This window comes from Eucyclogobius newberryi, unplaced genomic scaffold (assembly GCF_026437365.1).
Source record: "Eucyclogobius newberryi isolate DKJ021-1_F unplaced genomic scaffold, fEucNew1.0.hap1 SCAF_1, whole genome shotgun sequence".
NCBI classification, from domain to species: domain Eukaryota; kingdom Metazoa; phylum Chordata; class Actinopteri; order Gobiiformes; family Gobiidae; genus Eucyclogobius; species Eucyclogobius newberryi.
Window position 1 is genome coordinate 17,151,777 of NW_027315723.1, and position 72,089 is coordinate 17,223,865.

Sequence of the window (72,089 nt, forward strand, 5' to 3'; positions counted from 1 at the left end):
GCTTCACCTCTACGTAAGATCCAACTTTATCTTCTTCGAAAGTGAAATTTTTTCCCGACAAATCTGAAGAAAGATAGAAATAAAATGTGAAAACCATAATATTTAAAACATTATAAATATTCTGATAAAATGTCACTTTAATTTACCTTCAGCGGCGGCTGCAGCGGCGAGCAGCATCACAAGGCAAAGCAACTTCATCTGTTTCATTAAAAATATTTTTAAAAATAATATTAACAATAATTAAAGCCGCACGCGGCGATAAAGGCCATCGCCCCCCTTGCGACCGCGGGGTACTTGCCACCGCGAAGAGCACACCTCTAATTCCCCGCCTACATCACCCCTCCCTCACAAACAGCACAAACTGTATAATACTTAATTCAACATTTTCACGACTGCATGGTTCAAGATAGAGTTATGTCCCCACTGGCGTTTATGTTCAATGTGATATGGAGGGTAAATGCCTAATTTTAACTGTTAATGACAAAGTACATGTTTAAATCCCATTCAAAATGCCTGTAATGAGAGACAGGAGCGCCTCGTACCTCCTCGTACGTGTGAGAGACAGGAGCGCCTCGTACCTCCTCGTACGTGTGAGAGACAGGAGCGCCTCGTACCTCCTCGTACGTGTGAGAGACAGGAGCGCCTCGTACCTCCTCGTACGTGTGAGAGACAGGAGCGCCTCGTACCTCCTCGTACGTGTGAGAGACAGGAGCGCCTCGTACCTCCTCGTACGTGTGAGAGACAGGAGCGCCTCGTACCTCCTCGTACGTGTGAGAGACAGGAGCGCCTCGTACGTGTGAGAGACAGGAGCGCCTCGTACGTGTGAGAGACAGGAGCGCCTTGTACGTGTGAGAGACAGGAGCGCCTCGTACCTCCTCGTACGTGTGAGAGACAGGAGCGCCTCGTACGTGTGAGAGACAGGAGCGCCTCGTACGTGTGAGAGACAGGAGCGCCTCGTACGTGTGAGAGACAGGAGCGCCTCGTACTTGTGAGAGACAGGAGCGCCTCGTACTTGTGAGAGACAGGAGCGCCTCGTACTTGTGAGAGACAGGAGCGCCTCGTACGTGTGAGAGACAGGAGCGCTGGTAAGATCATTGGCTTTATTTGAACTGTTTTAGGCTGTGGCCACGTGCGATGTTGTGATGGTTGATGTGCTGCGTGTTAAAGGGGCGGGGTCAGCGTGGTCTTGTCTGGGTGTAAATATGAATGAAATAACTTAAGTGTTATGTTGTGGTGTGATGTATTTGGCATTAAGTAAATACTAAGTCAAAGTAATATTGCTTAATTGCTGCATTCATTAATTGGAGTTTATATTTTGTAAACGTATTTTGTATTTGTATTCTACAGTTGTTATGGTCTGGTGTTTAATGCTGCTAATATGATGTATTATTTTGATTTGTTGTGTAAAATATTTTCATGTTGATGCTTTATAGTGGTTCTAGTTGACTTTTATGCTAGTTTTTTTAACTGTTATTTACACTGTGAATTAATTATTTACACTGGTGTTTTGTCTGTTTGAAGGTTTTTACCTGACTTTTGATGCCAATGGATCTGAACATTGAAGATGGAAATGTGTCTAATGGCAAAACAGCTGCTTTGACCCTTGACCCAGACTGACTCTGTCAACAATACTCAACATGCTCTTGTTCCTCAAGTAAAACACATGAATGTGTGTTAACCGTTAAGCTATAGTTTAGCAGCTAGCTCGTAGTTAGTAGCTTGTGATTTGTAAGTTGTATTTTCTGTTAAAAACAGTGAATAAACCAGACAAGTTGAGTTTATTTCAGTCTGCAGTTAAGCCTTGTGTTTGATAGTCGTCCTTCATAGTCGTGTCTTCAACTTAATTGAGCCAAGTAGCTTGTGTTATGCTGTTATAACATTATGCAAATATGGCATGGTTCAGGTCCAGACTCATAAGGTCCGGACCTGAACCTGGGTTTAGGTATGCATCCCTAGTACACACGTGCACGCGCACGCGCACGCACACGCACACACACACCTATAGATATATATAAATATATTCCGCCAAAAAGCTAAACAGGAAGTAGCTCTTCAAAATAAAAGTGCACTTTCTAAAACCGGAAGTAAATTTCTTTTAAAGCTAGAGTCACGTAATTTTGTCATATCGTGCCCGGTCATACATTTAATCCTCATAAATATTTTGACTTGTCAACGGCAAATAAATCATTTTTAATGAATTTTTAAAAACAATACATTTGGAGAGAGCGCTAGCGAGTCATTTTGCGTAATTCATATTTCTAGACACCAAAAAAATATATATTTCACCAATCCTCAATTATTTGTCGAAAAAAATTTAGTTTTCGTTAACGTTCAGGGGGTCAAAATTGGGGTGGTTTGGGTGAAAAAAATAATAATAAGAAGAATAGAAACTCTTTTTCTGCATTTTTTTTCTCCTATAAAACCTCAAGCTAGAGTCACCTAATTTTGTCACATCGTGCCCGGTCATACACTTAATCCTCATATTTTCAGTTGTCTACGACAAACAAACAATTTTTAATGAATAAAAAAAAAATCAAATTTGGAGAGGACGCTAGCGAGTCATTTTGCGTAATTCATATTTCTAGACACCAAAAAAAAATAAAAATTCACCAATCCTGAATTTTGGGTAAAAAAAAAATATTTTTCGCTAACGTTCAGGGGGTCAAAATTGGGGTCGTTTCGGCTAGAAAAATAATAACAGAAACTTGTTTTTAAAGCCATTTTTTTATGCTATAAATATCAAGCTAGAGCGCAGTCATTTTGTCATATTGTGCCCGGTCACAAATTAACCCGTTACTATTTTTTTCAGTTGTCTAAGACAAATAAATTGTCATTTATGAATTTTTAAAAATCTAATTTGGAGAGGGCGCTAGAGAGCCATTTTAATTGCTATCCACTACATTTGCATATCATTGCGTTCAGCTCTGAAATCTCCCAAAACACTACAGCAAAACTTTCCAAAAAGAAAAAGTTTAAGAAATTTTGAATTTTTTTTAAATTTCTAGAAATCGCGATTTTGTTTAAAATTCACGATGACCATACCTTAAAACATATCAGCTTCAGAATTCAAACACTACTTTGCTCATGGGTTTTGTGTCTTGTGGCCAAGTTTGAAGTGATTTCAATGAAAACTGTAAGAGAAAATGCCAAATGTACAACGAGGTGCACTTTTGTCAGCGCTGCGTTTATCCAATATGGCCGACTTCCTGTATGACTTAGGACGGGGTCATAATATTATTTCTTACATGTCCTCCCATGAACTATTTTTTGGAGTGAGCGTCATATTTTTATGGCCACTTTTTTTGGCTTCGGGCTCCCATTGGCCCCATGTTATTTGATTTTTGAGGTGGCGCTACTGAGCCGTCTTTCAATATTTTATCACGAAACCTTCACTCAAAATTAGAACTCATGGAGTTCTAATTTTCGATACCACACACGAGCATATCCGTCTTTGTTTACTACTCGATTTTTGCGTTTTTCCAGCCCCCGGATACAATATTAATAAGTCCCTCGCCGGGACGATCCTCGTCCTTCGGCTCGGGCCTAACTAGAACATGGACATGGAGAATCAAGCTCATCTCATTTTTCATAGAAATAGAAGCTATTTTGTTATATCGTTTTACATTGTATTTGTTATTTATGATTTTGTTATCATAGATAATTTGATTATAAGCTAAATTGATGTTATTGCATTTACAAATAGATGATTTGTGAATGCAATAACATTGCATGATCAAGATAATACATTATCTTGATCATTCTCAGACAATTGTTGCATTCTTCTGAGGTGAAGAGAGAGCTCCACATCGAGGACATTTACATGGCCAAAGAAAATGTGATAATACTCAGAAAACCCAATCATTAGATCTGACTTTTGGTGTGTGTTTACAAGACCAAGAAAACTCTGATTGTTCAAAACACATTGTGACACGTTCAACCTGGAGAGACTCAAATGAATATGCGATAGAAGATGATGAATGATAATTAACAATATCTGTATTTATATACTTTCCCTGGTCAAAACCTGCACGTGAACTATCATAGACAAATCAGATTACTCACATCAAACGTAACAGTTTTAGTGTCATCTAAATGATCAAATAACTCCAGAAATCAGACAATGCACAGATGTTTGGTGCATGTGAACACTGACGAGGAACACGCTTATCAAACGTTTGATATTGAGGCAAGAAGATGGAGCCAAATGTTGCCCATCGAGACAACTGAACGTGAATTGAATTTTTTTTTTTTGGAGAATTCTGTGACGGTGATTACATCTGTAAATACATTTTTAAACATTTTAGATTAAATCATGTTTTACATTGTAATCCTGTGGAAGTTATTTTCTCTTTAAAAATACACAATTTACAAAGCCTCAACCTGGATCAAATCATCAGTTATACATATGATAACAATATTCAATGCACTCATCATTCAAACACATGAAATGACACTAACATAAGTACTTACCTTGTCCAGGAGCTGCTTGTGTCTGAAGAGACTGAGAGTCTGGTCGCCTGTTGGTGTTTTTATCTGTTGGTCAGGAGTTTGAACTAACATTGACTAACATGACATTTACATTTATGCAAATCTTTGTTGACACTTTTAAACTACATTTACCAAATAATGCTGGAGGTCACTGGGCGTGTTGAGCCGGAAGCATGTAAAATATCAACTTTGCATGTGCAGAACAATTCAATTTTCATAGTTATGGGGGAGTCTGGTAGTCTTTCATTGGTTCATGGGTACGATGTTAAAACACAATGAACAGCAAACATGCTTGAAAGTTCCAAGAATATCCTATTGTTAATATCCATCCATCCATCTTCTTCTGCTTTATCCGGGGCCGGGTCACGGGGACAGCAGTCTAACCAGGGACTCCCAGACTTCCTTCTCCCCAGACACTTCCACCAACTCCTCCGGGAGGATCCCGAGGCGTTCCCAGGCCAGCCGAGAGACATAGTCTCTCCAGCGTGTCCTTGGTCTTCCCCGGGGCCTCTTCCCGGTGGGACATGCCCAGAACACTTCCCCAGGGAGGCGCCCTGGAGGCATCCGGAAAAGATGCCCGAGCCACCTGAGCTGGCTCCTCTCGACGTGGAGGAGCAGCGGCTCTACTCCAAGCTCCCCCCGTGTGGCCGAGCTCCTCACCTTATCTCTAAGGGAGCGCCCAGCCACACGGCGGAGGAAACTCATTTCGACTGCTTGTATCCGCGATCTTGTTCTTTCGGTCATTACCCAAAGCTCATGACCATAGGTGAGAGCAGGAACGTAGACCGACCGGTAAATTGAGAGCTTTGCTTTTCGACTCAGCACCTTCTTTACCACAACAGTCCGATCCGCCTGTCAATCTCACGCTCCATCCTTCCCTCACTCTTGAACAAGACCCCGAGATACTTGAACTCCTCCACTTGGGGCAAGGACTACCCACCCACCTGGAGAGGGCAAGCCACCTTTTTCCGGTCGAGAACCATGGCCTCGGATTTGGAGGTGCTGATTTTCATCCCAGCCACTTCACACTCGGCTGCAAACCGTCCCAGTGCATGCTAAAGGTCCGGGTTTGATGGAGCCATCAGGACAACATCGTCTGCAAACAGCAGAGATGAGATCCTGTGGTCCCCGAACCGGACACCCTCCGACCCCTGACTGCGCCATGAAATTCTGTCCATAAAAACTATGAACAGAACCGGTGACAAAGGGGCGCCCTGGCGGAGTCCAACATGCACTGGGAACAGTAACTGACTTACTGCCGGCAATGAGAACACAGCTCCTGCTCTGGTCATACAGGGACCGACCGGACAGCCCTGAGCAAGGGGCCCCGGACCCCATACTCCCGGAGCACCCCCCAAAGGACACCCCGAGGTACACGATCGAAAGCCTTCTCCAGATCCACAAAGCACATGTGGACTGGTTGGGAAAACTCCCATGAACCCTCGAGCACCCGATGGAGGGTATAGAGCTTGTCCAGTGTTCCACGACCAGGACAAAAAACACTCCTCCTGAATCCGAGGTTTGACTATTGGTCGGATTCTCCTCTCCAGTACCCTGGAATAGACCTTACCCTGGAGGCTGAGGAGTGTGATCCCTCTGTATTTGGAACACACCCTCCGGTCCCCCTTCTTGAAAAGAGGGACCACCACCCCGGTCTCCATATTATTGATGCATTATTGCATGAAGGTCTGATCAAATCAGGCATTAAGATGGCTCCACTCACGCCCAATATAGCAAGATCAAGGGTTATGTCTTCCCTGCACAAGCCGACTACATCAACAAAAGCCCCACCATCCATCCCCCCTCGCCTCTCACCTGGTCCCAAACTCTCCCCGGCCACAAAAGCCCCACCACCCATCCCACCTCGCCTTTCACCTGGTATCTCCCATAAATAGGATGCACTGGGTCTCAGCGTTGCCGGGACTTATTGTCATATTAAAAATCAAACCAACCCGGGGCCCTATGTAAAAAGAGCCCCCCCTAGTGCTATTTCTGTAGTCACATCATACAGATGGAAAAACTAAATTTGAGTCAGGCTGCCCAATCTGAGAAATTTTATCCATATTCCCTGTGAAAAGATCCCACTGAAACTAGTCTGAAACTTGCAGTGGTAAATGTCAGATCATTATGTAACAAATCATTCTGAATTAATAATTGTCTTCTTATAATCTTGATTGTATGTTTTTAACTGAAACATGGCTTGACAAAAATACAGGAAATGTAGTTCTGATAGAATCTGCTCTCCCCAACTTTAAGTTTGAATCTGAAACACGAGAAAACAAAAAAGGGGGTGGAGTCTGTGCTGTCTTTAGAGATTAAATAATCACCCGCAGGTTGTCTTTTGGGGTGTTCTCATCATTTGAGTATGTATCCTTTAAAATGGAGTTAAAACAGTCTCCATCCATTCTCTTCATTGTTTTATACAAACCTCCCCAGCAGTGCCGAAGTTTTATTGATGATTTTACTGAGATGCTTTCAGTCATATGCACAGACTTTGATGGTTTGGTCATTACAGGTGATTTCAATGTGCATGTTGACAATATTTGTGACAGAAACGCTAAAGAGCTTCATGCTGTCCTTGAAACCTTCAGTCTTACTCAGCATGTGAGTGGCCCCACCCACAGCAAAGGACACACTCTAGATCTCCTAATTACAAAAAGGGTTATTATTTAAAATGTCAATGTGGTCGATGTGCTCTGTCCGACCATTTCTGTGTTTTCTTTGACATGTCTGTTTTCCCCAAACCACTGGCTGTTCCTGCAGTTGTTCAGAGGAGACACATAAGTGATGGCACAGGTGCACTGTTTATGGAAAAGATAAACTTTGAAAATGTCTTATGTTAAAATTGCTACATCTAGTGTTTTATCCACAACTCGAGGCAGGTCCTGTTCTCCATTGAATCCATTGACTCATAATTTGTGTATTTTAAAAACTGTCTGTTTATCTTGACCTGCAGATATTTGGAGACGAGGAGTGGTTATATGGAACAAACAGTAAATATTGTCAGGAAAGCACCAGGCAGAGGCAGGTTCATGGGAAATCTACAGCACACAGTGATCACACAATTACACATTACTAAGTAACTTAAACATGTAATGCAACAACTGAACATTATTATTGCATAGACGGCCAATCAAATATAACTGACGGGCACGAAAGTTAGTCCACAAATTAAATGAAATTTTATGAAATTTGGCAAACAATTCTAGTTTGGTGTCCTGATGACAAAAGTTACAGAGGCCTATGTCATATTTCTTATGGCGCAGCCGTAGCGATGACAGAAACCTCCCATGTTATTCTAATGGGATTTGAACATGTTTACACTTGATACTTTTATGAACTCTTCCTGGGGCGTTAGCCAGATTGACCTAGAATTAGCTGAGACTCATCAACACTCGGAGTGACCACCAGGGGTCAGGCTTCAACAGTCAATGACGGAAAACGTCTCTATCAACCCAATCAGGAGACAAAATCTCACGATTTTAAGACATTTCAATCGACCTTTTGTACGCCGCTATTCTTTATTTTGGTAGCGAAGGCGAGCGGGGGGAACATGCGGGGGACACGGGCGCCGCCATGTTTGTTGAGATGACGCTACTGGGCTGTGAGGACGCTACTGGGCGTGTGTCAATCCCATAATGCATTGCGTAATTGCGACATGCCTGACAGAGCCTGGCATATCCTATGGACACTTCTGTGGCACCGACAGAGGCACTGCAACTTGTTAAAGGCAATCTGTCGTCATTAACCCGCGATTTGTTTCGTTACAGACACATGTGGGGGAGTGATTATGAAGACGCACATGCGTTGCAGTGCGTTATCTTTGCTATAAGGAATAAGATAGGATAACAAGCGTGATAAATATATTCGATATGGTGTTTCAGAGAAGTCCGGTCGGTGAGTCTGCGAAAAAGTTGAAAAATAAAAGAATGACATTTTTTCAACAAAATGCTAATAAAAAAATTTCAGTCGCCTAGTTTCACATGGGGTCGGACGGGTTACGGCAAACAGACATTATTTTGCTCAGCCTAAACAAAATCTCCTATAGACAGAACCTCTCATACAGTAAGTGTCTATTATTGTTATTCTGCATTTGCACTTTATTGTACATTTAATAAAGTGAAGTTAAGTAAATGATGTGTAATAAATAGTACCTGCTGTGCAAAGTCGAAGCTGTAATGCAATGGACTTCTGCATAGTTATGATGCTTCTGCCAGTCGAAGTTCTTGACAAACACTCTGCCATCCGCCGTTCCAACAAGCTGTGGGATATTGAGGTGACTCTCAGGAGAGGCAAGGCAAGGCAAGTTTATTTGTAGAGCACAGTTCATACACAAGGCAATTCAAAGTGCTTTCACAGCAGGAAAAATGCATTCAAATCACAAAGAAATTACAGAAACAGAAATACAATTAAATTAACTAAATCAAAAATGTAATAAAAAAAAACACCTAGCCACAAAGGGTAACGTGTTTTCGGAGTCCAACTCCTTTTTAAATCAGTCCAACTGATTGTACATACTTTTACACGTCCAACTTATTGTACGTACTTTTACACGTCTAACGTGTTTTGGAGTCCAACTCCCTTTTTTAAATCAGTCCAACTGATTGTCTAAACTAATGAAATCACAAACAAAAGAGAAGAGTGCAAATAAAAATCCTTTCAGTCATATGGGCAGCTAAACAAATCTGTTTTTAGCTTAGATTTGAACATTGTCAGAGTAGAAGTCTGTCTCACATCTTCAGGAAAACTGAAACGCAGATTCCCCATGTTTAGTCCTGACTCTGGGCACCAACAGGAGGCCGGTCCCTGAGGTCCTCAGAGTCCGAGATGGTTCATATGGCACTGACATGTCCAAGATGTACTTTGGTGCTAGGCCATGGAGAGACTTGTACACAAGCAGAGCTGCTTTAAAGTCTATTCTCTGAGCCACAGGAGCCAGTGCAGAGACCTGAGAACAGGACTAATGTGATCATACTTCCTGGTTCTAGTCAGGACCCGAGCAGCAGCGTTCTGGATGTACTGCAGCTGTTTCACAGCTCGTTTGGAGAGGCCAGTGAGCAGGCCGTTACAGTAGTCTAATCTACTGGAGACAAATGCATGGATAAGTCTCTCTAAATCTGGTTTTGACGCTATATTTTTGATTTTGGCAATATTTTTTAGATGGTGAAAAGTTGCTGATGTTATTGATTTGATGTGGCTATTAAAGTTCAAGTCTGAGTCCATTATTACCCCCAGATTTTAGAGCGAGACTCTGGAGGTGACGACTAACACTTTATCTCTGTTTCTGTGGGCCAAAAATGATTATTTCAGTCTTGTCTGAGTTCAGCTGGAGAAAGTTGTTTTGCATCCACAAACTGATCTGTTGGATGCAGTGACATCCACTGGTCCGTATTCACCTGCCGACAGTGAAACATAGATCTGACTCGTCTGCATCATTGTGATAGGACACATTTTCACTGCGTATCAACTGACCTAACGGCAGCATGTAGAGGTTGAAAAGAAGGGGACCCAGGACTGACCCTTGGGGCACTCCACAGGTCAGGGTCATGTGGTCTGAGACACAGCTACCAATTTCAACAAAGTACTTCCTGTCTTCCAGATAGCACCTTAGCCAGTTTAGGGCAGTGCCAGTGATGCCCACCCAGTCCTCTAGTCTCTGTAAGAGGATCCCATGATCGACAGTGTCAAAAGCAGCACTCAGATCTAACAGAATTAAGACTGAGGCCTTGCCCGTGTCAGTGTTCAGGCGGATGTCATTTGTCACCTTGACAAGAGCAGTCTCAGTGCTGTGATGAGGTCTAAAACCTGACTGAAAAACATCAAATGAGTTGTTTATTAACAGGAAATCTGTGAGCTGTTGGTAAACAATCTTTTCAAGGACTTTGCCCCAAAATGGCAGATTAGAGATGGGCCGGTAATGACTCAGCACTGCGGCTTCAAGACTGCTCTTCTTTAGAAGAGGCTTTATGACCGCAGATTTCAAAGACATTGGGAATGTTCCAGATTGAAGCGACATGTTGACTATGTGAGTGAATGGCGCTAACAAACTGTTCAGCACAGACTTTTTGGTCTGGTTTGGTCATTACAGGTGATTTCAATGTGCATGTTGATAATATTTGTGACAGAAACGCTAAAGAGCTTGATGCTGTCCTTGAAACCTTCAGTCTTACTCAGCATGTGAGAGGCCCCACCCACAGCAGAGGGCACACTCTAGATCTCCTAATTACAAAAAGGATTATTTAAAATGTTAATGTGGTCGATGTTGCTCTGTCTGATCATTTCTGTGTCTTCTTTGACATGTCTGTTTTCCCCAAACTACTGGCTGGTCCTGCAGTTGTTCAGAGGAGACACATAAATGATGGCACAGGTGCACTGTTTCTGTTTATCTTGACCTGCAGATATTTGGAGACGAGGAGTGGTTATATGGAACAAACAGTAAATATTGTCAGGTAAGCTCCAGGCAGAGGCAGGTTCATGGGAAACCTACAGCACACAGTGATCACACAATTACACATTACTAAGTAACTTAAACATGTAATGCAACAACTGAACATTATTATAGCATAGACGGCCAATCAAATATAACTGACGGGCACGAAAGTTAGACCACAAATTAAATGAAATTTTATGAAATTTGGCAAACGATTCTAGTTTGGTGTCCTGATGACAAAAGTTACAGAGGCCTATGTCATATTTCTTATGGCGCAGCCGTAGCGATGACAGAAACCTCCCATGTTATTCCAATGGGATTTGAACATGTTTACACTTGATACTTTTATGAACTCTTCCTGGGGCGTTAGCCAGATTGACCTACAATTAGCTGAGACTCATCAACACGAGTGGGCCATCTAACTTCATCCAATGTTTTATTCTTAGTTTACGTGAGTGGGGGAAATTAGACTGTATTGATTATTCTTTAACTTATAATTTGTCTTATTTATGCCCATGAGGGTATAATCATAATAAAACATTATGATTACCTCGTCACTATTGGGGTAGTAATACGACTCAACTGCACTAGTTTTGAAGTTTATTAGTTACAATTCTGGCCATTCACAGAATACACCAGACAATTGTAGCGTATGCAGTGTTTTCATCAATCAGTGATCAAGATATCTTTTTTCAGAATGTCAAATTAAATTTTTCCCTATTTGTACCCCTAAAACACCATTTGTGACTGACCGTGGATAAACCAGTCACAAATCTACCCGGAGACATTTTGAGTTATTTTGAGTTAATTCAAAGCTATGCAATGATGTCTCACTCATGTAGATCTGATCATATTTGTGGCGCCGCAGCCTTAATGCCGGTACATGCCGGCCTCGGTGAAACTGAGATAAACCCCAAAAAAGATTTTTTTTTTCCAAATGTGTGATTTTCGTTTTTTTGCAGAATGTGCTAGTTGAAGTTATGAATAAGCCCCTGTGTGCTTCAGATAACACTATTGGTTGACTTAAACGTATACATTAAGCTGTTAAAAATGTGGAGTTTTCGGGTCTTTTTCCTGCTCTCCTGGGGGGCGTCACCTTTTTCTAGCCAACGTATTGTTTACATTTTCCACCAATCAGCTGTGATCCGCATGGCAGATGCGTGCTCCGTGTTTTCCTCTTATTACTCCAGACCCTCTTCAGAGCACAGTCTTCAGAGCTTACATTTCCTGGACTACATTGCAACGGAACTGTTTACTCAGGTACACTTTTACTTTAGTACAAAATTATTGCTTTAACGCTGTGTTTTAAGGCGGTCTCGTGATCACTTTAGAATCTTGTCTGCTCCGGTGGAGCTAATGCTAAGCTAACATGTTGCTTCAGTGCACTCTGCAATACGGGCTTTATGTGACTACTTGCTGTTATCACCATGTTATCGGGTTATATTTCGGCGTGGGTTGGCCCGTGGGTTGTGTGGGTCGTGCTTTGTGTGTGTTTTATGGTGCTAAACCGGCTGTTAGCCCCACAGCCCGGAGCTAAACGCAGCTATTCGGAGCTAGGTTGTAAGCTAAACTTTGCTATGTTATCGGGTTATTTTTTGGCGTTTTGTCTGTACAAATTATATACTTATGTAGTATTTCTTGACCCGTGGGTTGTGTGGGTTGTGCTTTGTTTGTGTTTTATGGTGTTTTGCGTTAGTTTTAGAAAATAAAAAAACTAGAAATAGAAAAAAACTACAACTCCCGATACCACTTCTGGTCACGTGGCTTACGTACGTCGCACGTCACGCACGCACTGCGTCTCTCGAACCAATCACGCGCTTGCCTGGCCATTATCAGCTTCCTGTGTGTCTCTCTGTGCACAGTGTTGGGAGAGACAACAGGACGGCTGAACCAGGTAAGCTTTGCGACTAAAACACCCGCTTTTAATTAATGTGCGCCGGTTTTAAACTCGAGTGTATGTTCATGTTTTGGTGTGCTGATCTGCAAGTGTTTTGCTTTTACGAGCCGTGTTATCTCAAGTGAGCTAGCTAGCCCCGCTAGCCGAGTGCAGATGTCCCAATATCTCCGCGTTTTGCATCTTAAATACACCGTTAACGTCACAATGTGAACTGTTATCTGTGAAGCGTGTTATTCCCATATTACTGTTAACCCTAATCCTTTTTTTCCCCTTTTCAGAATTGGCAAAGACACCCTGACTGACATAATCAAACACTATGACGAAAATGGAGCAACACCACGGTTGAGGAAGAAGCGCGCACAGCCACAGCCACATTCACGCAGGTTCATCAGCCATGAAGTGATTCACACCGTTGTGGAGTTTATCAAAAACTATGCAGAAGTCCATTCCATAATGCTACCTGGTCGACATCCTGGCCATAGGGCCTGGCATGTGAAGTTGCTCTCAACCCATGTGACTAAGGTCTCTACGTGAAGTCTGCTAAGGAGCTTGGTAAGTGTAAAACATTATTTTGGTGATTTTCATGTTTTAATGATTAGAGTATAATTAACCATAAGCAACATCTGTTTTTCAGGTGAGCCTGCAGTTTGTAAATCAAGCTTCAGATCACTGTGGAAACAGCTTCTCCCACACATCAAGCTGCAGGCCACGCACAGATCTCTACAACAGAATCTAATGTGCTGTCTTTCGGACCCTCACCGCCAGCAAGCAAAGACAACAGAATGCATTACAGCTTTGACTTTGCACAGCAGGTACTAATAGTACAAATGCAGAATAGCAATTATAGAGACATATACGTCTTAATCAACTGTCATATGTCTTAATCTAATCTCCTTTCTCTCTCTGTCTACTACAGATACACTTTCCGTCCAACCCTCTGCAGCCGGGGCCAAGCTTCACTACACAATGGACATCCACTTCCTCATTGCTGGCCACACCAAATTCTCCCCTGATTGCGGCTTTGGACTTATCAATCGAGCATACATGAAGACCAGGTTTGACACTTTGGAAGACATCGCTGAGGTTAGTTTATATTATTTGACTACTGTAATGTGTAAACATTAGTCTGGCAAAACTTCAGTGCTGCTCTCTGTTCTGCTTAAGATATGTTTCTTCTGTTCTCAGTTTTTTTACATTGTAGCCCTTGTCGTCAGGTAGTGGAAAACAGCTCTCCTGAGTCTCACCTCAATATCCCACAGCTTGTTGGAACGGCGGATGGCAAAGTGTTTGTCAAGAACTTCGACTGGCAGAAGCATCTGAGTCCCTTCTTCAGACGGCTTCCAAAGATCAAGAGTTATCAGCACTTCAGGTATTTATATTGAAACTCTCACATTGTGTTAAAAAAAAAATAGTTAGTGAGTGTTATGTGAAATAGTTAGCCATTTCTTAAATGTCCTGTTATCTGCTTACAGCTTTGATGCCAAGAGACCAGGTGTGGTGCTTGCGAAAAGTCACTGTGAAGCAGAACCAGTGGAATTTCAGCTACTACGCAATTCAGCTGTTCTGCCTCCGGTTAACAATCTCCATGTCCTGGTCCCACCTGGAATGAACTTTGACAGGCAGACCTATCTGCATGAAAAAAATCAGGCCTTTCTGTGCTGACGAGGCAAAAGACATCACATGCCCAGCGCCGAGAGTCACAGCACAGAAGAGTGCACAGAAGAGGATGAGGATGTGATCTCTGATGTAATTGGACTCTGGTGGTGTACATATCATATCTATTATCTCATATTCAAAGCCATGGACCCGTTGCAGTTCGTATACCTGGCCCTGGCATCTGTTTATGAGATTTCCTCTATCAAGAGTGTTTTTTAAACTTCCTATAAGTTATCTGTCCTTTCCCCCTGTATCTACTGCGTTGTAACATTAAAGGCTATCTTATCTTATCTTATCTTTCGCTGTTTGTGTTGAATCATTCAGTGCACCATTGTTGGTGCACTGAATCACCTGTGAATTATGTTTATCGACAAATGCAATGAACCCTATTCTGATTCTTTGATTCTATTCAGGGCCTTTTGTAATCCAAGTATTTCCATTTTAACATAGTAACTTCTAATTCTGATTCAAGTCCAGTTACCATCAATAACAACACTCCTCTTGAGTCTTCAGTGACAGCTGTAGGGGGAAGGTGGTGTCAGTGTGACAGGGGGGAGGGCTTATCTCAATGAGATGCAAATGAGCCCCCCATGTAATGTCAGGACTTGAACTGGACTTGAATCAGAAGTAACTATATTAAAATGGAAATACTTGGATTACAAAAGGCCCTGAGTAGCATCAAAGACAAAGATTCAGAATCAGAATCGGAATTGCCATTTGTCGATAAACAGAATTTACAGGTTATTCAATGCAACACAAACAACAAAACATTGAACACTTGGCATGATATGTACATAATGAAATATAAGGTACAGTGTTCTCGCTGGGCTGAGGTTTGAGGATGGCAGTGGGACACCAAAAAAATTTCGCCGCTCCGTACTGACCCCTGCGCGCACGTCAGTGTCGCTCCGTGCTGACCCCGCGCGCACGGCGGTGTCGCTCCGTGCTGACCCCGCGCGCACGCCGGTGTCGCTCCGTGCTGACCCCGCGCGCACGCCGGTGTCGCTCCGTGCTGACCCCGCGCGCACGCCGGTGTCGCTCCGTGCTGACCCCGCGCGCACGCCGGTGTCGCACAGTGCTGACCCCGCGCGCGTCGGTGTCGCACAGTGCTGACCCCGCGCGCGTCGGTGTCGCACAGTGCTGACCCCGCGCGCGTCGGTGTCGCACAGTGCTGACCCCGCGCGCGTCGCACAGTGCTGACCCCGCGCGCGTCGGTGTCGCACAGTGCTGACCCCGCGCGCGTCGGTGTCGCACAGTGCTGACCCCGCGCGCGTCGGTGTCGCAGTGCTGACCCCGCGCGCGTCGGTGTCGCTCCTGCATTTGTAGAGCACAGTTCATACACAAGGCAATTCAAAGTGCTTCACAGCAGGAAAAATGCATTAAAATCACAAAGAAATTACAGAAACAGAAATACAATAAAATTAACTGAATCAAAATTTTAATAAAAAAAGAACTAGCCACAAAGGGTAACGTGTTTTCGGAGTCCAACTCCCTTTTAAATCAGTCCAACTGATTGTCTAAACTAATGAAATCACAAACAAAAGAGAAGAGTGCAAATAAAAATCCTTTCAGTCATATGCACAGCTAAACAAATCTGTTTTTAGCTTAGATTTGAACATTGTCAGAGTAGAAGTCTGTCACATCTTCAGGAAGACTGTTCCAGATTTTAGCTGCATAAAACTGAAATGCAGATTCCCCATGTTTAGTCCTGACTCAGGCACCAGCAGGAAGCCGGTCCCTGACGGCCTCAGAGTCCGAGATAGTTCGTATGGGACTGACATGTCCAAGATGTACTTTGGTGCTAGGCCATGGAGACTTGTACACAAGCAGAGCTGCTTTAAAGTCTATTCTCTGAGCCACAGGAGCCAGTGCAGAGACCTGAGAACAGGACTAATGTGATGGTACTTCCTGGTTCTAGTCAGGACCCGAGCAGCAGCGTTCTGGATGTACTGCAGCTGTTTTACAGCTCGTTTGGAGAGGCCAGTGAGCAGGCTGTTACAGTAGTCTAATCTACTGGAGACAAACGCATGGATAAGTCTCTCTAAATCTGGTTTTGACACTATATTTTTTAGATGGTAAAAAGCTGCTGATGTTATTGATTTGATGTGGCTATTAGAGTTCAAGTCTGAGTCCATTATTATCCCCAGATTTCTAACTTGGTTTGTAGGTTTTAGAGCGAGACTCTGGAGGTGACGGCTAACACTTTCTCTTTGTTTCTGTGGGCCAAAAATGATTATTTCAGTCTTGTCTGAGTTCAGCTGAAGAAAGTTGTTTTGCATCCACAAACTGATCTGTTGGATGCAGTGACAGAGAGAATCCACTGGTCCAGATTCACCTACCGACAGTGAAACATAGATCTGAGTGTCGTCTGCATAATTGTGATAGGTCAGTTGATACGCAGTGAAAATGTGTCCTAACGGCAGCATGTAGAGGTTGAACAGAAGGGGTCCCAGGACTGACCCTTGGGGCACTCCACAGGTCAGGGTCATGTGGTCTGAGACACAGCTACCAATTTCAACAAAGTACTTCCTGTCTTCCAGATAGGACCTTAACCAAGTTAGGGCAGTGCCAGTGATGCCCACCCAGTCCTCTAGTCTCTGTGAGAGGATCCCATGATCGACTGTGTCGAAAGCAGCACTCAGAGGCTTTGCCCCTTGACAGTGTTCAGGCGGATGTCATTTGTCACCTTGACAAGAGCAGTCTCAGTGCTGTGATGAGGTCTAAAACCTGACTGAAAAACAAATGAGTTTTTTTATTAAGAGGAAATCTGTGAACTGTTGGTAAACAACCTTTTCAAGGACTTTGCCCCAAAATGGCAGATTAGAGATGGGCCGGTAATGACTCAGTATTGCGGCATCAAGACTGCTCTTCTTTAGGAGAGGCTTTATGACCGCAGTTTTCAAAGACATTGGAAATGTTCCAGATTGAAGCGACATGTTAACTATGTGAGTGAGTGGTGCTAACAAACTGTTCAGCACAGACTTTAGAAATCTGGTGGGTAACACATCGAGGCAGCATGTAGATGAACTCAGACTGGTGATGATCTCTTGGACAGTTTTGTCAGTTACAGGTGCAAAGTGAGTCAGCGCTAAGTGTCTTGGTGGTTTTAGGGTAATTTTTTGCATTGTGGGATTTATAGCATTTTTAATGCCCTGAGCTTTGTCATTAAAGAATAATGCAAACTCATTACACTTGGATGTGGAAATGATTTCTAACGGCAGCTGAGCTGGAGGGTTTGTTAATCTGTTTACTGTGGCAAACAGGACACGCGAGTTGTTACTGCAGCTTCCAATTTTTTCAGAGAAATATCTTTCCCTAGTTCTACATAAAATTAGGTTGTACATGTTCAGCTTCTCTTTGTAAATCTCTTTTTGAACCTGGAGCTTTGACTTGCGCCATTTCCGTTCGGCCCTGCGGCACTTCCTTTTCTGTACCCTGACCGAATCATCATTTCTCCACGGCGCCTTCTGCTTATTTTTAACCATTGTAGCCTTCATAGGGGCAATGGTGTCAAGAACATTCAAAACACTAGATGTAACAGAGTTCAACAAATCATTTACATTAGAACATGAGACATTTTCAAAGTTTATCATTTCCATAAACAGTGCACCTGTGCCATCATTTATGTGTCTCCTCTGAACAACTGCAGGACCAGCCGGTGGTTTGGGAAAAACAGACAGGTCAAAGAAGACACAGAAATTATCAGACAGAGCAGCATCCACCACATTGACGTTTGAAATATTTACCCCCTTTGTAATTATGAGATCTAGAGTGTCCTTTGCTGTGGGTGGGGCCACTCTGCTGTGGGTGGGGCCACTCTGCTGTGGGTGGGGCCACTCTGCTGTGGGTGGAGCCTCTCATGCTGAGTAAGACTGAATGTTTCAAGGACAGCATCAAGTTCTTTAGCGTTTCTGTCACAAAAATTATCAACATGCACATTGAAATCACCTGTAATGACCAAACCATCAAAGTCTGTGCGTACGACTGAAAGCATCTCAGTAAAATCATCAATAAAACTTCGGCACTGCTGGGGAGGCTTGTATAAAACAATGAAGACAATGGATGGAGACTGTTTTAGCTCCATTTTAAAGGATACAAACTCTACTCTAAAGACAGCACAGACTCCACCCCCTTTTTTGTTTTCTCATGTTTCAGATTCAAACTTAAAGTTGGGTGGAGCAGATTCTATCAGAACTACATTTCCTGTGTTTTTGTCAAGCCATGTTTCAGTTAAAAACAAAATCAAGATAAGAAGAAATAAAATTATTAATTGAGAGTGAATTGTTACATAAGGATCTGACATTTAGCACAGCAAGTTTCAGAATAGTTTCAGTGGGACTGGGCTTTATCTTTTCACAGGGAATATGAATAAAATTTCTCAGATCGGGCCGCCTGATTCGCATTTTGTTTTTCCATCTGTGTGATGTGACTACAGAAATAGCACTAGGGGGGGCTCTTTTTACATAGGGCGCTGAGACCCAGTGCATCCTATTTATGGGAGATACCAGGTGAAAGGCGAGGGGGGATGGGTGGTGGGGCTTTTGTTGGTGTAGTCGGTATTATAAGGTATATGTTAAGTATTGACATAGCCCTTGATCTTGTTATATTGGGAGTGAGTGGAGCCATCTTAATGCCTGATTTGATCAGACTTTCAAAGTGGAGATGAGAAGGAGAATGATGAATCTTTAGTGGGAGTAGATGTTGGAGGGGGAACCCAGGGATGGTCTGAAGGCAGGGGCAATGACATGGATGTTGTTGGGCCTGTCACAGATGGGTCCAAGTCCTTTGAAGATTGTTGTGGTGCTGTTGCTGATGAGTCTTTCGCTGGAGACGGTGGAGGTGAATGTGGAGAAGCTGGAGCTGAATCCTTTGCTGGCTGATGGAGCAGGAATTCTTCTCTCATTCCTCTCTTCTCTAACTATCTGCTCAGGACCCTGTCCAGGCCCAGTCCAATGCATCAGAGCGTGGAGCAGGTTCTCTGTCAGCACCCCCACTCCACCTCTGCATAGGTGCGGGCCATTTCTCTTAAACAGGTCCTCTCGTTTCCAGAATAGATAGAAGTTCTCAATGTAATGTAGTCAAGAGTGTAGGAGCACACTCTTTGGACAGCCATGTGTTCAGCTGAAGCAGCCGGCTAAACTTATTTATTCTCCTGTCGATGTTTGGAAGAGGTCCACTTATGAATGTTTTGATTTTCACTTTATCAAGCACGGGGAGAATTTGGTGTGGCCAGCAATGAGGAAGTGGATGTCCATTGTGTGGTGAAGCTTGTGTCCAACACGCCAGGCAGCATACCACAACATGAAATAGTTTGTTTTGGCCACTGCACTTGTCACAATTAAGATCTACATATTTTTTCCAACACCGAAGTTGTTGAAGTTGTTGAAAAGTGACGAAAATCACGAAAACTAACACCATAAAACACCATAATACACACCCCACGTGTCAAGACATGGTCAAGACATGGTCAAGACATACAGAACAACGCCAAAAAATACGCCGCAGAAGCCGGGGCTGACAAAAGCCTGGGGCTGAAGCAGCATAGCATAGCTTAGCGCCGTCTGCTCCGGTACCCGAGGCAAAAATGACAAGGCAAAAGTGACGAAAATCACTAAAACTAACACCAGACCACCATGAAACACAGCGTTAAAGCAATCCTTAAGAGTAAATATACCTCAGTTCCATTACAATGCAATGCAGGGGTCCAGTGCTGCAGATCTCACAGATTAGCATAGGTTAGCTTAGCTCCGTTCGGCTCCGGTGGAACAAGCCAAACTCAGCGGTAAAAGTGACAATAAAATCACAAAAACTAACACCAAACAACCATAAAAGCACACCCCACACGACCCACAACCCACGGGTCAAGAAATACAAAACGACACCGAAAAATAAGCCACAGAGGCCGAGAAAAATGAGCTAGCCGAGTTAGCTCATGCCTCATGCCATGAGGACCGGGGCACTTTCTTTTCGTCTGTGGCATTCGATAGATGTAGTAGTGGTAGAATCATAAGCTCTGGAGAAAGTCTGGAGAAATTAATGAAATGTCTCCGAGGAACACGTAGCTGCTGCTGAATAAGTAGCCATGTGCTTCCAAAGCTGATTGGTCAAAAAAACAACATTGCATAAGGTGACGCCCCGAGGAGCGCTGGAAAAAGACCCTAAAACGACCCATTTTTAACAGCTTAATGTATACAGTTAAGACAACCAATAGTGCTATCTGAAGCACACAGGGGCTCATTCATAACTTCAACTTTCACATAATGCAAAAAAACAAAAATCACATATTTGGGGGGAAAAAAAAAGGTAAAACCCTGTTTCTCTGTTTGGTCCGGGCCGACTTGTAACAGCTTTTACGGTGCTCCGTCACATTTGTTCTAGAAGATCTTTATTATTATAGAAACCCGTTTTTTGGATGGTTTCACGGGTCAACATTTTTCGTGTAATAGTTTCCCTATTAGTTACATTGCAGAGTTTGTCAGTTAGATTTCAGAGATCTCCATGGCCAAACAGTATGAGTGAGTGACAGCTTTTACCACTGCGGGTCCACCACCATCACTCAAAACAACACTTTTTGCATCTAGAGACATTTAGCGTCTCTGTTGCTAGGTGACGGAGGTACAGGGAGGAGGGGGTGTAGCCGGGTCACCGAGGTTCCCTCCCTTTCTCCCTGCTCAGGTCTGCGTTCAGCACGATCTTGCAATTTGTCAGGACAAACAATTATTTGAATCGCAAACTACGCAATCAACAACTGTGAATTACTGAGCGTCATTGGTATGCCGCAAAACGCTGCAGAAAACATTGACGAGCGGGAAGGTGGCCGCGCGGGAAGGCTGAATATTTTTCAACAAATATTGAACATTTTCAACAACACGTGTAGTACTCTGACACACATGTGTCACACACATGCAGTACTTTCACGCAAATGTAATACCTTTTCCACAATTTTTGCACATTACATTTATTTACACAACTAAACTACATGTTTTTTTATGGCGGCTGGTATCCCAAGTGTTACATTGCCACCAAACTTTATTCTTTAGATGTTGTTGTATTCTTTAGAAGTTCTTCTTCCATTACTTTGGTGTTTTAAAGCCCATGAGTTCGAAGCACGTTAGAACAACCTCGTCATCGTCGTCGTCGTCCGTAAAAGTACTCCTTCCATTGCTTTGGTGTTACAAAGCCCATGAGGTCATGATATGTCTTTGTGACTAGAATAGTTGTTGTGGTGTCTGCGGTTGGTCTCTGGAACAACAGCAATCAAGTGTGGAAAACAACAACAACAGATGCAACACTTGGATGCCAACCGCCATTATAGTACAAAACTGTGAGGAGACCTTGCTCAACACCCGGTCTGGAGAGACGGGAGATGGCGGAGGAGAGTGGATCGGGGATGGAAGACGTTCTGGACGGCGTGGAGGAGCAGCCTTTTCTGCCTGCACGTGCCCGGAAACGTAAAAAGTCCCTTAGCTCGTCCGAGGGTTCTGGGAATGAGCAGCAGGATGAGGCTGAAGCTATTGATATCCGGGGTGAGAGCAGAGACTGTAAGGTGATCATAAAGCTTGCACAGGATAGTGCATCCTTTAAGGAGTGGAATTCAGTGGCATTGTCAAAGAGCCTAACTGTTGCTGTGGGAGTGATCAAGAGTGCGAGTGTCCTTAGAGATGGCTCGCTGCTGGTCGTGTGCAAGGACGCGGCTCAGCAACGGAAGGCGATTGGAACTAAACGTCTGGGTGGAAAGGACATTCTTGTGTCTGATGCTGAAAGAAACACGGTCAGAGGAGTTATCGTAGGTGTCCCTACGGCGACGTCTGTGGATGAAGTTAAGGAGAATTTGACTGGAGCTACGGTGGTGGACGCTAGGCGGTTGAAGGGGACCCGGTCTGGGGTAAGATGTGACAGCTTGTCGGTAATGGTAACACTTGAAGGGAGGTGCCTGCCTAGTAAGGTGTTCATTGGGTACATGTGCTATAGCGTCAGGCCATATGTTCCGCCGCCCCTGCGTTGCTTTAAGTGCCAGCGCTTTGGGCATATTGCAGCGTTCTGTAGAGGGAAGCAAAGATGTGGTGAATGTGCAGGAGACCACGAGTATGGGAAGTGTGACGTGGGTGCAAAACTGAAGTGCTGTACATAGCTCTGCCTTCGGGGGATGCAGGTTTAGCAAAAGAGCTGCTGAGGTGCAGAAAATAAAGGTCTCTCAAGGTATATCCTATGCAGATGCAGTCAAGAAAGTTTCAAGTAACGAGTTTAGAGTAAATACAGAGAGGGGAGCCAGCGCTGCTCCCAGCCAGGGCGAAATGAGAAAGGCCAGCGTGGCTCCCAAGAAGTGTGAAGGTTTCAAGAGTGGAGGTCCCAAGTGTGCAGGTTCCAGAATTAATGAGAATACCCTGGTTGTGGATAGAGAGGATTTTGTACTCTTTATGGTGGATGTTGTAAACTGTGCTGCTCAGACTCAAAGCAGAACTGAAAGGATCAGGATCATTGCTAAAGCTGCAGGGAGATTCCTTGGAACAAAGGAGCTTGATTGGGCAGATATAGAAAACAGGCTAAAGGCGCTAAGTGGGAGTCGGAGTGATGGGGGTCTGCTTGTGGGGAGTCAGAGTGATCAGAGTGACGAGATGGGGGTGGGGGTGGTCTCCTGTCCTCGCCCAGTCTCGTAGACGCACGGCTACCAAGCAGCGACATCAGTGGACATATTAAAGCCTATAGAATGAAGCCTAAAGAATAAAGCTGTACGGTGGAAGCACCGAACGTCAAAGAAGGAGAGGAAGATGAAGAAGAGTCTCCCTGGAATAAAGCCGGTTGGTCTCTGAAGAAGGCACTGGAAGAAGAGCTTTTAGGACTACGAAAAAGTCTAAGGAATAAAGTCTGGCGGTAATGCAACACTCGGATGTCAACCGCCATAAAACAACAACAACAACAACAACAACAGCAATCAAGTGTGGAAAACAACAACAACAGATGCAACACTTGGATGCCAACCGCCATTATAGTACAAAACTGTGAGGAGACCTTGCTCAACACCCGGTCTGGAGAGACGGGAGATGGCGGAGGAGAGTGGATCGGGGATGGAAGACGTTCTGGACGGCGTGGAGGAGCAGCCTTTTCTGCCTGCACGTGCCCGGAAACGTAAAAAGTCCCTTAGCTCGTCCGAGGGTTCTGGGAATGAGCAGCAGGATGAGGCTGAAGCTATTGATATCCGGGGTGAGAGCAGAGACTGTAAGGTGATCATAAAGCTTGCACAGGATAGTGCATCCTTTAAGGAGTGGAATTCAGTGGCATTGTCAAAGAGCCTAACTGTAGCTGTGGGAGTGATCAAGAGTGCGAGTGTCCTTAGAGATGGCTCGCTGCTGGTCGTGTGCAAGGACGCGGCTCAGCAATGGAAGGCGATTGGAACTAAACGTCTGGGTGGAAAAGACATTCTTGTGTCTAATGCTGAAAGAAACACGGTCAGAGGAGTTATCGTAGGTGTCCCTACGGCGACGTCTGTGGATGAAGTTAAGGAGAATTTGACGGGAGTTACGGTGGTGGACGCTAGGCGTTTGAAGGTGACCCGGTTTGGGGTAAGATGTGACAGCTTGTCGGTAATGGTAACGCTTGAAGGGAGGTGCCTGCCTAGTAAGGTGTTCATTGGGTACATGTGCTATAGCGTCAGGCCATATGTTCCGCCGCCCCTGCGTTGCTTTAAGTGCCAGCGCTTTGGGCATATTGCAGCGGTCTGTAGAGGGAGGCAAAGGTGTGGTAAATGTGCAGGAGATCATGAGTATGGGAAGTGTGACGTGGGAGCAAAACTGAAGTGCTGTAACTGTGGGGAAGAACATAGCTCTGCCTACGGGGGATGCAGGTTTAGCAAAAGAGCTGCTGAGGTGCAGAAAATAAAAGGTCTCTTAAGGTATATCCTATGCAGATGCAGTCAAGAAAGTTTCAAGTAACGAGTTTAGAGTAAATACAGTGAGAGGAGCCAGCGCTGCTCCCAGCCAGGGCGAAATGAGAAAGACCAGCGTGGCTCCCAAGAAGTGTGAAGGTTTCAAGAGTGGAGGTCCCAAGTGTGCAGGTTCCAGAATTAATGAGAATACCCTGGTTGTGGATAGAGAGGATTTTGTACTCTTTATGGTGGATGTTGTAAACTGTGCTGCTCAGACTTAAAGCAGAACTGAAAGGATCAGGATCATTGCTAAAGCTGCAGGGAGATTCCTTGGAACAAAGGAGCTTGATTGGGCAGATATAGAAAACAGGCTAAAGGCGCTAAATGGGAGTCGGAGTGATGGGGGTCTGCTTGTGGGGAGTCAGAGTGATCAGAGTGACGAGATGGGGGTGGGGGTGGTCTCCTGTCCTCGCCCAGTCTCGTAGACGCACGGCTACCAAGCGGCGACATCAGTGGACATATTAAAGCCTATAGAATGAAGCCTGAAGAATAAAGCTGTACGGTGGAAGCACCGAACGTCAAAGAAGGAGAGGAAGATGAAGAAGAGTCTCCCTGGAATAAAGCCGGTTGGTCTCTGAAACAACAACAACTATTCTAGTCACAAAGACATATCATGACCTCATGGGCTTTGTAACACCAAAGCAATGGAAGGAGTACTTTTACGGACTACGACAGAGTCTGAGGACTACGACAAAGTCTGAGGAATAAAGTCTGGCGGTAATGCAACACTTGGATGCCAACCGCCATAAAACAACAACAACAACAACCGGCTTTATTCCAGGGAGAATAAAAGCGTTAAGTTAAAACTGGCTATATGGAGTGCTAATACTTTTGAAAATACTGCTAAACGTGCGAATTATTCAAATGTCAAAAGTAATAGCACACGTACTACTGTGAAAGCGATCGTAATGAGGTATAACTTGTTGAAATCGGTTAAAGCGTTAAGGAGTTGAAACTGGCTAAATGGAAAATCATGGAAAATATAATAACTAGATATTGCAATGGCTGAAGCCATTGCTTGAGTGTCTGCATTCTTGCTGAAAGTGTACATGTGTGTAAGTACAAATTTGTTGAAGTGTGAACTTGTTTGAAGTCGTTTAATTGTGTGAAATTGCCGAATTTGTGTAAAAGCACTTTTTGTGTAAAAGCATTTTTGTGTAAAAGCATTTTTGTGTAAAAGTACTTTGTGTGTTAAAAGTACTTTGTGTCAAGTATTTTTTGTGTAAAAGCATTTTTATGTAAAAGTACTTTTTTGTGTAAAAGTAATTTTTTGTGTTAAAAGTATTTTTGTGTTAAAAGTACTTTGTGTTAAAAAAAAATACTTTTACACCAAAAATACTTTTATGTAAAAGTACTTTTTTTGTAAAAGTACTGCATGTGTGTAAAAGTACATGTGTGTACAAGTACTACATATGTTTAAATACTAATGTGTTGAATTCTGAATGTGTTTGGAAGTGTGGAAGGGTTAATATTTGTTGAAAACATGAATTGTGTTCAATGCCACATTACAATGAGTACTTTTACAAATACTGTAAAAAGTACAAGTAGTACAAATGTCAAAATAGCACACGTAAGACTGTGAAAGTGATCGTAATGAGGTATCACTTGTTGAAATCGGTGAAAGCGTTAGAGTTGAAACGCGCCAAAGGTTTTGGACTGGAAAGGGTTAAATTAGTATACTTTTACAAATACTGCAAAAAGTGCAAGTAGTACAAATGTCAAAAGTAATAGCAATAATGACACAGTGAACACGATCATAATGATGTATCACTTGCTGAGATCGATGAAAGCGTTAAGGAGTTGAAACGCACCGAAGGTCAGGAAAAAACTGGAATATAATAAAAATAAAAAACACTAGAACATATAGTGTCTGCGAGACATCTCGCAGACACTCAATAATAATAATAATAATAATAACTAGATTTTGCAATGGCTGAAGCACTAGATTTTGCAATGGCTGAAGCCATTGCTTAAGTGTCTGCATTCTTGCTGAAAGTGTACATGTGTGTAAGTACAAATTTGTTGAAGTGTGAAGTTGTTTAATTGTGAAATTGCCGAATTTGTATAAAAGCACTTTGTGTAAAAGTACTTTTTGTGTTAAAACTAAACACATCAAAGCCAGATTACAGTTTGCAAATGCACACAACAAACCCCTTCCTTTTTGGAGACATTTTGAGTGGTCTGATGAAAAAAAAAAAAAGGGACGGTTTGGCCATAATGATCACCGTTCGGTTTGGAGGAAAAAGGGTGACGCCGCGCTCAAGCCTGAACACAACAGTGAAACATGGCGCAGAGAGCGAGAGCGAGAGCGAGAGCGAGAGAGAGAGCGACGTCCTCCACTTCGATGCCAGGCTGGTATGCAAACTGCAACAGGTCCATGGCTTGGCTCATGGTGGAGCAGAGGTGGTCCAGGACCAGCTGCTCCAGTGTCTTCATCAGGTGGGACGTGAGAGCCACCGGCCTGAAGCTGTTGAGGTCTTTGGTGCGCGGTGTCTTGGGCACAGGTACCAGACAGGAGGTCTTCCAGACCTGTGGTACCACCCTCAGCTTCAGGCTCATGTTGAAGACATGCACCTGAAGGTGAACTCCACACAGTTCATCTGCAGGACTGGGGCTGATGCCGTCAGGTCCTGCTGCCTTCCTCACTTTAATCCTCTTCAGCTCACTTCTCACCTGTGCTGCTGTGACAGTCAGTGGTTGGCAGGGGGACTGTGTGCTGGGGGGGATGGGTGAGTCCAGGCGAAGTGGGGAGCTGATGGGCTGGAGCAGAGAAGTGAAGAGGAACGGCTGCAGGGCATTGTCCAGCTGTGGAAGAGGGAGAATGCAGCTGTGCAGGGGGAGGGGCGGGTGATTGATCAAACCTCAAGAAGTGAGCATTTAAAATCATTCATCCACTGTAAATCTCCCTCTGTCTGGGCAGGGGGGGGGGGGTTGAAGCCTGAAATGGTTTTCAGGCTCCTCCTACTCCCTGAATGTTTTTCTGCTGCAGCTGCTCCTCCTCTTGCATCTTCCTCCTGCCTGATCTTCCTCCTCAGCTCTTTCTGCACAGTCCTCAGCTCCTCCTTGTTCCCTGACCTGAAGGCTCTCTTCTTCTCCTTCAGCAGAGCCTTCAGTTCACGGTTAATCCACAGCTTGTCGTTTGGAAAACACCATCCGGGAGGGAACAGTGTTCTCAAAACAGAAGTTGATGTAGTCTGTGATGCTCTGTGATGGTGTTGATGTCCTCCCCAGGTGTGTCAGTAAGCTCGGTCCAGACAGTGGTGCTGAAGCAGTCACTCAGAGCCTCCTCGCTCTCAGCAGACCACATCCTCACCTCACGGGACACCACAGACTGTCTGCGCACAATAGGTTCATACACAGGCCTCAGATGTACAAGGGTGTGGTCCGAGCTTCCCAGGGGAGGGAGGGGGGATGAGAAATAAGCCTCCTTGGTGTCGGCAAAGAATAAATCCAGTGTTTTATTGCCTCTGGTGGGGCAGGTAACATATGTTTGCAGAACAGAAGAGGGAGAAGCGTGGTTAAAGTCACCGGAGATGAGGAAGAGAGCCTGCGGGTGTTTGTTTTGCAGTCTGCTTGTGATGGAGAACAAAGCTTCACAGGCATTGTCAGCGTTAGCAGACGGGGCTACGTACACTGCTATTACAATAACGTGCGAGAACTCCCGGGGCAAATAATATGGCCTCATGCTAACGGCTAACAGTTCAATGTCTTACAGTTATTCTCCGACTGTGATATGGCTTGATCTACACCACCTCTCATCAACAAACATCGCAAGGCTTCCACCTCTTCTCTTTCCACTCTCCCTCGTCCGGTCTGCGCGCAGGAGATGAAAATGGTCCAAAGCAACAATATGATCCGGGATTTCTGGAGTTAGCCAGGTCTCTGAGCAAAATGATGCTAGTCTTTGTAATCCCGTTCGTATCTTATAAGACTTGCCAGTTCCGCTGTCTTATTTTGAAGGGACCGCACGTTTCCCATGACAACCTTCGGTACCGCGGGTCTGAAGCGGCTCTTCTCCCGGAGCTTGACACCAGCTCACCGGCCCCTCCGTGCCTTTCTCTAAATCTCTCCCGGAATGGTGTGCTTCCTCCCGGGGAAAAAGACACAGCTCCAGCGCCGCGGGTCCCACACACATCGCAGGGATAGAAGTAAAAACCCAATAATCCAGCCTAATAAATCCAAATCAACGCGTGTATGTTTGTACACATCCGGCAAGTGGATGTATGTAAATCTTTGAAAAAAATACAATGAAAAAGGGCATAGAAAGTCAGGAAAAGAGGAGGACGTTGTAACGCAGCAGCCAGCTTAGACAGAGACAGAGACAGAGACGGACCTGCGCGAAATACCTCTTACAACCCCTAAAACTGCATGACAACCTTTACAGCTAATATACTGACTATCTCACATACAAAACAAAAAGACACCTACTTTGTGCATTTGTAATGAATTTGGACAGACTCAGTAGCTCATGCTAGCTGACTCAATAACTTTGTTAGCCAACATCGCTAACAGCACTTATCGACAAAGTTTTCATATATATTCATCAACACGGACCATGTAACACAAGCGACAACGCGACCACACATGACTTTTCTGTAGAAATGTAAGCAAATTTGTTCAAAACCATGCTTAGACCACATAAGCATAAATGGCATAAAGAAGAGACTGCTAACTTTGTTAGCTAACATTGCTAACAGTAGCATTACCTGCCGTTTGACAAATTTTCATCTAGCAAAAAGCACTTGGAACATGTAACACAAGTGACTTTTCTGTAGAAATGTTCATAGAGTGCAAATGTCGGTGTAATCCCTCATTCGTCCAGGCGTGTTCCATAGTAGAAAAAGCTTCAGTTGTAGTCATCTGGACTCAGTTTGAAAAAATAGACGTTTCGACTCTCATCCAAGAGTCATTGTCAATAAAAGAATTTAGGTCGAGAACTCCGATATTAATACTGTTCTGTGGTAAGACCCGCCCATTGGGAGGAGCCTTCCTGAAGTAGAAAGAGTTGTTTGTTTCAACAGAAACTCCCCCTTGTATCTACCGAGCTAGCCTATTCAGAATCTTAATGGGCTATTAGAAACCTCTTTGTCTTTGTGAGACCCTGGCTCAACCACCCTGAGTACCTGATTAGCATCTGAATGTCCTTTACCTTTCCAGGGGTTCAGAATCCCATTATAAATAACAGGAAGATGAAACCTAAGCCCTCCATTTCTGTTTAAAGAAGGTCTTTCTTTTTTAACAAAAATAGCTTCCTTGACTCCTCTTTCAAACCATCTTTTCTCCCTGCTTAAAACCTTCACCTCACCGTCTTCAAACGAGTGATTAGAGGCTTCAAGATGGAGATGCACGGCACTCTGTGGACCTGAACTAGTATTTCTTCTGTGCTGATAAAGCCTCTTGTGTAGAGGCTGTTTCGTCTCACCTATGTAACGTTCTTTACAACTTTCTTCACTGCATTGGATCGAATAAACTACATTGCTCTGTTTTTGAGTCGGCAACTTGTCCTTTGGGTGAACCAGTTTTTGTCTTAAAGTGTTTCCTGGTTTAAAATAAACAGGGACTTCGTGTTGTCTAAAAATTCTCTGCAGTTTTTCCGACAGGCCAGACACATAAGGGATAGAAACACCCTTCCTTCTCTGTTCAGTTTCCCTTTTGTCCTGCTTCTTGGTTCTCTTCACTCTGTTGAGAGCCCAAGCGGGGTAACCACAGGCTGAGAGGGCATTTCGGACATGTTTTTCCTCTTTCTTCTTGCCCTCTGAGCTGGTGGGCACACCTTGAGCTCTGTGTTGTAAGGTTCTGATCACACCCAGCTTATGCTGTAGTGGGTGGTTGGAACCAAAGAGCAAATACTGGTCCGTGTGTGTAGGTTTCCTATATACTTCTATTTGGAGTTTCCCGTCCTCTCCTCTGATCGTGGAACAATCAAGAAAGGCCAAGCGATTCTCCTTAGCGTCTTCTCTTGTAAACCTAATATGTGGGTCCACAGCATTGATGTGATCAGAGAAGGTTTCCAGCTCTTGTTTCTTGATTGTTACAAAAGTATCATCGACATAGCGGAGCCACAGTTTTGGAGCTATGCCTGAGAATGAGGACAGTGCCTTCTTCTCAAAGTGCTCCATGTACAGGTTGGCCACTATGGGAGAGACGGGCGAGCCCATGGCACAGCCATGAATCTGTCTGTAAAATTGTCCCCGGAATTGAAAGTAAGTGGTGTTCAGACAGATGTCCAACAGTTTACATATGTGTTCAGGTGTCAGTTTGGTCCTTTCCTGTAGGGTGGTGTCTTCCTGCAGTCTGATCCTCACCGCTGCTACTGCATCAGAGGTCGGAATGCAGGTGAACAGGGACACCACATCATATGAAACCATGAGGTCATCTGGGTCCAGTTGGAGATGTTTCACTTTATCCACAAAGTTGTGCGTGTTTTCCACATGATGTTCCGAATTCCCCACAAGCGGAGCCAATATAGTTGTTAAATGCTTGGCCACATTGTAGGTGATGGAATCTGTGCTGCACACTATGGGTCTGAGTGGAACCTCCTTTTTGTGTATTTTTGGAAGGCCATAAATGCAAGGCATGGCTTCCCCAGGATACAGTCTGTAATACAGAGGCCGGTCTATCGCTTCCTCTTTTTCCAGCCTTTGTAAACAGTCTATCACTACTTCAGGAAGGCTCCTCCCAATGGGCGGGTCTTACCACAGAACAGTATTAATATCGGAGTTCTCGACCTAAATTCTGTTATTGACAATGACTCTTGGATGAGAGTCGAAACGTCTATTTTTTCAAACTGAGTCCAGATGACTACAACTGAAGCTTTTTCTACTATAGAGTGCAAATGTGTAAAATATTAAGAGAAATAAAGCTTGCTACTCACCGTGGAAAAATCCCAAGTCAGAGTGTGGCAATTAAGCTAAAGTGCTGCACCTGTGCTGTGTGATGCGTTCAAGTCACGTTGAAATGTAGAGAAATTAAAAACACCGATTGTTAACATTAATTATGAGAATTACATTTCACTATTCAACTAATAATAACACTAACAAATTCACACTATGTTGACAGTATTCAGTATTTTATTTCACCAATGAACACTCTATAACTGATTAGATGGGGTGTACAAGGCAGAGCAAAACATTCTAAACATATATTAGTGCCCTCAATACTTTATTCCCTGACAGAGGAGGGCGCGCGTACCCCCGTGTTTAAGATGGAAAATCTTTTTTTTTTCTGCGTGTATTAAACCCACGTAATATTACTTAAACCGTAAAAAACTACAAATCCCTACGTTCATGAATGCAACATTCGTTCACCGAGTTTACGTGTCCGGCACATTACGCGCACACTGCGTCACTTCAGCCAATACAAAGGTTGCCGCGGCAATCCGAGCTGACTGCTGGGAAGTTTAGCTTGACACGTAGAGCATTGCGCCAGTACTCTGAGGAACTGGGTTTAAATCCTGCTGTGGGTTAATTTACTTCATCTTGTTCTTTTCAACGATTTAAACATTTTAGATACAAGTAGCAGTGACCATACCTGGTTAAGACAGTTTCATAAGTGCCCAAACTCACTCACACATACACATGCACACACTCAAAAACACACACACGGAGCTTGAGGGTTCTTCAGTATCTTTGCTGTTCCTACTTTTCTGTATGTATCTAAGAATAAGTACATGCATTTTATGTATATTCTTTAAAAATGTATATTTCTGATAACTGATTAACTAATGCATCTAACATTACTCTATTATTTCTTACTATATCATACGAGTATTTGTATGATAATTGAATAGCTTTCTTGAACATTGGTAAAACATGACGCTGTCATACCGCAAAAATAAATAGAAGCTCTGTAGGTCTTTACTTCAAACACTAATGAATGAAAATGAAGCAGGAATTAAACACATTGTTACTAAGGTCACACAATTCAAGAATCATTTATTTACACAGACAGAACATTGGGAAAAACAAAGAAGTTAAAGTTGTACATTCATCAATTAAAAGTTATATATAAATAAAGTTATAAATAAAGTAAAAAAAATACATATGCAATTAATCCTCCTTTTCTTTATCTTCTTCTTCTTTAACGACATAGGACAAAATTTTTGTCCCTGCCAGAACAGCTTCGATTGTGAAGGGGACTTTTCGGTCCCCCTCTCGCCAGCTTTCAGCAGGGCTCACAAACAGCCCTTTCCCATCACTAACAAGCATGTTGGCCCCCCTCCGTGTGGACCCTTTGACAGTAATCAAAGTTTTGGCTTCAGAGGGTGCCTCAACCTGAAACATACAAAATAGATCAATTATAAATCCATTTTAAATTATGGTTTGTGACAACCAGAATTAACATTAACACTTTCCTCCCCTTTGCTCCCTCCTCCTCCTCCTCCTCCTCCTCCTCCTCCTCCTCCTCCTCCTCCTCCTCCTCCTCCTCCTCCTCCTCCTCCTCCCCTTTGCTCCCTCCTCCTCCTCCTCCTCCTCCTCCTCCTCCTCCTCCTCCTCCTCCTCCCCTTTGCTCCCTCCTCCTCCTCCCCTTTGCTCCCTCCTCCTCCTCCTCCTCCTCCTCCTCCCCTTTGCTCCCTCCTCCTCCTCCTCCTCCTCTCTGCTTACATACCATGATGGTGGTATAATTGGTGGTGCCGTAGCGCAGACCGTAAAGGCTCGTTTCCCCCTTTACGTGCGTTGCAGTCAGCATTTGGCCAATGTTAAAAACCGACAATGTGGCTTCGCGCCACAAAGACACCAATGACGATGTTTGATCCTAAAGAAAAAAGAAATGTTAATATACAATAAGTAGTTACAGGTAGAATTCACAGTTTGACATATTTGTCAACCTGGTTTATGGGTAATCTTTTTGTAATTACTGGGCCTATCCATAGCACAAAAAAACGTTTGTTTAATGTTGCCCAAATTATTACAGAGATATGAACCATAAACCTCAATCTGACATAAACAGTGAATACTACCTGCAACTTTTGACCTGTCTCCACCTCAGTTTACATGATTGACATTCTAGAACGTTGTGATGTCACATGAACTCAACCAATTGATGACTTTCACACAATGTCATATTTATATAGAGTGCTAGAGCCACTTGTCTTTAATTATAAATTGCTTAAGCTATAGTGTGATGTTTTAATCAGAAACATACAAAGTGCTCAAATGTCCATTTAATTGGACTCATTAATTTATATCACAATGAACATACCCATGCCAGGCGAATAAGTTTGATCGGGGTCCCCTTGCCCTTGACGGTCACCAGCCTCGTTATGAAAATCTGCAAAAAGAAACATAGTAAATCTTCTGACTGAAAGGAAAGTTTATGTGCACAATTCATACAAAGCAATTCAAAGTGTTTCACACAAAACAGTTTAACACCTAAAAGAGAAGAGGGTAAATAAAATCCTTTCAGTCACATGACCAGCTAAACAAAACTATTTTTATCTCAGATTTGAGCATTGTCAGAGTAGAACCTGTCTCACATCTTCAGGACAAATGTTCCAGATTTTAGCTGCATAAAACTGAAACACAGATTCCCCATGTTTAGTCCTGACTCTGGCACCAGCAGGAGGCCTGTCCATGTTTAGTCCTGACTCTGGCACCAGCAGGAGGCCGGTCCATGTTTAGTCCTGACTCTGGGCACCAGCAGGAGGCCGATCCATGTTTAGTCCTGACTCTGGCACCAGCAGGAGGCCTGTCCATGTTTAGTCCTGACTCTGGCACCAGCAGGAGGCCGGTCCATGTTTAGTCCTGACTCTGGCACCAGCAGGAGGCCTGTCCATGTTTAGTCCTGACTCTGGCACCAGCAGGAGGCCGGTCCATGTTTAGTCCTGACTCTGGCACCAGCAGGAGGCCGATCCATGTTTAGTCCTGACTCTGGCACCAGCAGGAGGCCGGTCCATGTTTAGTCCTGACTCTGGCACCAGCAGGAGGCCGGTCCATGTTTAGTCCTGACTCTGGCACCAGCAGGAGGCCGGTCCATGTTTAGTCCTGACTCTGATAAACATGAAATGAGCATACCAAAACTAAAAAAAGAAAACAAAAAACCAACCTCATCCACCACCCGTTTCAATGCGAGGTGATGGCCAACTATATTTTGTCCAAGGGCCACTGGTGTGGAGGGTGGCTCCAGGAGCTCCCGCCCCTGCTCGAGTTGAGCCTCTGTGACCTATAAGATCAAGTAAGATTTAAAAAACATTACATGTTTTCTTATGTTTATTTATATATGTGTCAAACACCAAGTACAGGAACAACAGATGAATATATATATATTGGAAAACAATGAATTATTAATATTCTGTAAATCAAATGTAATCACTTACTTCCATGTCTACCGTCTCCATAATGAAGCTCTCGGGGCCCAACGAGAGCTTCTTGGAGCCAAACGGGCCTATAAGGATATAATCGCCTATAATATATGTTAGGCCCATCTTCATCTGTTGGGCCCTACTCTCATAGAGGGTGATGGCGGTCATGCAGGCCCCATCCGTTACGGCCACCACTTTATTGGCTTTCAATATTGCTGGTTGGACCGAAGTCCCAGCTGTGGTCCAATCCAGAACTATAGTTTTTGTCAGCTCATGGAGCACACGAAGGGTGAGCTGCGGAAGCTCCTGCAGCTCTCCCTTCAACACTTCTTCCAAAGTCATCTGTAAAACAAAATTCACAATCATATTTTGTTTCCAATTATGTCTAGTTAACAGTTTTCACCAGAAAATGTACTAAATTACTATTTATCTATCATGAACCTAATTCAAATGTTTTTTGTATGTAATTTGCATTTCATACATTATACTTAAAAGAAAAATATCTATACAGCTATTGATGACATATTTATGCAGTACAAGTACACTCTGTGACTTAAGGTGAGGTTTGCAGCAGCCTTAATTGCATTTGGTTGGGTGTATGTATGTGTGTATTTGTCTGTGTGTGAGTGTTTGCTGCTCATTGTAACATTCTACCTCTACTGTAAATGACTAATTATTAATCCACTTTTGTTCCTGATGTGTGTTTCACACACAAAAAGGTTATCTTATCTTTTCTTACCTTATTGTCACATAGTAGAAAAAGCTTCAGTTGGAACACGCCTGGACGAATGAGGGATTACACCGACTTATTGTCACATAAAAAAAAAGACTAAATTAATCTAAAAGTTATTTTTACGAGCCAAATAAGCTCTCTGATCTATTACATATTACTAACATGGACTGTATCATGTACTCACTTTTCAATCGCCAAACCTGGCAAAAAAAGAGAAAATAGGCTTAATTATTTTGTTCATGTGAAAACATTTTAGACTAAAACCATGAAGTGCTACTGACAAGGTAAAACTTACCAAACAAATGTTCACTCACTGTGAAGAGAAATTATTTCTATTAATATTTAAGTGGAGTAAAAAGTAGGCCTGAACAGAAAGAAAGCTGTTAGTTTAGCGCGCATACATATATACATATATATATATATACATATATATACATATATATACATACACACACATATATATATATATATATATATATATACATATATATACATATATATATATATATATACATATATATACATATATATACATATATACATATATATATATATATATATACATATATATACATATATATACATATATATATATATATACATATATATACATATACATATATATATATATATATATATATATATATATATATATATATGTATATATATATATATATATATATATATATATATATATATATATATATATACATATATATACATATATATATATATACATATATATATATATATATATATACATATATATATACATATACATATATATATATATATATATATATATAGATATATATATATATATAGATAGATATATATATATATACACATATATATATATATATAAATAAATCGAGCTAAGCGAAAAATTGAAGCCAAGTGAAACATGATGCGAGTTTATGAGAAACTATAAAATATGACAATTCAAGCTCAATTTGTTCTAAACCTGTTGAGCCAAACATTACTTAAACAATATCTATCATTATCTGTAACGTGAAATGACCTAAATAATCACTTAGACAAGAGAAAATTAAGAAGAGTGCATTGAATTTGACAACTCTTACCAAATATCCACAATGTCCCAAGAGATATTGAACAGATGTCCGAAGAGATGGTTGAAGAGATGGTTCGAAGAGATGGTCCGAAGAGATGTTCGAAGAGATGTCCGAAGAGATGTCCGAAGAGATGTTCGAAGAGATGTCCGAAGAGATGTCCGAAATAAGTACCGCACCTGGGGTTAGGCAATTATGGTCTGGATCCTGCTCTGCGCTGATTGGCTGCTCTGGATGTCCGTCTCATCACCTGTTGTCTCATTGGTTATTTTTGTTGAGCTTGTGTATGATTGGCTGCATGTAGAATGTAGGCTGGTAATCAAAGACAATGGTTGCAGGTGATCAAAGAGATCATTCAAGATCTGTATGCATTTGCCTGAATTTGAATTTGAGTACCAGTGGCGGCTCGCCCATAGGGGGCTCTGGGGCGCCGCCCCCCCTGACCTGACTGCCTGTTTTTATTTCATTTTATTTTTTAAACAATCTGTCATTTAGAAAAAATAATTGTTAATTAAATGCTATTGATCATTTTGCTTTATGGGTGTCGAACTCTCCAGAATTATATTTACATTAACTTTCAAGTTCCACGTTTAAAACGTGAACGTTTATCATTTTTGGTGTAGTAGCCAATAGGCTGTGTTGCCGGGGCTCCCGTTGGATTCAGTCAAATCCTTACATCTGCATCCCTTTAGAAGAAGAAGTTTTGAGGAAAAGCTCATTGCAAAGCGTTCACGTGGAATTTAATGAAATATATATGCTTCCTAGGATATGCTTCCTACAAGTCCTACGACTTCCGGTATTTTTGTTTGTATTTACTTGATAAGTTCTCTTTCTGAGAGAAATTGAAACTTCCCGCTCTGGGGGGTAATCTCCCGCTTTACTACGCATTATCTCCCCCTTGGGATGACACATAGGTTGAGAAGTATGCCTAAAATGCACCAGAATGCAGGAAATCACATCTACGAAATTAAAAATGTTAAATAGCCCCACCTAAAAAAAAACACCAGCCACCACTGTTGAGTACTACATCTGGGTGAAAGTACTACATCTGTGTAAAATCACTACATGTGTGTAAGTACTAATTTGTTGAAATGTTAAGTAGTGTAAAGTAGTTTAGTTGTTGTTTAGTTGTTGTTGTTATACTTTTTTGTTGTTGTTTGTGTAAGAGTACTTTTGTGTGTAAAAGTACTGCATGTATGTAAGAGTACTACATGTATAAGTAATAATTTGTTGAAGTGTGAAGGTGTGTATAGTAGTGTAATTGTGTGAAATTACTGAATTTGTGTAAAAGTACTGCATGTGTGTCAAAGTACTTTTGTGTGTAAAAGTACTGCATGTGTGTAAGTACTAATTTGTAGAAGTGTGAAGTTGTGGAAAGTAGTTTAATGGTGTACAATTGCTTGATTTGTGTAAAAGTACTGTTTAGTGTAAAAGTACTTTTTTTGTGAAAAAAGTACTGCATGTGTGTAAGAGTACTACATGTGTGTAAATATTAATTTGTTGAAGTGTGAAGTGAATTTGTGTCAAAGTACTATTTTGTGTAAAATTACTTTTTATGTAAAAGTATTTTATGTGTAAAAGTACTTTTTTGTGTTAAAGTACTTTTTGTGTTGAAGTATTGTTTGTGTAAAAGTACTGTGTTTGTGTAAAACTACTTTTTTGTGTGAAAATATTTTTTGGTGTAAAAGCACTTGTGTAAAAGTGCTATTTTGTGTAAAAGTATTTTTCTGTCTAAAAGTACTTTTTGTGTAAAAATATTTTTTGTGTAAAAATATTTTTTGTGTAAAAGTACTTTTGTGTAAAACCACAATTTTGAGTAAAAGTACTTTTTTGTGTAAAAGTATTTTTGTGTAAAACTACTATTTAGTGTAAAGTACTTTTTGTGTCAAAGTACTTTTTTGTGTAAAAGTACTTTTTGTGTTGAAGTATTGTTTGTGTAAAAGTACTTTTTGTGTAAAAGTACTTTTTTGTGTAAAAGTACTGTTTTGTGTAAAAGTATTTTTCTGTCTAAAAGTACTTTTTGTGTAAAAGTATTTTTTGTGTAAAAGTACTTTTTTGTGTAAAAGTACTTTTTGTGTTAAAGTACTGTTTTGTGTAAAAGTACTTTTTTGTGTTAAATTACTTTTTGGTGTAAAAGTACTTTTTTGTGTAAAAGTACTTTTTGTGTAAAAGTATTTTTTGTGCAAAAGTATTTTTTGTGTAAAAGTACTTTTTATGTAAAAGTACTTTTTGTGTACAAGTACTTTTTTGTGTACAAGTACTCTTGTGTAAAAGTACTTTTTTGTGTTAAAATATTTTTGTGTTAAAATATTTTTTGTGTAAAATCACTTGTGTAAAAGTACTGTTTTGTGTAAAAGTATTTTTCTGTCTAAAAGTACTTTTTGTGTAAAAATATTTTTAGTGCAAAAGTACTTTTTAGTGTAAAAGTACTTTTTTGTGTAAAAGTAGTTTTTTTGTGTAAAAGTATTTTTTGTGTAAAAGTATTTTTTTGTGTAAAAGTATTTTTTTGTGTAAAAGCACTTTTTATGTAAAAGTACTTTTTGTGTACAAGTACTTTTTTGTGTAAAAGTGTTATTTGTATAAAAGTATTTTTTGTGTAAAAGTACTTTTTGTGTAAAACTACTATTTTGTGTAAAAGTATTTTTGTGTAAAACTACTATTTAGTGTAAAAGTACTTTGTGTAAAAGTATTTTTTGTGTAAAACTACTATTTTGTGTAAAACAATTTGGTGTAAAAGTACTTTTTGTTTAAAAGTTTTTTTGGTGTTAAGTACTTTTTGTGTCAAAGTACTTTTTTGTCTAAAAATACTTTTTGTGAAAAAGTATTTTTTGTGTAAAAGTACTTTTTATGTAAAAGTACTTTTTGTGTACAAGTACTTTTTTGTGTAAAAGTGTTATTTGTGTAAAAGTATTTTTTGTCTAAAAGTACTTTTTGTGTAAAACTACTATTTTGTGTAAAAGTATTTTTGTGTAAAACTACTATTTAGTGTAAAAGTACTTTTTTGTGTAAAAGTATTTTTTGTGTAAAACTACTATTTTGTGTAAAACTACTATTTTGTGTAAAACAATTTGGTGTAAAAGTACTTTTTGTTTAAAAGTTTTTTTGGTGTTAAGTACTTTTTGTGTCAAAGTACTTTTTTGTCTAAAAATACTTTGTGAAAAAGTATTTTTTGTGTAAAAGTACTTTTTGTGTAAAAGTATTTTTTTGTGTAAAAGTACTTTTTGTGTAAAAGTATTTTTTTGTGTAAAAGTACATTTGAGTGTCTGCGAGACACTCAATAATAAAAAACACTAGAACATATAGTGTCTGCGAGACATCTCGCAGACACTCAATAAAAAATGCGTGACATCACTCAAAATACAAGAACATATAGTGCCTGCGTGACATCACGCAGACACTCAGTAAGAAACCAGGGGAAGAACAACAGACTCGAGCATTTCTTGGAATGAACATTCCATTCCATGGCTCGAGCCTAACAAGAATAAAGTCTTTACTACACATATGTAGTACTTTTACACAAGAATGCATACACTCGCAATGGCTTCAGCCATTGCACATTATCTAGTTGTATTTATTTATTTGATTGGGACAGAACATGTTAATGAACACATGACATGACACAACATGAGGGCGGGGTCACAGGAGGGCCAATCATCCACGTGAGTTTTAACAGGCGACATTATTCAGTTACGCAGGTGTGACTGTTGTTGAAAGGACTTAAAACGATTGTGGCAAGTTTGTGGAGCCAATCTGTAACAACCGATTTAGTTCGTCAATCACCCCATGTGGTAAGTCCTTCATTAACAGCCCAATTATCTGCAGTGCACTCCTTCAGGAGTGACCTCAGGAGAAAAACAATCGACTAGCCTCAAGGGTACGATTTCACCCCACTTTCCTCACATGTCCCAGTTTGTTTTTCCCATCTGAGATCTTGACTTTGAAGAAAACCTCTTTTCTACATCTTAATCTTCTCCGGAGGACGATTATAGAGGGAAACGCGGCGCCGTCACCTTGAAAGTGTCCCGTTTCAGCAGGTCCACAGCGGCAGAATGGAGACGCTTGAGATGAGAAGAAGCCAGATTCTGAGAGGGTCTAGACCATGGACAACAAGCTGAGCGAAGAAAGAACTACGTCATTAAAACCCTTTAAACATTCGCAACATCCTTTTCCTTTTATGTTCATGAGATTACGGGCAGCGGGTCGAAGCAAAGATGCAGGCGTGATCTATTACACAAATATAGCACTTATTTGCCTGGAAGGTTCCACAGCATGGCACTTTTCAAACAGAACAATAGCTTTTGAAAAAAACCTGCATTCTCAGAATTCTCAGGTTTATTGCCATTGTCATTGTCAGTGAACATAATTCAAGAACATAGGAACTTGTTTTAGTGATTCAGTGCAACATAAAACAATCTATGATAAAACAACCTATATAAGTACAAATGAAAACAAATCTAATCTGCTATAAGATAAAAAATAAAAATAGGCTTACTATGTACACAAATTTACAGTTGCATTCACAGATGTAGTGCAGAAAGTGAACAGTGAGTGATTAAATTATGGTTCAAGTGACAGTGTTTAGGAAGTGTTCATGAGTCCAACGGCAGAGGGAAAGAAACTGTTCTTGCGGTGGGAGGTTCTGGTCCGGATGAGCCGTAGAAGACAGTGGAGATGATCGTGGACTTCAGGAAAGTCACAGCCCCCCCTCACTATCACAGACTCCCCCATCTCTACTGTGGACTCCCTCTGCTTTCTCTGCACCACCATCACCCAGGACCTCAAGTGGGAGCCCACCATCACCCAGGACCTCAAGTGGGAGCCCACCATCACCCAGGACCTCAAGTGGGAGCCCACCATCACCCAGGACCTCAAGTGGGAGCCCACCATCACCCAGGACCTCAAGTGGGAGCCCACCATCACCCAGGACCTCAAGTGGGTGCCCACCATCACCCAGGACCTCAAGTGGGAGCCCACCATCACCCAGGACATCAAGTGGGAGCCCATCATCACCCAGGACCTCAGCTGAGGAAAGCCAAGCTGACAGCGGAGATGATGGTGCAGTTCCCCAATAATTTAACTAAAAAGTAATCTCTAATACAAATGTGCATTTCACTAGCGAAGTCCGCATCCCCAGCTACGATGGAAAACTGCACAAAAACCCCACAAATATGTCAATAGATAAAACACAAAAATGAGAAATCTCGCTGTACGGTCTGAAGCGGCTGAGCGGACTGCATGAGGGTTTAAATGAGACCGCTGATTGGGAGCAGAGGAGATGCGCCATGCCACGGGGAGGAGTGACTTGGGTGAGTTGGTGGAGGCAATTTAACCATTATTCACGATTATTGAGACTGGGACCAATGGCAATAAACCTTTTTTTTTTTTTTATATACATATTTTTGCTTTCTAGTGATACCAATAAAAAGACAAAAAATAAGAACCTTAAATAATAAACTTTTCCCATTCTGATTCTGACATGTCATAGGCCATAGGCTGTAACTCAGAATGTGGCTAGAAAATGAATTTCGCTCCACCACATCAAGACTACTTTTCAAAAGTGGTTTTCCAATCTCAAAGATGTACTTGAGTTGGGGGAAAAAGTTCTCCGCATGATTTCTGCCAGTATTTGAGAAAATAGGTGTCGAAGTTGCCAGTTTACCCAAATATGTGACAAATTGGGGTGTACACCCATCTTCATACCTTCTTATTTTTTTCATTCTTTGATTACTTCAGAAATTCAGATTCTCAGAGACATAACTACTTTCTTGAGGGATGTAAAGTGGTGAGACTCTGGGTGCTTTAGTTTATGTGCAAATGTAAGTTAAAAAAACAGTTTTAACAATTTTGCATGTTATCGTTACGCACTTAAACTCTTACTCCACATTTAGTATTCAACTGAATGCTTCAACAATTACAAATTCTCTAGTCTTGATTCATACTACACTATAAAAACATAATCTAAAAGTAGTATTTTAACCCTTTCAACACCAGTTGCCCATTTGAAGAAAGAAAACATAGGCTATTGGTAAAGGTTTTATTCTATAAAACGGATATAATTTTATGTAATGTATTTACAATATGAACAATATGAATAATTACAATCATAAAAGCAGTATTTACATCGTGATAAACAGGCTAATTAACATGTGTATCTTTCGATCTAGTATAAGGCAAACTTTCTGCAGAATAGGATATACATACAAACAGAGGAATGATATAAGTATGATTGAAGTACAACACTGGTTTGATATTTACCTTTTGAGGACAAATATATATATTGGCAAATTGACAGTAAATAAAGATCAACCTCCTCGGATACATTACCATGTTAGACAATGTCAATTTATCACTAGCACCTACACACCAAGCTAGTAAGTTATAAAGTTCAATTGGCACAATCTTTCTGGCAGAGGAAACATTTAGATCCTCTGATGTAGGAGGCAGATTTACATCCATCCTAAGGGCACTTTTGACCGCTTGTTTCAAACGTCTTTAAAATTATCGTGTAGTCATTACAATAATTTTCAATTAAATTATGAATTTATCCAAATATATGGAAATATATATATTTTATTTGATTACCAAAATGTTACCTTTCATCACTTGTCTTCTTTGTCAGAAAGCTTGTGTATTCTTTGTAACACCTCTTGTGATAGAGGTGCCTTCAATGGCAACACAATCTTTACCTCTGGTACACATCAGGATGGATTCATCTGCTCTTGATTCAGCTGCTTTGACCAAACTTCCTTGTAAAAGAATTTCAATCAAGGGTGAGCACAATCACTAAACAATCGCAAAAGTTGTATTGCCTTTTTATTCAACTCACATCATCATACAGTCTTACGTACATTACATCTACACCTACATGTAATAAACTAGGCACATATTCCTATAGTGATCTGTTCTTTTCTTCTGTATCTACCTCTGGATCTTCCTGCGTTGCATCAATGAAATGTCCCCATGTGGGACAATAAAGGATTATCTTATCTTATCTATGTATATTTTGGCCAACTTATTTCACTGTGATTAGTCCTATTTACCACGAGCAAGAGAAAACACACATGCAAGAATCAATATATAATCTACTCACCAGCAGTTAAAGTTTCAGCTTGGACCAATTTATCTTTCTTTGTCTTGTGAGCCTCTTTGATACAGCGATCAACCTTCTTGCAAATGATGCAAACTGCAGGAAGTACATCGCTTGACTTTTTAGATGATTTTGTCTTTACATCTGTGGTAGATCTCAGTCGTTTGGGAGAAGGTGGCAGAGTAGATGTGGTAGATTCAGCGTCATCCTCACCCTCTCCATGCAGCCCACAGACCGACTGTAATTCGTTTCTTGTCAATGAAACGTCTATAGCATGTAGGGTGAAAGCCTGGCTTGTTACTTTCCAGAAAATGAGAAAGATTTCCGTCCGAAGAAGCCACAGAAGACGTAGGATAGTTTTGTTTGGCGAAGTCGTCATCGTGTACACAAACAGCTGCCGCTAACGCGCGGTCTATTCCGTCGATTTCTATTCACTTCCGAGCACAAGTCACCAGCTTCCTCCAGCGGACAACAGTCTGTGGCTGTGTTTGTTCTTTTTCTACCGATGAAATGTGTGTGATGCACGTGTAATCCATATTTTCATAGCGTTTTCTATCGGCTCGAGAGACAACATGCCGGTCCACGGGAGCAGCCATGTTTGATGTCGTTGTAGTAATCTCTCCCCTGATTGGCTGATTCAGAGGCGGAATGATTCAGGCGTAGGGATATTGCGCTATCAGGCTGAGAATATAGTTCCGCATTTGAGTTATCGCCGTAAAAAAACTGGCGCGATGCGAGTGGAGAACTTTTGGTCATGAGCTAATGGTACAATGATAATTTTATATTTGAAGTATTTTTTTAGTCTTGTGACAGGTGTAGCGAACTTGAACGATACAGGCTACAGCCTATCATTGTTCTTTGAGTTTGTGAGCGGCTTTACCAAATGAAACTTCCTGAAAGACAAAATGAAGTTAAATGTGCCAAAAGAATATATAAATAAATATAGATAAAATAAAGTTCTTTACATGTAGGTCCATTTTCAGGACTTTTCTTTGCTTTTTTGAGCAAAGAAAAGCATGACTTTGCTTTTAAAACAGTCACAATTATTATTTTTTGGTTGTTACGATGATATTGTGACCTGAATAATCACGATTATCGTTAAGACGATTATGGCAAGTTTGTGGAGCCAATCTGTAAAAAACGATTTAATTTGGCAATCATCCCATGTGGTAAGTCCTTCATAAACAGCCCAATTATCTGCAGTGCATTCCTTCAGGAGTGACCTCAGGAGAAATACAATTGACCAGCCTCAAGGGTACGATTTCTCCCCACTTTTCTCACATGTTCCCATTTGTTTTTCCCATCTGAGATCTTGACTTTGAAGAAAACCTCTTTTCTAGAGGTCTGGAGATTATAGAGGGAAACGTGGCTCCCAGAGCCCTGGAGACGTACAGGTCCTGCAGAGATGGAAGTCTGCAGCCAATCACCTTCTCAGCAGAGGGCGCTGTAGTCTCTGTCCTTGGCTGTGGCTCCAGCGAACGGTGATGGAGGAGATGAGGATGGACTCAATGATGGCCGTGTAGAACTGCACCATCATCTCCGCTGTCAGCTTGGCTTGCCTCAGCTGCTGTAGGAAGTACATCCTTCTGTTCCTTTAAATACTGTTTAGCCGTTGCCTATAACAGAAGCTCAAACCTGACGTTGCGAACATTTCCTGCCCATTCTCAAATATGATCACTTGGCCGATGGCGGTGAAACCAATCCCTGTATTGATGTATTAACATCTTTATTTCAAGATATTTATGTAATTTATCGGCTCTTCTTACGAGTAACATGAGAGAGTGGACTCATACAAGTACCTGGGTGTTCATCTGAACCACAAACTGGACTGGACTCACAACACAGACGCACTGTACAGGAAGAGCCAGAGTCGGCTCTACCTCCTGAGGAGGCTCAGGTCTTCAGGAGTGACAGGGCCACTCCTGAAGACCTTCTACGACTCTGAAAAATTCATGACTTTTGTTGCAGTTGCAGTTTGTGAATTTGACACTTTGTTGTGGAGGAGGTTATTATAGTTCTGAATCAAATCTCACTCCCGATGCGACAAGGACTAGATGGTCGACAACTACGATGGAACAGTGGGTTTAGTCAAGTTGGAGCGTTATGGCTTTAAAACCTACCGGCGTTGCATGCTCTCGCTAGCCCCACACCTACTGACCGTGTTGTGCTACCAGCTAATATTGGGCCCTGATTGGACGCAACGGGTCTCGTGGGCAAGCTAGCCAGGAGAATGTGTTTTTACATTAATCTAATGTAAACAACTGATGGGTGTTTTTTTTTTTTTTTTTTTTCAAAGCTTAGAGGTGCTTAAAGGCAAAGTTTATAGGAAACGCATCAAGCAGAAGGTTTATGTCACTCAGATAATCAAGCCATGTGCGTTTGCAAAGCATTTTATTTTGCAGGAAATATTCAATTTAAAAGAGAGTTAACAGAACATTCAGTTAACTATAGAAACATATATCAGGCCTGACTATGTTCATTAGAGTAAAGAGTTTTAGGACCCGCTCCCAAAAAGAAAATCTGATTGATTATTATTTCACCCATGAAGCTATTTGGGTCATAACCTGACATTTTGATAACATCAGCATGTTTCCACCATCTTCACCGCCACCTTCCCAGTTATCTTGTAGTCCAAAGCTCCCCAGTTTAACACATTTCCTGGATTGGTGATTCTTCCCGTCATGTAACTCTGGATCTCAGATTGAGGAAGTACACGGTTCCACATGTGCACGTCAGTCATTGAGCCCTTGAAATAAAGCTTGTTGTTGCCCTTCAGCTGCAAACAAAATACACACAAAGTCATTTTCTCCCACAAAGTAATTTAACACAGAGGGGAACACATAAGCCAATGGGAGAGCAGTTGATTGAACACAGAGGCCTTTCTTTTCTTTTCAAACATTCACAAGATTCATGTTTGTCAAAAGAAAAAAACTTAATGGGAGGAAAACATCAAACCAATTTTGACACAACCAATGACTTTTTCCACAAGAGTGTTTTCATAAGTTATCTGTTTAGAACAAATATATATATATATATATATTTTACTTATGTGCCCAATCTGTGTTGCAACACTGGAATGTTGGACCAGGACTCAAAACCCTGTAGTAAGATAAGATAAACTTATCTTACTACAGGGTTTGAGTCCTGGTCACCTGCACTCAAGTTGGATGTCTAATCAAGTGAGCAACATATAAAATGGGAAAGTGTCTCATTTCTTTCCATATAATGTATAGTCTGTATTAGTGTATGACGTGTGGCCACAGAAAGGCCCCAGTGCAAAGACTGAGGCCGAGCGTGAGGTGAGCCTCGTCTCAAACACGCTTCAAACAGTCTATGTCACCTTCTCTCACTATCAACTTCCTCTCTCTTTACATGATGGACAAACATATGGAACAAATATATCAAAATACAAAACTCAAATCACTGAAAAACAAAACTATAAATATATGAAATATATTCAAATTATAAAGTATGTGCTTAGACTTTCAGACAGTGAAGTAAAGCTCCTCCTCCTCTGTTTCCTCCTCCTCCGCTTCCTCCTTCTCTGCCATATCCCCTGCCTCCTCCTCCTCTTCTGCCGCCTCCTCTCCTGCCTCTTCGTCCTCCTGTTTCCTCCTCCTCTTCTGCCTCCTCCGCTGTTTCCTCCTCTTTCTCTGCCTCCTCCCCTGCCTCCTCCTCCTCCTCTGGCGCCTCCCCTGCCTCCTCCTCTGTCTCTTCCCCGGCTTCTTCCTCCTCCTCTGTTTCCTCCTCTGCCTCATCCCCTGCCTCTTCCTCTGCCTTCTCCTCTGCCTCCACCTCTGTCTCCTCCCCTGCCTCTTCCTCCTCCTCTGCCTCCTCTTCTGTTTCCTCCTTCTCCTCTGCCTCCTCCCCTGCCTCCTCCTCAACTTCCTCCTCTTCCTCTGCCGCCTCCCCTGCCTCCTCTCCTGCCTCTTTCTCCTCCTCTGTTTCCTCCTCCTCCTATCCCTCTTCCCCTGCCCCCTTCTCTGCATCCTCCTCTTCCTCCTCCCCTGCCGCCTCCCCTGCCTCCTCCTCTGTTTCCTCCCCCTCCTCTGCCTCCTCCTTCTCCTCTGCCTCCTCCCCTGCCTCCCCCTCCTCCTCTGCCTCCTCCCCCTCCCCTGCCTCCTCCTTTTTTATACCCACAGTGGTGGAAAGCAAAGAAGTATGTTCTGTACTGTTTTGTTCTGTACTATTTATAGTTATGTATATTTTACACAAATAATGTTTTTTTCCGTCAATCCTTTTTACATTCGCGTCTCCTCCTCTGAGAGCAGGTATCTGTGTGTAGCCGGTTTGTCAGCGCTGACCGACTGAAAATGTTCTGCGTTGTGTTGTGTAGTTGGATGAATTGAGCCGTTCAGGAGAAGATTTACTACCTCTCTGCTTTCTTGCAAACACTATTGTTACAACATTATTGATTATAATGATATTTATGTTTCCTACAATATGATCGTATAGTTTTTATCAATTAAATCCCTTAATCATTGCAAAGTTGTGTTTTTATATGAACAATAAATCATGTACTAACCACGTAACTGTGCGAAACACAAAAATATCACTATACAGCCACGTCTCACACAAGGAATTTGGGTGAAATTAACAAACACTAAGACCACATGGGCTATATGTCCTTTCTACTAACTATAGTTTTGAAAAAGACTGAAGAGTCAAAAAGTACTTTCTGTGTGGTTTTTTTGCATGTACTTGGTGACGTTCTGCTGAATGGCTTTGATTCGATGTTTTTCCTGTCAAATCCAAAGTAAATGTATATAGAGTAGTTACTGTGTTCTTACCTGTCCCAAATAGATTTTGGGCTGATCGATGGTTTTGATGGGGAGAAACTTTCTGTGTCGAGCCATCCCGTCAACCCACAACTCCGTTTCGTTGATGTTCTGGGTTACACACATGGAATGCCATCTACCTTTGAAGTTGCTAAGTGTTTGATAAGTAGCTACACAGAGTTTACACGTAAACTGGAATAAACGAGGAGAACTCCAGAGTAGGACAAATTGAGCGTTTTCGTTTTCTGTGGTCATGTGGAACAGACCTCCTCGTTGCATTTCGTTGTCTATGAAAAATCTGTAAGTGGAAAAACAAAGATTAAAACAAAGAGTTTTTTTTTATCAGGATAATCTCGACTATGAAATGCTCGCACTCTGAAGGGGCATAACTTTAAAGGTTATTATTATTATAATTGTCATTTAAACATGCGCTTAAGCAACTTTACCTAAAGGAATAATAGAGGATTTTTCATTGATTTGAGAACTCAAGAGACTGTTAGTCTCTTTCTGAAAAGTGCGCATGCGCACACTCACCCCCGTGCGGAAGCATGAAACAGCCTTGTGCTTTTGTTTATTAGCACGACAGATTGCATCGCATCTTACAGTCTTCCTCAGTGAAACTATGTATCCTCGCAGTTGTCGCGATTAGACGTGAGAAATGCACACAAAAAAATTTAAAACAGCAAAGAAGTGTTTGACTGTCGGAGAGGAGAGGACTTTCCAAACAGGATTCATCAAACGAGTGTGAATGAAGCTAAATGCAAGTGTTTTCGGTGAGAGGGCAGTGTTATAACTTAGATTAAAAGCTTCACATAAAAAGTGTCCTTTAAATTGTCTCTGAAGAAACACTGACCTTTTGCAAATGGTGAAACGATCAAATGTCATCACGTTAGGCTTCACCTCTACGTAAGATCCAACTTTATCTTCTTCGAAAGTGAAATTTTTTCCCGACAAATCTGAAGAAAGATAGAAATAAAATGTGAAAACCATAATATTTAAAACATTATAAATATTCTGATAAAATGTCACTTTAATTTACCTTCAGCGGCGGCTGCAGCGGCGAGCAGCATCACAAGGCAAAGCAACTTCATCTGTTTCATTAAAAATATTTTTAAAAATAATATTAACAATAATTAAAGCCGCACGCGGCGATAAAGGCCATCGCCCCCCTTGCGACCGCGGGGTACTTGCCACCGCGAAGAGCACACCTCTAATTCCCCGCCTACATCACCCCTCCCTCACAAACAGCACAAACTGTATAATACTTAATTCAACATTTTCACGACTGCATGGTTCAAGATAGAGTTATGTCCCCACTGGCGTTTATGTTCAATGTGATATGGAGGGTAAATGCCTAATTTTAACTGTTAATGACAAAGTACATGTTTAAATCCCATTCAAAATGCCTGTAATGAGAGACAGGAGCGCCTCGTACCTCCTCGTACGTGTGAGAGACAGGAGCGCCTCGTACCTCCTCGTACGTGTGAGAGACAGGAGCGCCTCGTACCTCCTCGTACGTGTGAGAGACAGGAGCGCCTCGTACCTCCTCGTACGTGTGAGAGACAGGAGCGCCTCGTACCTCCTCGTACGTGTGAGAGACAGGAGCGCCTCGTACCTCCTCGTACGTGTGAGAGACAGGAGCGCCTCGTACCTCCTCGTACGTGTGAGAGACAGGAGCGCCTCGTACGTGTGAGAGACAGGAGCGCCTCGTACGTGTGAGAGACAGGAGCGCCTTGTACGTGTGAGAGACAGGAGCGCCTCGTACCTCCTCGTACGTGTGAGAGACAGGAGCGCCTCGTACGTGTGAGAGACAGGAGCGCCTCGTACGTGTGAGAGACAGGAGCGCCTCGTACGTGTGAGAGACAGGAGCGCCTCGTACTTGTGAGAGACAGGAGCGCCTCGTACTTGTGAGAGACAGGAGCGCCTCGTACGTGTGAGAGACAGGAGCGCTGGTAAGATCATTGGCTTTATTTGAACTGTTTTAGGCTGTGGCCACGTGCGATGTTGTGATGGTTGATGTGCTGCGTGTTAAAGGGGCGGGGTCAGCGTGGTCTTGTCTGGGTGTAAATATGAATGAAATAACTTAAGTGTTATGTTGTGGTGTGATGTATTTGGCATTAAGTAAATACTAAGTCAAAGTAATATTGCTTAATTGCTGCATTCATTAATTGGAGTTTATATTTTGTAAACGTATTTTGTATTTGTATTCTACAGTTGTTATGGTCTGGTGTTTAATGCTGCTAATATGATGTATTATTTTGATTTGTTGTGTAAAATATTTTCATGTTGATGCTTTATAGTGGTTCTAGTTGACTTTTATGCTAGTTTTTTTAACTGTTATTTACACTGTGAATTAATTATTTACACTGGTGTTTTGTCTGTTTGAAGGTTTTTACCTGACTTTTGATGCCAATGGATCTGAACATTGAAGATGGAAATGTGTCTAATGGCAAAACAGCTGCTTTGACCCTTGACCCAGACTGACTCTGTCAACAATACTCAACATGCTCTTGTTCCTCAAGTAAAACACATGAATGTGTGTTAACCGTTAAGCTATAGTTTAGCAGCTAGCTCGTAGTTAGTAGCTTGTGATTTGTAAGTTGTATTTTCTGTTAAAAACAGTGAATAAACCAGACAAGTTGAGTTTATTTCAGTCTGCAGTTAAGCCTTGTGTTTGATAGTCGTCCTTCATAGTCGTGTCTTCAACTTAATTGAGCCAAGTAGCTTGTGTTATGCTGTTATAACATTATGCAAATATGGCATGGTTCAGGTCCAGACTCATAAGGTCCGGACCTGAACCTGGGTTTAGGTATGCATCCCTAGTACACACGCACACACACACCTATAGATATATATAAATATATTCCGCCAAAAAGCTAAACAGGAAGTAGCTCTTCAAAATAAAAGTGCACTTTCTAAAACCGGAAGTAAATTTCTTTTAAAGCTAGAGTCACGTAATTTTGTCATATCGTGCCCGGTCATACATTTAATCCTCATAAATATTTTGACTTGTCAACGGCAAATAAATCATTTTTAATGAATTTTTAAAAACAATACATTTGGAGAGAGCGCTAGCGAGTCATTTTGCGTAATTCATATTTCTAGACACCAAAAAAATATATATTTCACCAATCCTCAATTATTTGTCGAAAAAAATTTAGTTTTCGTTAACGTTCAGGGGGTCAAAATTGGGGTGGTTTGGGTGAAAAAAATAATAATAAGAAGAATAGAAACTCTTTTTCTGCATTTTTTTTCTCCTATAAAACCTCAAGCTAGAGTCACCTAATTTTGTCACATCGTGCCCGGTCATACACTTAATCCTCATATTTTCAGTTGTCTACGACAAACAAACAATTTTTAATGAATAAAAAAAAAATCAAATTTGGAGAGGACGCTAGCGAGTCATTTTGCGTAATTCATATTTCTAGACACCAAAAAAAAAAAAAAATTCACCAATCCTGAATTTTGGGTAAAAAAAAAATATTTTTCGCTAACGTTCAGGGGGTCAAAATTGGGGTCGTTTCGGCTAGAAAAATAATAACAGAAACTTGTTTTTAAAGCCATTTTTTTATGCTATAAATATCAAGCTAGAGCGCAGTCATTTTGTCATATTGTGCCCGGTCACAAATTAACCCGTTACTATTTTTTTCAGTTGTCTAAGACAAATAAATTGTCATTTATGAATTTTTAAAAATCTAATTTGGAGAGGGCGCTAGAGAGCCATTTTAATTGCTATCCACTACATTTGCATATCATTGCGTTCAGCTCTGAAATCTCCCAAAACACTACAGCAAAACTTTCCAAAAAGAAAAAGTTTAAGAAATTTTGAATTTTTTTTAAATTTCTAGAAATCGCGATTTTGTTTAAAATTCACGATGACCATACCTTAAAACATATCAGCTTCAGAATTCAAACACTACTTTGCTCATGGGTTTTGTGTCTTGTGGCCAAGTTTGAAGTGATTTCAATGAAAACTGTAAGAGAAAATGCCAAATGTACAACGAGGTGCACTTTTGTCAGCGCTGCGTTTATCCAATATGGCCGACTTCCTGTATGACTTAGGACGGGGTCATAATATTATTTCTTACATGTCCTCCCATGAACTATTTTTTGGAGTGAGCGTCATATTTTTATGGCCACTTTTTTTGGCTTCGGGCTCCCATTGGCCCCATGTTATTTGATTTTTGAGGTGGCGCTACTGAGCCGTCTTTCAATATTTTATCACGAAACCTTCACTCAAAATTAGAACTCATGGAGTTCTAATTTTCGATACCACACACGAGCATATCCGTCTTTGTTTACTACTCGATTTTTGCGTTTTTCCAGCCCCCGGATACAATATTAATAAGTCCCTCGCCGGGACGATCCTCGTCCTTCGGCTCGGGCCTAACTAGAACATGGACATGGAGAATCAAGCTCATCTCATTTTTCATAGAAATAGAAGCTATTTTGTTATATCGTTTTACATTGTATTTGTTATTTATGATTTTGTTATCATAGATAATTTGATTATAAGCTAAATTGATGTTATTGCATTTACAAATAGATGATTTGTGAATGCAATAACATTGCATGATCAAGATAATACATTATCTTGATCATTCTCAGACAATTGTTGCATTCTTCTGAGGTGAAGAGAGAGCTCCACATCGAGGACATTTACATGGCCAAAGAAAATGTGATAATACTCAGAAAACCCAATCATTAGATCTGACTTTTGGTGTGTGTTTACAAGACCAAGAAAACTCTGATTGTTCAAAACACATTGTGACACGTTCAACCTGGAGAGACTCAAATGAATATGCGATAGAAGATGATGAATGATAATTAACAATATCTGTATTTATATACTTTCCCTGGTCAAAACCTGCACGTGAACTATCATAGACAAATCAGATTACTCACATCAAACGTAACAGTTTTAGTGTCATCTAAATGATCAAATAACTCCAGAAATCAGACAATGCACAGATGTTTGGTGCATGTGAACACTGACGAGGAACACGCTTATCAAACGTTTGATATTGAGGCAAGAAGATGGAGCCAAATGTTGCCCATCGAGACAACTGAACGTGAATTGAATTTTTTTTTTTTGGAGAATTCTGTGACGGTGATTACATCTGTAAATACATTTTTAAACATTTTAGATTAAATCATGTTTTACATTGTAATCCTGTGGAAGTTATTTTCTCTTTAAAAATACACAATTTACAAAGCCTCAACCTGGATCAAATCATCAGTTATACATATGATAACAATATTCAATGCACTCATCATTCAAACACATGAAATGACACTAACATAAGTACTTACCTTGTCCAGGAGCTGCTTGTGTCTGAAGAGACTGAGAGTCTGGTCGCCTGTTGGTGTTTTTATCTGTTGGTCAGGAGTTTGAACTAACATTGACTAACATGACATTTACATTTATGCAAATCTTTGTTGACACTTTTAAACTACATTTACCAAATAATGCTGGAGGTCACTGGGCGTGTTGAGCCGGAAGCATGTAAAATATCAACTTTGCATGTGCAGAACAATTCAATTTTCATAGTTATGGGGGAGTCTGGTAGTCTTTCATTGGTTCATGGGTACGATGTTAAAACACAATGAACAGCAAACATGCTTGAAAGTTCCAAGAATATCCTATTGTTAATATCCATCCATCCATCTTCTTCTGCTTTATCCGGGGCCGGGTCACGGGGACAGCAGTCTAACCAGGGACTCCCAGACTTCCTTCTCCCCAGACACTTCCACCAACTCCTCCGGGAGGATCCCGAGGCGTTCCCAGGCCAGCCGAGAGACATAGTCTCTCCAGCGTGTCCTTGGTCTTCCCCGGGGCCTCTTCCCGGTGGGACATGCCCAGAACACTTCCCCAGGGAGGCGCCCTGGAGGCATCCGGAAAAGATGCCCGAGCCACCTGAGCTGGCTCCTCTCGACGTGGAGGAGCAGCGGCTCTACTCCAAGCTCCCCCCGTGTGGCCGAGCTCCTCACCTTATCTCTAAGGGAGCGCCCAGCCACACGGCGGAGGAAACTCATTTCGACTGCTTGTATCCGCGATCTTGTTCTTTCGGTCATTACCCAAAGCTCATGACCATAGGTGAGAGCAGGAACGTAGACCGACCGGTAAATTGAGAGCTTTGCTTTTCGACTCAGCACCTTCTTTACCACAACAGTCCGATCCGCCTGTCAATCTCACGCTCCATCCTTCCCTCACTCTTGAACAAGACCCCGAGATACTTGAACTCCTCCACTTGGGGCAAGGACTACCCACCCACCTGGAGAGGGCAAGCCACCTTTTTCCGGTCGAGAACCATGGCCTCGGATTTGGAGGTGCTGATTTTCATCCCAGCCACTTCACACTCGGCTGCAAACCGTCCCAGTGCATGCTAAAGGTCCGGGTTTGATGGAGCCATCAGGACAACATCGTCTGCAAACAGCAGAGATGAGATCCTGTGGTCCCCGAACCGGACACCCTCCGACCCCTGACTGCGCCATGAAATTCTGTCCATAAAAACTATGAACAGAACCGGTGACAAAGGGGCGCCCTGGCGGAGTCCAACATGCACTGGGAACAGTAACTGACTTACTGCCGGCAATGAGAACACAGCTCCTGCTCTGGTCATACAGGGACCGACCGGACAGCCCTGAGCAAGGGGCCCCGGACCCCATACTCCCGGAGCACCCCCCAAAGGACACCCCGAGGTACACGATCGAAAGCCTTCTCCAGATCCACAAAGCACATGTGGACTGGTTGGGAAAACTCCCATGAACCCTCGAGCACCCGATGGAGGGTATAGAGCTTGTCCAGTGTTCCACGACCAGGACAAAAAACACTCCTCCTGAATCCGAGGTTTGACTATTGGTCGGATTCTCCTCTCCAGTACCCTGGAATAGACCTTACCCTGGAGGCTGAGGAGTGTGATCCCTCTGTATTTGGAACACACCCTCCGGTCCCCCTTCTTGAAAAGAGGGACCACCACCCCGGTCTCCATATTATTGATGCATTATTGCATGAAGGTCTGATCAAATCAGGCATTAAGATGGCTCCACTCACGCCCAATATAGCAAGATCAAGGGTTATGTCTTCCCTGCACAAGCCGACTACATCAACAAAAGCCCCACCATCCATCCCCCCTCGCCTCTCACCTGGTCCCAAACTCTCCCCGGCCACAAAAGCCCCACCACCCATCCCACCTCGCCTTTCACCTGGTATCTCCCATAAATAGGATGCACTGGGTCTCAGCGTTGCCGGGACTTATTGTCATATTAAAAATCAAACCAACCCGGGGCCCTATGTAAAAAGAGCCCCCCCTAGTGCTATTTCTGTAGTCACATCATACAGATGGAAAAACTAAATTTGAGTCAGGCTGCCCAATCTGAGAAATTTTATCCATATTCCCTGTGAAAAGATCCCACTGAAACTAGTCTGAAACTTGCAGTGGTAAATGTCAGATCATTATGTAACAAATCATTCTGAATTAATAATTGTCTTCTTATAATCTTGATTGTATGTTTTTAACTGAAACATGGCTTGACAAAAATACAGGAAATGTAGTTCTGATAGAATCTGCTCTCCCCAACTTTAAGTTTGAATCTGAAACACGAGAAAACAAAAAAGGGGGTGGAGTCTGTGCTGTCTTTAGAGATTAAATAATCACCCGCAGGTTGTCTTTTGGGGTGTTCTCATCATTTGAGTATGTATCCTTTAAAATGGAGTTAAAACAGTCTCCATCCATTCTCTTCATTGTTTTATACAAACCTCCCCAGCAGTGCCGAAGTTTTATTGATGATTTTACTGAGATGCTTTCAGTCATATGCACAGACTTTGATGGTTTGGTCATTACAGGTGATTTCAATGTGCATGTTGACAATATTTGTGACAGAAACGCTAAAGAGCTTCATGCTGTCCTTGAAACCTTCAGTCTTACTCAGCATGTGAGTGGCCCCACCCACAGCAAAGGACACACTCTAGATCTCCTAATTACAAAAAGGGTTATTATTTAAAATGTCAATGTGGTCGATGTGCTCTGTCCGACCATTTCTGTGTTTTCTTTGACATGTCTGTTTTCCCCAAACCACTGGCTGTTCCTGCAGTTGTTCAGAGGAGACACATAAGTGATGGCACAGGTGCACTGTTTATGGAAAAGATAAACTTTGAAAATGTCTTATGTTAAAATTGCTACATCTAGTGTTTTATCCACAACTCGAGGCAGGTCCTGTTCTCCATTGAATCCATTGACTCATAATTTGTGTATTTTAAAAACTGTCTGTTTATCTTGACCTGCAGATATTTGGAGACGAGGAGTGGTTATATGGAACAAACAGTAAATATTGTCAGGAAAGCACCAGGCAGAGGCAGGTTCATGGGAAATCTACAGCACACAGTGATCACACAATTACACATTACTAAGTAACTTAAACATGTAATGCAACAACTGAACATTATTATTGCATAGACGGCCAATCAAATATAACTGACGGGCACGAAAGTTAGTCCACAAATTAAATGAAATTTTATGAAATTTGGCAAACAATTCTAGTTTGGTGTCCTGATGACAAAAGTTACAGAGGCCTATGTCATATTTCTTATGGCGCAGCCGTAGCGATGACAGAAACCTCCCATGTTATTCTAATGGGATTTGAACATGTTTACACTTGATACTTTTATGAACTCTTCCTGGGGCGTTAGCCAGATTGACCTAGAATTAGCTGAGACTCATCAACACTCGGAGTGACCACCAGGGGTCAGGCTTCAACAGTCAATGACGGAAAACGTCTCTATCAACCCAATCAGGAGACAAAATCTCACGATTTTAAGACATTTCAATCGACCTTTTGTACGCCGCTATTCTTTATTTTGGTAGCGAAGGCGAGCGGGGGGAACATGCGGGGGACACGGGCGCCGCCATGTTTGTTGTGATGACGCTACTGGGCTGTGAGGACGCTACTGGGCGTGTGTCAATCCCATAATGCATTGCGTAATTGCGACATGCCTGACAGAGCCTGGCATATCCTATGGACACTTCTGTGGCACCGACAGAGGCACTGCAACTTGTTAAAGGCAATCTGTCGTCATTAACCCGCGATTTGTTTCGTTACAGACACATGTGGGGGAGTGATTATGAAGACGCACATGCGTTGCAGTGCGTTATCTTTGCTATAAGGAATAAGATAGGATAACAAGCGTGATAAATATATTCGATATGGTGTTTCAGAGAAGTCCGGTCGGTGAGTCTGCGAAAAAGTTGAAAAATAAAAGAATGACATTTTTTCAACAAAATGCTAATAAAAAAATTTCAGTCGCCTAGTTTCACATGGGGTCGGACGGGTTACGGCAAACAGACATTATTTTGCTCAGCCTAAACAAAATCTCCTATAGACAGAACCTCTCATACAGTAAGTGTCTATTATTGTTATTCTGCATTTGCACTTTATTGTACATTTAATAAAGTGAAGTTAAGTAAATGATGTGTAATAAATAGTACCTGCTGTGCAAAGTCGAAGCTGTAATGCAATGGACTTCTGCATAGTTATGATGCTTCTGCCAGTCGAAGTTCTTGACAAACACTCTGCCATCCGCCGTTCCAACAAGCTGTGGGATATTGAGGTGACTCTCAGGAGAGGCAAGGCAAGGCAAGTTTATTTGTAGAGCACAGTTCATACACAAGGCAATTCAAAGTGCTTTCACAGCAGGAAAAATGCATTCAAATCACAAAGAAATTACAGAAACAGAAATACAATTAAATTAACTAAATCAAAAATGTAATAAAAAAAAACACCTAGCCACAAAGGGTAACGTGTTTTCGGAGTCCAACTCCTTTTTAAATCAGTCCAACTGATTGTACATACTTTTACACGTCCAACTTATTGTACGTACTTTTACACGTCTAACGTGTTTTGGAGTCCAACTCCCTTTTTTAAATCAGTCCAACTGATTGTCTAAACTAATGAAATCACAAACAAAAGAGAAGAGTGCAAATAAAAATCCTTTCAGTCATATGGGCAGCTAAACAAATCTGTTTTTAGCTTAGATTTGAACATTGTCAGAGTAGAAGTCTGTCTCACATCTTCAGGAAAACTGAAACGCAGATTCCCCATGTTTAGTCCTGACTCTGGGCACCAACAGGAGGCCGGTCCCTGAGGTCCTCAGAGTCCGAGATGGTTCATATGGCACTGACATGTCCAAGATGTACTTTGGTGCTAGGCCATGGAGAGACTTGTACACAAGCAGAGCTGCTTTAAAGTCTATTCTCTGAGCCACAGGAGCCAGTGCAGAGACCTGAGAACAGGACTAATGTGATCATACTTCCTGGTTCTAGTCAGGACCCGAGCAGCAGCGTTCTGGATGTACTGCAGCTGTTTCACAGCTCGTTTGGAGAGGCCAGTGAGCAGGCCGTTACAGTAGTCTAATCTACTGGAGACAAATGCATGGATAAGTCTCTCTAAATCTGGTTTTGACGCTATATTTTTGATTTTGGCAATATTTTTTAGATGGTGAAAAGTTGCTGATGTTATTGATTTGATGTGGCTATTAAAGTTCAAGTCTGAGTCCATTATTACCCCCAGATTTTAGAGCGAGACTCTGGAGGTGACGACTAACACTTTATCTCTGTTTCTGTGGGCCAAAAATGATTATTTCAGTCTTGTCTGAGTTCAGCTGGAGAAAGTTGTTTTGCATCCACAAACTGATCTGTTGGATGCAGTGACATCCACTGGTCCGTATTCACCTGCCGACAGTGAAACATAGATCTGACTCGTCTGCATCATTGTGATAGGACACATTTTCACTGCGTATCAACTGACCTAACGGCAGCATGTAGAGGTTGAAAAGAAGGGGACCCAGGACTGACCCTTGGGGCACTCCACAGGTCAGGGTCATGTGGTCTGAGACACAGCTACCAATTTCAACAAAGTACTTCCTGTCTTCCAGATAGCACCTTAGCCAGTTTAGGGCAGTGCCAGTGATGCCCACCCAGTCCTCTAGTCTCTGTAAGAGGATCCCATGATCGACAGTGTCAAAAGCAGCACTCAGATCTAACAGAATTAAGACTGAGGCCTTGCCCGTGTCAGTGTTCAGGCGGATGTCATTTGTCACCTTGACAAGAGCAGTCTCAGTGCTGTGATGAGGTCTAAAACCTGACTGAAAAACATCAAATGAGTTGTTTATTAACAGGAAATCTGTGAGCTGTTGGTAAACAATCTTTTCAAGGACTTTGCCCCAAAATGGCAGATTAGAGATGGGCCGGTAATGACTCAGCACTGCGGCTTCAAGACTGCTCTTCTTTAGAAGAGGCTTTATGACCGCAGATTTCAAAGACATTGGGAATGTTCCAGATTGAAGCGACATGTTGACTATGTGAGTGAATGGCGCTAACAAACTGTTCAGCACAGACTTTTTGGTCTGGTTTGGTCATTACAGGTGATTTCAATGTGCATGTTGATAATATTTGTGACAGAAACGCTAAAGAGCTTGATGCTGTCCTTGAAACCTTCAGTCTTACTCAGCATGTGAGAGGCCCCACCCACAGCAGAGGGCACACTCTAGATCTCCTAATTACAAAAAGGATTATTTAAAATGTTAATGTGGTCGATGTTGCTCTGTCTGATCATTTCTGTGTCTTCTTTGACATGTCTGTTTTCCCCAAACTACTGGCTGGTCCTGCAGTTGTTCAGAGGAGACACATAAATGATGGCACAGGTGCACTGTTTATGGAAATGATAAACTTTGAAAATGTCTCATGTTAAAATGTAAATTACATGTTGAACTCTGCTACATCTAGTGTTTTGTCCACAACTCGAGGCAGGTCCTGTTCTCCATTGAATCCATTGACTTATAATTTGTGTATTTTAAAAACTGTCTGTTTATCTTGACCTGCAGATATTTGGAGACGAGGAGTGGTTATATGGAACAAACAGTAAATATTGTCAGGTAAGCTCCAGGCAGAGGCAGGTTCATGGGAAACCTACAGCACACAGTGATCACACAATTACACATTACTAAGTAACTTAAACATGTAATGCAACAACTGAACATTATTATAGCATAGACGGCCAATCAAATATAACTGACGGGCACGAAAGTTAGACCACAAATTAAATGAAATTTTATGAAATTTGGCAAACGATTCTAGTTTGGTGTCCTGATGACAAAAGTTACAGAGGCCTATGTCATATTTCTTATGGCGCAGCCGTAGCGATGACAGAAACCTCCCATGTTATTCCAATGGGATTTGAACATGTTTACACTTGATACTTTTATGAACTCTTCCTGGGGCGTTAGCCAGATTGACCTACAATTAGCTGAGACTCATCAACACGAGTGGGCCATCTAACTTCATCCAATGTTTTATTCTTAGTTTACGTGAGTGGGGGAAATTAGACTGTATTGATTATTCTTTAACTTATAATTTGTCTTATTTATGCCCATGAGGGTATAATCATAATAAAACATTATGATTACCTCGTCACTATTGGGGTAGTAATACGACTCAACTGCACTAGTTTTGAAGTTTATTAGTTACAATTCTGGCCATTCACAGAATACACCAGACAATTGTAGCGTATGCAGTGTTTTCATCAATCAGTGATCAAGATATCTTTTTTCAGAATGTCAAATTAAATTTTTCCCTATTTGTACCCCTAAAACACCATTTGTGACTGACCGTGGATAAACCAGTCACAAATCTACCCGGAGACATTTTGAGTTATTTTGAGTTAATTCAAAGCTATGCAATGATGTCTCACTCATGTAGATCTGATCATATTTGTGGCGCCGCAGCCTTAATGCCGGTACATGCCGGCCTCGGTGAAACTGAGATAAACCCCAAAAAAGATTTTTTTTTTCCAAATGTGTGATTTTCGTTTTTTTGCAGAATGTGCTAGTTGAAGTTATGAATAAGCCCCTGTGTGCTTCAGATAACACTATTGGTTGACTTAAACGTATACATTAAGCTGTTAAAAATGTGGAGTTTTCGGGTCTTTTTCCTGCTCTCCTGGGGGGCGTCACCTTTTTCTAGCCAACGTATTGTTTACATTTTCCACCAATCAGCTGTGATCCGCATGGCAGATGCGTGCTCCGTGTTTTCCTCTTATTACTCCAGACCCTCTTCAGAGCACAGTCTTCAGAGCTTACATTTCCTGGACTACATTGCAACGGAACTGTTTACTCAGGTACACTTTTACTTTAGTACAAAATTATTGCTTTAACGCTGTGTTTTAAGGCGGTCTCGTGATCACTTTAGAATCTTGTCTGCTCCGGTGGAGCTAATGCTAAGCTAACATGTTGCTTCAGTGCACTCTGCAATACGGGCTTTATGTGACTACTTGCTGTTATCACCATGTTATCGGGTTATATTTCGGCGTGGGTTGGCCCGTGGGTTGTGTGGGTCGTGCTTTGTGTGTGTTTTATGGTGCTAAACCGGCTGTTAGCCCCACAGCCCGGAGCTAAACGCAGCTATTCGGAGCTAGGTTGTAAGCTAAACTTTGCTATGTTATCGGGTTATTTTTTGGCGTTTTGTCTGTACAAATTATATACTTATGTAGTATTTCTTGACCCGTGGGTTGTGTGGGTTGTGCTTTGTTTGTGTTTTATGGTGTTTTGCGTTAGTTTTAGAAAATAAAAAAACTAGAAATAGAAAAAAACTACAACTCCCGATACCACTTCTGGTCACGTGGCTTACGTACGTCGCACGTCACGCACGCACTGCGTCTCTCGAACCAATCACGCGCTTGCCTGGCCATTATCAGCTTCCTGTGTGTCTCTCTGTGCACAGTGTTGGGAGAGACAACAGGACGGCTGAACCAGGTAAGCTTTGCGACTAAAACACCCGCTTTTAATTAATGTGCGCCGGTTTTAAACTCGAGTGTATGTTCATGTTTTGGTGTGCTGATCTGCAAGTGTTTTGCTTTTACGAGCCGTGTTATCTCAAGTGAGCTAGCTAGCCCCGCTAGCCGAGTGCAGATGTCCCAATATCTCCGCGTTTTGCATCTTAAATACACCGTTAACGTCACAATGTGAACTGTTATCTGTGAAGCGTGTTATTCCCATATTACTGTTAACCCTAATCCTTTTTTTCCCCTTTTCAGAATTGGCAAAGACACCCTGACTGACATAATCAAACACTATGACGAAAATGGAGCAACACCACGGTTGAGGAAGAAGCGCGCACAGCCACAGCCACATTCACGCAGGTTCATCAGCCATGAAGTGATTCACACCGTTGTGGAGTTTATCAAAAACTATGCAGAAGTCCATTCCATAATGCTACCTGGTCGACATCCTGGCCATAGGGCCTGGCATGTGAAGTTGCTCTCAACCCATGTGACTAAGGTCTCTACGTGAAGTCTGCTAAGGAGCTTGGTAAGTGTAAAACATTATTTTGGTGATTTTCATGTTTTAATGATTAGAGTATAATTAACCATAAGCAACATCTGTTTTTCAGGTGAGCCTGCAGTTTGTAAATCAAGCTTCAGATCACTGTGGAAACAGCTTCTCCCACACATCAAGCTGCAGGCCACGCACAGATCTCTACAACAGAATCTAATGTGCTGTCTTTCGGACCCTCACCGCCAGCAAGCAAAGACAACAGAATGCATTACAGCTTTGACTTTGCACAGCAGGTACTAATAGTACAAATGCAGAATAGCAATTATAGAGACATATACGTCTTAATCAACTGTCATATGTCTTAATCTAATCTCCTTTCTCTCTCTGTCTACTACAGATACACTTTCCGTCCAACCCTCTGCAGCCGGGGCCAAGCTTCACTACACAATGGACATCCACTTCCTCATTGCTGGCCACACCAAATTCTCCCCTGATTGCGGCTTTGGACTTATCAATCGAGCATACATGAAGACCAGGTTTGACACTTTGGAAGACATCGCTGAGGTTAGTTTATATTATTTGACTACTGTAATGTGTAAACATTAGTCTGGCAAAACTTCAGTGCTGCTCTCTGTTCTGCTTAAGATATGTTTCTTCTGTTCTCAGTTTTTTTACATTGTAGCCCTTGTCGTCAGGTAGTGGAAAACAGCTCTCCTGAGTCTCACCTCAATATCCCACAGCTTGTTGGAACGGCGGATGGCAAAGTGTTTGTCAAGAACTTCGACTGGCAGAAGCATCTGAGTCCCTTCTTCAGACGGCTTCCAAAGATCAAGAGTTATCAGCACTTCAGGTATTTATATTGAAACTCTCACATTGTGTTAAAAAAAAAATAGTTAGTGAGTGTTATGTGAAATAGTTAGCCATTTCTTAAATGTCCTGTTATCTGCTTACAGCTTTGATGCCAAGAGACCAGGTGTGGTGCTTGCGAAAAGTCACTGTGAAGCAGAACCAGTGGAATTTCAGCTACTACGCAATTCAGCTGTTCTGCCTCCGGTTAACAATCTCCATGTCCTGGTCCCACCTGGAATGAACTTTGACAGGCAGACCTATCTGCATGAAAAAAATCAGGCCTTTCTGTGCTGACGAGGCAAAAGACATCACATGCCCAGCGCCGAGAGTCACAGCACAGAAGAGTGCACAGAAGAGGATGAGGATGTGATCTCTGATGTAATTGGACTCTGGTGGTGTACATATCATATCTATTATCTCATATTCAAAGCCATGGACCCGTTGCAGTTCGTATACCTGGCCCTGGCATCTGTTTATGAGATTTCCTCTATCAAGAGTGTTTTTTAAACTTCCTATAAGTTATCTGTCCTTTCCCCCTGTATCTACTGCGTTGTAACATTAAAGGCTATCTTATCTTATCTTATCTTTCGCTGTTTGTGTTGAATCATTCAGTGCACCATTGTTGGTGCACTGAATCACCTGTGAATTATGTTTATCGACAAATGCAATGAACCCTATTCTGATTCTTTGATTCTATTCAGGGCCTTTTGTAATCCAAGTATTTCCATTTTAACATAGTAACTTCTAATTCTGATTCAAGTCCAGTTACCATCAATAACAACACTCCTCTTGAGTCTTCAGTGACAGCTGTAGGGGGAAGGTGGTGTCAGTGTGACAGGGGGGAGGGCTTATCTCAATGAGATGCAAATGAGCCCCCCATGTAATGTCAGGACTTGAACTGGACTTGAATCAGAAGTAACTATATTAAAATGGAAATACTTGGATTACAAAAGGCCCTGAGTAGCATCAAAGACAAAGATTCAGAATCAGAATCGGAATTGCCATTTGTCGATAAACAGAATTTACAGGTTATTCAATGCAACACAAACAACAAAACATTGAACACTTGGCATGATATGTACATAATGAAATATAAGGTACAGTGTTCTCGCTGGGCTGAGGTTTGAGGATGGCAGTGGGACACCAAAAAAATTTCGCCGCTCCGTACTGACCCCTGCGCGCACGTCAGTGTCGCTCCGTGCTGACCCCGCGCGCACGGCGGTGTCGCTCCGTGCTGACCCCGCGCGCACGGCGGTGTCGCTCCGTGCTGACCCCGCGCGCACGCCGGTGTCGCTCCGTGCTGACCCCGCGCGCACGCCGGTGTCGCTCCGTGCTGACCCCGCGCGCACGCCGGTGTCGCACAGTGCTGACCCCGCGCGCGTCGGTGTCGCACAGTGCTGACCCCGCGCGCGTCGGTGTCGCACAGTGCTGACCCCGCGCGCGGTGTCGCACAGTGCTGACCCCGCGCGCGTCGGTGTCGCACAGTGCTGACCCCGCGCGCGTCGGTGTCGCACAGTGCTGACCCCGCGCGCGTCGCACAGTGCTGACCCCGCGCGCGTCGGTGTCGCACAGTGCTGACCCCGCGCGCGTCGGTGTCGCACAGTGCTGACCCCGCGCGCGTCGGTGTCGCACAGTGCTGACCCCGCGCGCGTCGGTGTCGCAGTGCTGACCCCGCGCGCGTCGGTGTCGCTCCTGCATTTGTAGAGCACAGTTCATACACAAGGCAATTCAAAGTGCTTCACAGCAGGAAAAATGCATTAAAATCACAAAGAAATTACAGAAACAGAAATACAATAAAATTAACTGAATCAAAATTTTAATAAAAAAAGAACTAGCCACAAAGGGTAACGTGTTTTCGGAGTCCAACTCCCTTTTAAATCAGTCCAACTGATTGTCTAAACTAATGAAATCACAAACAAAAGAGAAGAGTGCAAATAAAAATCCTTTCAGTCATATGCACAGCTAAACAAATCTGTTTTTAGCTTAGATTTGAACATTGTCAGAGTAGAAGTCTGTCACATCTTCAGGAAGACTGTTCCAGATTTTAGCTGCATAAAACTGAAATGCAGATTCCCCATGTTTAGTCCTGACTCAGGCACCAGCAGGAAGCCGGTCCCTGACGGCCTCAGAGTCCGAGATAGTTCGTATGGGACTGACATGTCCAAGATGTACTTTGGTGCTAGGCCATGGAGACTTGTACACAAGCAGAGCTGCTTTAAAGTCTATTCTCTGAGCCACAGGAGCCAGTGCAGAGACCTGAGAACAGGACTAATGTGATGGTACTTCCTGGTTCTAGTCAGGACCCGAGCAGCAGCGTTCTGGATGTACTGCAGCTGTTTTACAGCTCGTTTGGAGAGGCCAGTGAGCAGGCTGTTACAGTAGTCTAATCTACTGGAGACAAACGCATGGATAAGTCTCTCTAAATCTGGTTTTGACACTATATTTTTTAGATGGTAAAAAGCTGCTGATGTTATTGATTTGATGTGGCTATTAGAGTTCAAGTCTGAGTCCATTATTATCCCCAGATTTCTAACTTGGTTTGTAGGTTTTAGAGCGAGACTCTGGAGGTGACGGCTAACACTTTCTCTTTGTTTCTGTGGGCCAAAAATGATTATTTCAGTCTTGTCTGAGTTCAGCTGAAGAAAGTTGTTTTGCATCCACAAACTGATCTGTTGGATGCAGTGACAGAGAGAATCCACTGGTCCAGATTCACCTACCGACAGTGAAACATAGATCTGAGTGTCGTCTGCATAATTGTGATAGGTCAGTTGATACGCAGTGAAAATGTGTCCTAACGGCAGCATGTAGAGGTTGAACAGAAGGGGTCCCAGGACTGACCCTTGGGGCACTCCACAGGTCAGGGTCATGTGGTCTGAGACACAGCTACCAATTTCAACAAAGTACTTCCTGTCTTCCAGATAGGACCTTAACCAAGTTAGGGCAGTGCCAGTGATGCCCACCCAGTCCTCTAGTCTCTGTGAGAGGATCCCATGATCGACTGTGTCGAAAGCAGCACTCAGAGGCTTTGCCCCTTGACAGTGTTCAGGCGGATGTCATTTGTCACCTTGACAAGAGCAGTCTCAGTGCTGTGATGAGGTCTAAAACCTGACTGAAAAACAAATGAGTTTTTTTATTAAGAGGAAATCTGTGAACTGTTGGTAAACAACCTTTTCAAGGACTTTGCCCCAAAATGGCAGATTAGAGATGGGCCGGTAATGACTCAGTATTGCGGCATCAAGACTGCTCTTCTTTAGGAGAGGCTTTATGACCGCAGTTTTCAAAGACATTGGAAATGTTCCAGATTGAAGCGACATGTTAACTATGTGAGTGAGTGGTGCTAACAAACTGTTCAGCACAGACTTTAGAAATCTGGTGGGTAACACATCGAGGCAGCATGTAGATGAACTCAGACTGGTGATGATCTCTTGGACAGTTTTGTCAGTTACAGGTGCAAAGTGAGTCAGCGCTAAGTGTCTTGGTGGTTTTAGGGTAATTTTTTGCATTGTGGGATTTATAGCATTTTTAATGCCCTGAGCTTTGTCATTAAAGAATAATGCAAACTCATTACACTTGGATGTGGAAATGATTTCTAACGGCAGCTGAGCTGGAGGGTTTGTTAATCTGTTTACTGTGGCAAACAGGACACGCGAGTTGTTACTGCAGCTTCCAATTTTTTCAGAGAAATATCTTTCCCTAGTTCTACATAAAATTAGGTTGTACATGTTCAGCTTCTCTTTGTAAATCTCTTTTTGAACCTGGAGCTTTGACTTGCGCCATTTCCGTTCGGCCCTGCGGCACTTCCTTTTCTGTACCCTGACCGAATCATCATTTCTCCACGGCGCCTTCTGCTTATTTTTAACCATTGTAGCCTTCATAGGGGCAATGGTGTCAAGAACATTCAAAACACTAGATGTAACAGAGTTCAACAAATCATTTACATTAGAACATGAGACATTTTCAAAGTTTATCATTTCCATAAACAGTGCACCTGTGCCATCATTTATGTGTCTCCTCTGAACAACTGCAGGACCAGCCGGTGGTTTGGGAAAAACAGACAGGTCAAAGAAGACACAGAAATTATCAGACAGAGCAGCATCCACCACATTGACGTTTGAAATATTTACCCCCTTTGTAATTATGAGATCTAGAGTGTCCTTTGCTGTGGGTGGGGCCACTCTGCTGTGGGTGGGGCCACTCTGCTGTGGGTGGAGCCTCTCATGCTGAGTAAGACTGAATGTTTCAAGGACAGCATCAAGTTCTTTAGCGTTTCTGTCACAAAAATTATCAACATGCACATTGAAATCACCTGTAATGACCAAACCATCAAAGTCTGTGCGTACGACTGAAAGCATCTCAGTAAAATCATCAATAAAACTTCGGCACTGCTGGGGAGGCTTGTATAAAACAATGAAGACAATGGATGGAGACTGTTTTAGCTCCATTTTAAAGGATACAAACTCTACTCTAAAGACAGCACAGACTCCACCCCCTTTTTTGTTTTCTCATGTTTCAGATTCAAACTTAAAGTTGGGTGGAGCAGATTCTATCAGAACTACATTTCCTGTGTTTTTGTCAAGCCATGTTTCAGTTAAAAACAAAATCAAGATAAGAAGAAATAAAATTATTAATTGAGAGTGAATTGTTACATAAGGATCTGACATTTAGCACAGCAAGTTTCAGAATAGTTTCAGTGGGACTGGGCTTTATCTTTTCACAGGGAATATGAATAAAATTTCTCAGATCGGGCCGCCTGATTCGCATTTTGTTTTTCCATCTGTGTGATGTGACTACAGAAATAGCACTAGGGGGGGCTCTTTTTACATAGGGCGCTGAGACCCAGTGCATCCTATTTATGGGAGATACCAGGTGAAAGGCGAGGGGGGATGGGTGGTGGGGCTTTTGTTGGTGTAGTCGGTATTATAAGGTATATGTTAAGTATTGACATAGCCCTTGATCTTGTTATATTGGGAGTGAGTGGAGCCATCTTAATGCCTGATTTGATCAGACTTTCAAAGTGGAGATGAGAAGGAGAATGATGAATCTTTAGTGGGAGTAGATGTTGGAGGGGGAACCCAGGGATGGTCTGAAGGCAGGGGCAATGACATGGATGTTGTTGGGCCTGTCACAGATGGGTCCAAGTCCTTTGAAGATTGTTGTGGTGCTGTTGCTGATGAGTCTTTCGCTGGAGACGGTGGAGGTGAATGTGGAGAAGCTGGAGCTGAATCCTTTGCTGGCTGATGGAGCAGGAATTCTTCTCTCATTCCTCTCTTCTCTAACTATCTGCTCAGGACCCTGTCCAGGCCCAGTCCAATGCATCAGAGCGTGGAGCAGGTTCTCTGTCAGCACCCCCACTCCACCTCTGCATAGGTGCGGGCCATTTCTCTTAAACAGGTCCTCTCGTTTCCAGAATAGATAGAAGTTCTCAATGTAATGTAGTCAAGAGTGTAGGAGCACACTCTTTGGACAGCCATGTGTTCAGCTGAAGCAGCCGGCTAAACTTATTTATTCTCCTGTCGATGTTTGGAAGAGGTCCACTTATGAATGTTTTGATTTTCACTTTATCAAGCACGGGGAGAATTTGGTGTGGCCAGCAATGAGGAAGTGGATGTCCATTGTGTGGTGAAGCTTGTGTCCAACACGCCAGGCAGCATACCACAACATGAAATAGTTTGTTTTGGCCACTGCACTTGTCACAATTAAGATCTACATATTTTTTCCAACACCGAAGTTGTTGAAGTTGTTGAAAAGTGACGAAAATCACGAAAACTAACACCATAAAACACCATAATACACACCCCACGTGTCAAGACATGGTCAAGACATGGTCAAGACATACAGAACAACGCCAAAAAATACGCCGCAGAAGCCGGGGCTGACAAAAGCCTGGGGCTGAAGCAGCATAGCATAGCTTAGCGCCGTCTGCTCCGGTACCCGAGGCAAAAATGACAAGGCAAAAGTGACGAAAATCACTAAAACTAACACCAGACCACCATGAAACACAGCGTTAAAGCAATCCTTAAGAGTAAATATACCTCAGTTCCATTACAATGCAATGCAGGGGTCCAGTGCTGCAGATCTCACAGATTAGCATAGGTTAGCTTAGCTCCGTTCGGCTCCGGTGGAACAAGCCAAACTCAGCGGTAAAAGTGACAATAAAATCACAAAAACTAACACCAAACAACCATAAAAGCACACCCCACACGACCCACAACCCACGGGTCAAGAAATACAAAACGACACCGAAAAATAAGCCACAGAGGCCGAGAAAAATGAGCTAGCCGAGTTAGCTCATGCCTCATGCCATGAGGACCGGGGCACTTTCTTTTCGTCTGTGGCATTCGATAGATGTAGTAGTGGTAGAATCATAAGCTCTGGAGAAAGTCTGGAGAAATTAATGAAATGTCTCCGAGGAACACGTAGCTGCTGCTGAATAAGTAGCCATGTGCTTCCAAAGCTGATTGGTCAAAAAAACAACATTGCATAAGGTGACGCCCCGAGGAGCGCTGGAAAAAGACCCTAAAACGACCCATTTTTAACAGCTTAATGTATACAGTTAAGACAACCAATAGTGCTATCTGAAGCACACAGGGGCTCATTCATAACTTCAACTTTCACATAATGCAAAAAAACAAAAATCACATATTTGGGGGGAAAAAAAAAGGTAAAACCCTGTTTCTCTGTTTGGTCCGGGCCGACTTGTAACAGCTTTTACGGTGCTCCGTCACATTTGTTCTAGAAGATCTTTATTATTATAGAAACCCGTTTTTTGGATGGTTTCACGGGTCAACATTTTTCGTGTAATAGTTTCCCTATTAGTTACATTGCAGAGTTTGTCAGTTAGATTTCAGAGATCTCCATGGCCAAACAGTATGAGTGAGTGACAGCTTTTACCACTGCGGGTCCACCACCATCACTCAAAACAACACTTTTTGCATCTAGAGACATTTAGCGTCTCTGTTGCTAGGTGACGGAGGTACAGGGAGGAGGGGGTGTAGCCGGGTCACCGAGGTTCCCTCCCTTTCTCCCTGCTCAGGTCTGCGTTCAGCACGATCTTGCAATTTGTCAGGACAAACAATTATTTGAATCGCAAACTACGCAATCAACAACTGTGAATTACTGAGCGTCATTGGTATGCCGCAAAACGCTGCAGAAAACATTGACGAGCGGGAAGGTGGCCGCGCGGGAAGGCTGAATATTTTTCAACAAATATTGAACATTTTCAACAACACGTGTAGTACTCTGACACACATGTGTCACACACATGCAGTACTTTCACGCAAATGTAATACCTTTTCCACAATTTTTGCACATTACATTTATTTACACAACTAAACTACATGTTTTTTTATGGCGGCTGGTATCCCAAGTGTTACATTGCCACCAAACTTTATTCTTTAGATGTTGTTGTATTCTTTAGAAGTTCTTCTTCCATTACTTTGGTGTTTTAAAGCCCATGAGTTCGAAGCACGTTAGAACAACCTCGTCATCGTCGTCGTCGTCCGTAAAAGTACTCCTTCCATTGCTTTGGTGTTACAAAGCCCATGAGGTCATGATATGTCTTTGTGACTAGAATAGTTGTTGTGGTGTCTGCGGTTGGTCTCTGGAACAACAGCAATCAAGTGTGGAAAACAACAACAACAGATGCAACACTTGGATGCCAACCGCCATTATAGTACAAAACTGTGAGGAGACCTTGCTCAACACCCGGTCTGGAGAGACGGGAGATGGCGGAGGAGAGTGGATCGGGGATGGAAGACGTTCTGGACGGCGTGGAGGAGCAGCCTTTTCTGCCTGCACGTGCCCGGAAACGTAAAAAGTCCCTTAGCTCGTCCGAGGGTTCTGGGAATGAGCAGCAGGATGAGGCTGAAGCTATTGATATCCGGGGTGAGAGCAGAGACTGTAAGGTGATCATAAAGCTTGCACAGGATAGTGCATCCTTTAAGGAGTGGAATTCAGTGGCATTGTCAAAGAGCCTAACTGTAGCTGTGGGAGTGATCAAGAGTGCGAGTGTCCTTAGAGATGGCTCGCTGCTGGTCGTGTGCAAGGACGCGGCTCAGCAATGGAAGGCGATTGGAACTAAACGTCTGGGTGGAAAAGACATTCTTGTGTCTAATGCTGAAAGAAACACGGTCAGAGGAGTTATCGTAGGTGTCCCTACGGCGACGTCTGTGGATGAAGTTAAGGAGAATTTGACGGGAGTTACGGTGGTGGACGCTAGGCGTTTGAAGGTGACCCGGTTTGGGGTAAGATGTGACAGCTTGTCGGTAATGGTAACGCTTGAAGGGAGGTGCCTGCCTAGTAAGGTGTTCATTGGGTACATGTGCTATAGCGTCAGGCCATATGTTCCGCCGCCCCTGCGTTGCTTTAAGTGCCAGCGCTTTGGGCTGTAGAGGGAGGCAAAGGTGTGGTAAATGTGCAGGAGATCATGAGTATGGGAAGTGTGACGTGGGAGCAAAACTGAAGTGCTGTAACTGTGGGGAAGAACATAGCTCTGCCTACGGGGGATGCAGGTTTAGCAAAAGAGCTGCTGAGGTGCAGAAAATAAAAGGTCTC

General features: G+C 42.4%; 1 protein-coding gene across 1 annotated transcript; it reads right to left on the reverse strand.

Annotated features, from left to right (window-relative positions):
• Nucleotides 1-32,441: 32,441 nt before the first annotated feature.
• On the reverse strand, nucleotides 32,442-48,439 carry LOC140363375 (uncharacterized). Its single transcript, XM_072449898.1, has 8 exons — nucleotides 48,374-48,439; nucleotides 46,180-46,359; nucleotides 41,539-41,643; nucleotides 34,709-35,035; nucleotides 34,438-34,554; nucleotides 33,595-33,663; nucleotides 33,001-33,147; nucleotides 32,442-32,666 (listed from the first exon to the last, which is right to left on the reverse strand). Exons 1-8 carry the CDS (start codon nucleotides 48,437-48,439, stop codon nucleotides 32,442-32,444), a joined length of 1,236 nt encoding a protein of 411 aa, XP_072305999.1.
• Nucleotides 48,440-72,089: the final 23,650 nt, after the last annotated feature.

Coding starts and splice junctions, on each gene's coding strand:
- LOC140363375 (XM_072449898.1), bottom strand. CDS start 48,439: ATGGCTCGACACAGAAAGTTTCTCCCCATCAAAACCATCGATCAGCCC. Junction 41,644..46,179: donor GGAAGGTGGCGGTGAAGATG/GTGGAAACATGC, acceptor GTTTTTGTGCAG/TTTTCCATCGTAGCTGGGGA. Junction 35,036..41,538: donor ACTGCACCATCATCTCCGCT/GTCAGCTTGGCT, acceptor TTTGTTTTACAG/ATGACTTTGGAAGAAGTGTT.